Consider the following 72,089-nt stretch of genomic DNA (forward strand, 5'->3'; position numbering starts at 1 on the left):
CCCATCCAGATATTGACCAGGGAGTCTCACTCCGAGACTATACAATTGGACGCCATCCATACCCCATCAGCAGACGTCATACTGGGGCTTCCGTGGCTGCAGACACACAACCCCCTAATCGACTGGACGGAGTCTTTGCCTATCCGCTGGAGCCGTCAATGTCAGAAGCATTGCTTACCCCTTTCAAAGGCATTAGCGGGAGTATCTGTACCTGATCCAGACAGAGTACAACTTCCAGTAGAATACGAAGACTTCCGGGATGTGTTCAACAAACAGCAAGCAGAGGAACTTCCACCGCATCGCCCGTATGACTGCCCCATCGATTTGTTGCCCGGTGCCATTCCGCCTAGAGGTTGCTCCTATCCACTGTCTCTGCCTGACACTAAAGCTATGAAAGACTACATTCAGGAGAATCTTCAGAGGGGTTTTATTCGAAAATCTTCCTCACCTGCTGGCGCAGGCTTCTTTTTTGTAAAAAAGAAGGATGGCTCGCTCCGCCCTTGTATTGACTATCGCGGCCTCAACAAGATTACCGTAAAGAATCGTTATCCTCTCCCGTTAATCTCTGAACTGTTCGATAGGCTACAGGGCTCCAACATCTTTACCAAGTTGCATCTACGAGGGACCTACAACTTGGTAAGGATTCGTCAGGGGGACGAGAAGAAAACGGCCTTCAATACTCGCGATGGGCACTACGAGTACCTAGTGATGCCGTTTGGTCTCTGCAATGCACCAGCCGTATTTCAAGACTTTGTTAATGAAATCTTCAGGGACCTGTTAGACCAACATGTAATTGTGTACTGTACCTGGATGACATTTTGATCTACTCCAAAAACATTCAGGAACATCCAGTACATGTTAAACAAGTTCTTAAATGGCTACAGGAGAATAAGCTTTTTGCGAAACTGGAGAAATGCCACTTTCATCAGTGTTCAACCTCCTTCCTCGGTTACATTATTTCGGACACCGGACTCGCCATGGATCCCGACAAGGTCAAAGCAGTTACGAACTGGCCGTGTCCATTATCTTTTAAAGCCGTCCAAAGATTTTTTGGGTTCGCAAATTACTATAGGCGTTTTATTCAAAACTTCTCCTCTATAGTGGCACCTATTATGGCTTTAACCCAAAAAGGGGCGGATCCAACACACTAGTCTCCCGAAGCCACGAGAGCGTTTGAAAAATTAAAGAAAGCCTTTTCTTCTGCTCCCATTTTGGTACACCCAGATCCAGGGTTACCTTTCACACTGGAAGTGGACGCCTCCGATGTAGGAGTTGTGGCAATACTGTCTCAGAGGAAAAACCCGCAGGCCCACCTGCATCCATGTTCCAAAAAAAAATCTTCTGCGGAGTGAAACTATGATGTAGGAAACCGCGAACTCCTCGCAATAAAAATGGCCTTAGAAGAATAGCGACACCTTCTTGAGGGTACAGAGATTCCGGTCACTATCCTGACTGACCACAAGAATCTACTCTACATGGAAGGTGCGCGTCGCTTGGGGTCACGACAGGCACGATGGTCCCTAATTTTCATAGAGAGAGAAAAGAAACCTAGTATATAAGCACTCTATTTCACATCTAAATGTATAGTGAATGTTTTAAAATATTTTATTTGTACCAATAAATAAAAAAATGGGGTTTAAAATAGGATATATGTCAAACAGTACGTGACTGTCATTAGTAACATAACTCTGGTAAGTTAGGTTGATACTGTAGAACATATGGGGAACCCTGGTAAATTGGTATTGGGGCTGTCTATATTAGTGTATTACATACTGTGCAAGACAAATAGGGTGATGGAACAATTAATATACAAGCCTCTGCATCAAGAGGCACTCTTGTCCTTGAGCCTCTTGTATCAGTGGTTGAAATCCAATTGATTTCTGCCCCAATTCACAAGTATGGTACACAGCATAGCAAATGAACTAATGGTTCAGATGTTCCCCCCTTCCCTCCTCCTTGCCTAGATTGGCAATAGTGTTTGAAGTGATGTTAGCCAGACCTTGTGTGATTTCTGTGCAGTGACTGATCAAGCACAGTTACTGTAAGCCAGTAGGTGATGAAAGGTATTTCACTCGCAGCGCGAGCCGGTCAAGGCAGTAATGTGCAGTTACCGATACCAAACAGCTGATGCAAGTTGCCTCTCATTGCAACACAGTGCCGTGCGGTGTGTAGCCCAATCTCATTACCACCCTACACCCCTACACCACATAACAGATGTCTATGTGTGAGTATTGCACACATAGACGTTGGGAATGTGTATAGAGAAGGCAATTTCTGTGTGCACGGTGATCGGCAAGGGCAGGTACATAAATCACACACTTCTAGCTCTATAGTGTAAAACAACTGGGGTTCCCTCACAAAGCTTCCGATGTATCCAAATGGCCAGATCTAGAGTATTGATCAATGGTATCTAAATCTGTGTCAATCACATAGTGAGACTACAGTTGCATAGTCCCCTATATCAGCGCTGATCATTGATATATCAGCGCTGATATGCTCGAGGGTATGCCTATCTGAGCAGTGAGCTTTTAGAAAAACAGCCCCATACAGCAGGACACTTTGCGGTGTAGTTATAATCCGCAAAATACCCTTTATCTAATACACGGAGGAAGCTATATAGGAGGCAGCAGTAAAGCTGTCGGCAAACTGCTGTGTTCAAAATAGAAAGCTTCCCCGTGTGTATCAAGATATGGCCAACGCTTGCGTTTCACGTATGCACGCTTCTTCAGGGCACGTAGGGGGAGGTCCCTGTGTCTGGATAGACCTATAAATAGTCACTGTAGGCGTATCTGTTTGTACACTTAACCCCTTCGTTACTGAATCAGCACAGATGGTGTATCCCACTGAAAGCAGTGCACCAGAGGTGGGCTGATACTGTTAGCAACTGTTAAAGCCTGACCCTTAACGTTCCCAAATGTGTTGTCAATGATATATACTATTTGTCAAAACATACAGGGGACTGGGTTTCTATGGCTGGACAATGATGATTACTGTAAGGCATTCAATGTATTAATGCCCACAATACACGGGGTAGGTGTATTAATCAATTTGTTTTATTTATTGATGTTAGTGATGGTTAATCACTCTGTGATATGATAAAATTATATTTTCAATGGTTAGACCAGAATGATGAATATCTTCCTTATTGAAAATAAATACATTGTACAATGATGGTTTCTGTATCCTTCTTGTATAAATGACTGTCTATTGCCATACTATGAGGTTGATGAAGTGACTATATGGATGAGGGTCGGTCTAGGAACCAAATGGGAAAATACTGTTATTGCTTACGTGACACTAGATGAAGGGGCTGAAGACAAAATCTTTGTTGAGTCTAGATGGTCTCAGAGTTCCCAGAGTATATATCCACCTGGACTCAATTTTCAATAGTTCAGTGTCCCAGTCTCTGGAATACACATTCCCAACATCTATGTGTGCAATACTCACACGTAGACATCTGTTATGTGGTGTAGGGGTGTAGGGTTGGTAACGAGATTGGGCTACACACCGCACGGCACTGTGTTGCAATGAGAGGCAACTTGCATCAGCTGTTTGGTATCGGTAACTGCACATTACTGCCTTGACCGGCTCGCGCTGCGAGTGAAATACCTTTCATCACCTACTGGCTTGCAGTAACTGTGCTTGATCAGTCACTGCACAGAAATCACACAAGGTCTGGCTAACATCACTTCACACACTATTGCCAATCTAGGCAAGGAGGAGGGAAGGGGGGAACATCTGAACCATTAGTTCATTTGCTATGCTGTGTACCATACTTGTGAATTGGGGCAGAAATCAATTGGATTTCAACCACTGACACAAGAGGCTCAAGGACAAGAGTGCCTCTTGATGCAGAGGCTTGTATATTAATTGTTACATCACCCTATTTGTCTTGCACAGTATGTAATACACTAATATAGACAGCCCCAATACCAATTTACCAGGGTTCCCCATATGTTCTATCAACCTAACTTACCAGAGTTACGTTACTAATGACAGTCACGTACTGTTTGACATATATCCTATTTTAAACCCCATTTTTTTATTTATTGGTACAAATAAAGTATTTTAAAACATTCACTATACATTTAGATGTGAAATAGAGTGCTTATATACTAGGTTTCTTTTCTCTCTCTATGCACTTTTGTTCCTACCTAGTTAGCACCTCACATTGGTTCAAATCATTAAGCTGTGCGGGTGTTTTCTGTGTATATATAGCCTCCATTTGGGTTGCCTTGACCCACTATCACACCCAGCACGCTACTATACCACCTATACCAGTTGCACATTATGTCTGGTTTTCTATCAAATAAATCTGACTGTAATGATTGGCAGCTAGAGGCTGAACAAATATTTTCATCAGATTATGTAGCCACAGAATCTAACTCTACTCCTACAATCAGTGACTATTTCAGGGATTTGGACAAAACGTATAAATCTCAAAGGAAGACATGGTGGGAGATATTCAGTTTCGAGAAGTATTTAAAGGCAGAATTTATCCCCAGGGGACTCAGGGTGAATATTGCACCAGCGTATGATATAACAGATGAGGACTTCACTAGATCATGAGAACTAGTACTTAACCAGTGTTCCACTATGCTCATGGAACTTCTGATTACGTATCAGAAAGAAAAATTAGCACAGATCAATACAGATCTAGACACCCTACTGTTAGAAGTGGATACTTGGAAACCCAATGAGAAGTTTGTTGAGCTTGAGGGTAGACTAAAAAATAACGTTGACAAGTTCACGAGGGACCTAAAAGAGCGCAAACATAAGAAATTCATGAGAGACACAGAGGATTATCAAAAGGCAAGATCTACAGATATAAATTCACCTCCAAGGGTCGCAAACACCAATCTAAACCCAAACCTAGTAATCAGGAGTCCTCCACAGAGTGGGAGATATCTGAGAGTGAGGAGGAAAGACCGACCACTTCAGAAAGTAGCACATCGGGACCAAGAACATCTATCGCTCATTACCTCCCTCAGGTTTCTTTTTTAGAACAGAGGCAACCCAAAGAGAGTTTGAAAGAAAAAGAAAAAGAAAAACTAGGAGAGGGAAAGGTATGGGCTCTAAGAAGCGGGAACCCGAATACCTCCAAAAGAAACAACAAAAAAACGAGGGGCTACCAGGGGTATTAGAATGTGAAGAGCTTCAGATCATAAACCTCTCGGACAAAATCCTCAATGAGGATCATATTAAAGTTTTGAAACGTGGTTTATCATTCTCACCATCTAACAATCTTAATACATTCGAATGGGTTAAAGATGTTAATCTATTTGCTCGGAAACTCAAACTACAAAAAATGTTTAGATCGAGAGATAGAAGGAATGCGACTCGAGACGGTGTCCCAATACCAGATATAAGGGAAACGGAAGCCCTTGAAGACCTCACAAATTTATTAGCAGAATCATAAAGACCACCAGGAATGGGGCCCTTTACAGACTTAAGACCTAAATCTAAATTTCGACCTTATGGGGAACAATATGCTCACATAGACACTTTTGTCAACTTGGTAACTAAAGACCTTGAATCCCTCCCAATGACCAAACAACTGGATAATTTAAGCATAGGGGAAAAAGCAGCCCTCAAAGAACTGGCAGAAACCAAACACATAGTCATTAAACCTTCTGATAAAGGTGGCAATCTGGTCATCCTGAGATCAAAAGACTATGAGAAGGAAAATATGAGAATTCTATCTGACAGGGCCTGCTATGAAACTCTAGAGACAGACCCAACATTGAAGTACAACAAGGAACTGATAAAAATTCTCAATGAAGGCTTGACATCTAGCCTCATATCTGAAAAAGAATATAATTACATTCTGGTACGTACACCCAAAATCGCTACTTTTTATAGCCTCCCGAAGGTGCACAAAAACAAGAAACCGCCCCCAGGGAGACCCATAGTATCAGGGATTGGCAACTTGACTGAGAAGGCTAGCTCATATGTAGACAAAATCTTGAGACCTTTTGTGACCACCCTACCCTCTTTCATTAGGGATACCAAAGATGTCCTCACTAAACTTGAGGGCATCTCAGTGGCACAGGAATGTATCCTGGTTACCCTCGATGTGGAGGGACTGTACTCAAGTATTAGGCATGACCAGGGATTACAGGCAGTAAACTATTTTTTGAGCACTCGTAGCCAACATCATCAAAAGCATAATAAGTTCACGGTGGAATTACTGCAGTTTGTACTGCAAAGGAACTACTTTTGGTTCAACAAAACCATCTACCACCAGATACACTGGCGACACATTTTATTCGAGCACGGCTAGTCCCGCGAATTCGGGTATACTCGGGTGTATTCAGGTCTCTGATAGTTTTCTGCCAGAGTGCATTGCGTTATTTTCCGGCAGGAATTTAAGCTTTTTATTCCGGCTGGTTACAATACTGCAATGCCGTCAAAATACACATGGTGGCGCTTGCGAGCTATTCTCTGTGAAGCCGTCCCCTATAATGAATTGTAATGCAGTATATATACTGTATACTGTATATATATATATATATATATATATATATATATATATATATATATTTATATATATATACTGTATAACAACAACCCCTGTAAGCCCTAACATACAGTACTGTACAGTACTGTACTGTACTGTATATGTACATACATAAATGATACTACTGTATGGGCGGCGGGGGCGAGATGTGTTTGCAGCAGAGAGAGATCCGCTGCTCTCTCTCTGCGCAAACATCCGCACATTAAAAATTATTTGAAATACATTTTTATTGATAGTGTAGATGTGCAGGGGGTCTCCGGAGCTGAACCGCGTTGGTTTTAGGTCTGGGGACCCCGTGCCCCCCGAGATACAGGCCCCTTTATGGGGTGCCGGTATCCAGCTCTGCGTTAAAAGCCCCGATCACGTGACCGCGGCCTGTAAACCAAGCAGAGCAGAGGGATACCGGCACTCCCTAAAGGGGCCTGTATCTCGGGGGGCACGGGGTCCCCAGACCTGAAACCTGTGCGCTTCTGCTCTGGAGACCCTCTGCACATGTACAGTATCAATAAAACACATACAATATACAGTATAAATAAACACTCGTTCTTTACCTTAGCGTCTATGCGCTATGGTAAAGAAGCATTATTTTAATAATATTGTAAAGTGAGCAGGGGGTTCCCTGAGCCAGAAATTAATGCTCAGGGAACCCCCCCCCCCCCCGCTCCTGATCAATATTATTAAAAATACGGAAAATGCTGCGTCATTACCATAGCGGATAGCCGCTAAGGCAATGAAGGGGTTAAGGATGGAGAACAAAAACCCGGGCGCTACCTAGGAAGATGATAGGTATAGTGAAAGGGGGATATAACAACCTTGGTAGTAGGCAAGGTGTCCCTCTGCTTCTTTTCCACCTGTGACTCAAAAAACCCCAATAAAGGATCTACCCAGGATCCTTCAACAAATGAGACAAGAAAAAAGGGGGGGATGGGGGAGCACTGGTGAAAATCTGATAAATAACCTAAAAAGGAAGTAGGAGAAAGAAATTACAGACGCAAGGCGGCGAAAGTATCCAGAAGACAGGAAGGAGACGCAAGAAGAAAAAGAGAAGAAGGAAAAGTGAGCCCAAAAGATACCTTTATGCGACAGCATTCGCACAAGGCCGTGTGAGTGTTAAAATTTATTATACACCCTCAAAACCCTTGAGATTGGCATAGAGCATTTTACAACCTTTTTAGGTTATTTATCAGATTTTCACCAGTGCTCCCCCAGTGCTCCCCCATCCCCCCCTTTTTTCTTGTCTCATTTGTTGAAGGATCCTGGGTAGATCCTTTATTGGGGTTTTTTGAGTCACAGGTGGAAAAGAAGCAGAGGGACACCTTGCCTACTACCAAGGTTGTTATATCCCCCTTTCACTATACCTATCATCTTCCTAGGTAGCGCCCGGGTTTTTGTTCTCCATCCACGTCCTTTCACCCTAATACCTGAGGCAGCTCCACCAACCTAGATCCCAACCACCAATTGTTAGTTGATTTCCTGGGAACACCGATCCCTCTTCAAATACATAATGGAAATAGAGATAACAGAAATGACCATCAATGTATTTGAAAAAAGATTGCTGAGAGGGAAAAACATAGAAACTAGGATGCAAAATACAGAGAAGAAAGAGGATAAAGATATTATTAACGAAGAATTTGAAAAACTTGATAAATTACTCAAAAAAGAAACCAGGAAAATTATAGATATGGCCTACCTAGAGGAGTATCTGAAAGTCCAAAGGATACCGAGAGGTCTACGAACTAATAAAAAACCGTCCTTTGATCTAGAGGAGATAGAATTTACCGTAATGTGGGAAACCATACTGGACACATGCGGCAAAGACTTAATGAAACTATTAATAAAACACCACCAACACTCCCTAGAAAAAATAGACGAGGAGGTGAACAGTATTAAACACAAACTTGAGTCCTTTATGGAACACCCAATATTTCTAGATAAAAACAAAAAACTTTCAGATGAGTTAGACTCTCTTGAGAAAAGCCTAGAGATAAGTAAAAATATAAAATTTCAGAGAGACAGAGAGGACTATGAGGAAGGTCTGAGTAAGAGATGGGACAAAAGTGGCCTGTATAAAACTCAGGACCGAGGCAGGGACGAAAGTGCCAATACACCAAAACGCTATAGAACCACTTCACATGATAGAAAGGCTAAACAGGAAACACAAAAGAAAGTCCCCACGCCCACCCCCTCTATACCCCTACCAATTAGTAAAGAGGTAGAAAATAGAATAGATGGAAATAGAGGAGACAGAGAAACTGGACACCATGAACGGGAACATACCCGTACCCATAAACCATATACATCATACAAACCTTATTACCATAGGGGAGATAGAGGTTATGATTATGGGGATAGAGGATTCCATTATAGAAGGGAACAGAGGAGTCGAGAAAGATCCAGAGGTTGGGAATCAAGACAGAACTACGACAGAGATTATAGGAGAGAAAGAGAGGAGAGAGGTCAGAATACATATCGGAGAGAGGAGAGGGAAGAATACAATGCGAGGAGCAGGAGAGAGACATCTAAAGTTAGAGAATGTGATAGGGGAAGACAGAGACATGTAAGCCGTTCCCCTATCAAGAGCCCGGTTTGGGATAGGCCCAAGCAAAATGCAGCGGTAACTTTTTTAGAGCAAAGTCACCCGCACCCCATACCGACACAGAACCGCTTCGAACTACCATCAGAGAAAGAAAAAGAAGGGAAACACCACTCAAAAAAACGAGAAAGAGAGGAAAAAGAGGAGGAAGGAGGCCTCCCAAAGAAACACACAAAATAAAGGGAGTGTTCAACATTAGTAAAACCGAGCTCACACATACACAATTAGGATTAATAGAGAGGGGTTTAAACTTCGCACCAACCACTAAGTCGAGTGGCTTCAACATGTTCCTTGACGCCAATAAATTTTTAAGAAAACTTACTGTGAAACGCTTCTTTTTAAACAAAGACGCCCAAACGAGAGAATCAAGGGGAGAGAGCCAAGGGGCGATACATAACACACTAGGAGCTCCAGCGCTGGAGAACAATTTTATACATACTGGGTTACGTGATAGGTCTAAATTTTACCCGAGCAACAGTAAGGGACACCATTTAGAGGTCTACACACAGTTGGTACTAGAGGATTTAGAAAAGATCGCAGGACAGAAAAAGGAGAAACATGACAATCTCAGTAAAAAAGAAAAGGAAGCCCTGAAAGTACTAGCGGATGACAGGTCCATCACCATCAAACCAGCGGATAAAGGAGGAGGGGTGGTGGTGATGGACACTGAATATTATTTAAAAGAAGCAGGCCGGATACTAGGAGACACAGGTACATATAAAAAACTGAACGCAGACCCCACCATTAAAGATAAAAAAACTTTGGATATCATCCTAGAGAGGGGGAAGTCCCTGGGCATTTTGAATCAGAAAGAGTGGAATTATTTGAAGCGTGACAAACCCATATTCCCTGTATTTTACTTTCTACCTAAAATTCATAAATGCCTAGAGACCCCCCCAGGAAGACCTATCATATCGGGTATAGGCTCCCTTACCCAAAATCTTTCAGAGTACGTAGACACTTTTCTACAAAAATATGCTACTACAAGTAGATCGTATCTGAAAGACACCACACAGGTTCTCAACATCTTGAAAGATATAGAATGGCAGGAGGACTATATTTTGGTCACCTGCGATGTTAAATCTCTATAGACCTGCATAAAACATACAGATGGGGAAGGAGCAATAGAGCGAGCACTTTCAAAAGACCAAACTATTCTAGCAGACCAGCGTAAGTTTATTTTGGACAGCATAGGCTTCATTTTGCGCCACAACTCCTTTTGGTTTAATGGAGATATTTTCCTCCAGTTGTGCGGCACTGCGATGGGGACAAGGTTTGCGCCCAGTTTTGCGAACATCTTCATGGCGGATTGGGAGGACAGTCATATCTGGTCCGACCATCCGTTCAGCGCAAATCTTGTCTCCTGGCATCGCTATATCGATGATGTGCTGCTCATATGGAGGGGAAATGAAATTGATCTAGACCTTTTTATTACTTATATCAACACAAATCAAGTAAATTTGGAGTTCACTTCCGAACACAGCAAAACCTCCTTACATTTTTTAGACCTTACAATTTTTGTGGAAAGCAGCGTGATTAAGACGAAAACGTTTTTTAAACCTACCGATGCCAACAATTATTTATTAAACACAAGTTGCCACCATCCAAAGTGGCTTAAAAACATCCCTTATGGTCAACTACGCAGGATTAAAAGAAACTGTACAGACCCAGAGATATACAAAGAACAGGCCCAGATTTTAAAAGATAAATTCCTAGAAAGAGGGTATGAATCAGAAATAATAGAGACAGCCCTAGAGAGAACAGAACTAGTCCCCAGAGAACAGCTTTTACAATCCAAAATTAAAACTTAAGACACAAATTTTGCTTCAGCTTTTATTACAAACTATAGCACAGATGCCGGGAAAATATCAGAGATTATAAAAAAACACTGGCATATAGTTCAGATGGATCCTGTTCTAAAAGAACACATTCCATCTGTGCCAAAGGTGATTTTCAAAAGAGCACCCACAATCAAATCCAAACTAGCACCTAGTGTATTCAGGAGGGAAAAAGAGCAAAAAGCCCAACATTGGCTACCCCCTCCAGTAGGTTTTTTTGGCTGCTTTAATTGCAAAGCCTGCAAACAGGCAATGAAAGGAGAGAGGACTGAGTTTACCTCACATACCACGAAGGAAAATTTTAAAATCAAACACCTCATCACATGTCGGACGGAATATGTGGTATACCTGCTTGCGTGTCCGTGTGGCCTCCAATACGTGGGCCGTACATCAAGACCATTGAGGGTCCGCGTGTTGGAACACGTGCTAAATATACGCAAGCAGGTTATGACCCATAGTGTCTCCAGACACTTCAGTATGACCCACGGAGGGAACCCAGAGGGTCTCACCTACAAGGGCATAGAGAAGGTTGAGGCACATTGGAGGGGTGGAGATCAACTCACTAAACTGGGACAACGTGAAACCTTTTGGATCTATAGATTACAGACTCTAGCCCCCAAGGGTCTAAATATAGACATAGACCTGGGGGCGTTTTATTGAGTATCCAAAAGGTTCAATAAACGCCTCAACGATAAAAACCTCCACATTCCTTTCCATTATTCCACGTACCTCACTGGACCGTCCCCACCACGATTATGGTTCCCCCCCCCAACCCCCCCCCCCTTCCCCTGCCCCAGTCATTCCCCACTCACTCATCTCCCCAAATCTTCCACTGGGAGTACTTTGACATATTGTATAGTATCCACCTTACACGGGACTGATTGCATGTTTGCTTTTCTTTATAGATCTGTTTCATCCCACAAAACATCTTTAAGGAGATAAGTCCATATTTTTAATATTTTTAGCAATGTTTTACGCTTGGTTAGAGGAGAATTTTCATTAGTAGTTTTTATTAGTATTTTTATTTTTATTAGAAATGTATTTTAAATTTCCCTGTATAAAATTGATTTTTGATTGAAAATCCAAATTATGTTTTAAAATCCGTTTTAAAAACATGCTATGCATAGACATGTATTAGATCACCGTTACAAGACATAGTATCACATCATCTTTTAGTTAACAAAGTGGTTAACACTTTTGCACTATGCATGAATTTGTTAATTAACCAATTATTTATATTAAATATTTTTTATCTAGACTTAGCCTTAAAGTTGCCTGCAATAGTAAAGGTCAGAGAGAAGGAGGGGACACTCTCTAGGACCAATTATATGTTTAATCATTGTGTATTATAAAGCACTAATAGCCTATCACAGACAGTAATGGTAAAGTTTAAAACAAAGAAGACCCACATGAGGGGCAAAATTCCCCTAAATTAATACAGAGTTACGATATATGTATAGTGAAGCAGAACGCTATGCTGTCACACTGTATACACGATCAGTGAAGAACAGCTGATACCGATTCCAGAAATCAACGTAATTAGGGGGTTGGAGTAGAATGGCCGGCCGCACTATATAAAGCAGGAACAGCGAGCCTAGACCATTCGAATTACGGAGCCTGAGGAAGCCCAAAAGGCGAAACGCGTAGCTCAAAATACCCCAACATTTTTGGTCCTATCAAGCCACCGTCGGGAGCAGGACACGCGGACGTGCAGCGCTACATCCGGACGCGGAGGCAGTTCAGCTGCAGCACCACAAGCCCTGCCCGATTTCCCAAAGACTGGCTTTTTTACTTCCCCACAGAGTGACTCACGGATTGAGTTAGCTGTGTTCTGTTGTTGTACTGTCCATTCAATAAAGACTTTAGCCTTGTATTCATCGGGCTCAGACCTTTTTGACCCTATTAGGGGGGGGGGGGTGAGGACCCACGTTTAGCACCAGTGGACCTCTCCTAGCTGGGACCTAGAAGGAGAACTAAAAGATACCATTTCCAAGTGTGCACTCACACTTGGCCGTGTGAGTAGTAACATTTTATTTTATTTCTGCCTTTAAACTGAGGTGTGGCCTTTAACCTTCTGTTTTTAGAGCGTTTACTTCCCATTAAGAAGCGGGACTGCCCCATAAAGACTAAGAGACCATCCCCTAGAGCGCACGCACACATGCCCGTGTGAGTGTTTTATTTATATTCTTGCTCTACATCCTGGTATCTTCCGGATAAAATCACAGTTTACTCATACATATTGTGTGTATTTTTATTCCGAGGGTGTGACGAACATCAAAGAAGTAGGAGAAAGAAATTACAGACGCAAGGCGGCGAAAGTATCCAGAAGACAGGAAGGAGACGCAAGAAGAAAAAGAGAAGAAGGAAAAGTGAGCCCAAAAGATACCTTTATGCGACAGCATTCGCACAAGGCCGTGTGAGTGTTAAAATTTATTATACACCCTCAAAACCCTTGAGATTGGCATAGAGCATTTTACAACCTTTTTAGGTTATTTATCAGATTTTCACCAGTGCACCCCCATCCCCCCATTCTTTTTTAATGAAGGGGTTAACCCACCGTGCCCGCTTTATTGTGTGTAGTGGGGATGGGTGAGGGGGGTATTTGGCCCTTGGTGTGAGTTTAGGACTTGCGGGAGGGGGGGGGGTTGCGGGTGCACTTAACCCCTTCACGACCGTAGCAGTTAATACCGCTACGGTCATGAAGGGGTTAAGCCCTCCCGCTATCCCCCCCCCCCCCCCCCGCAAGCCCTCCCCAACCATCGTTGGGGCGAATACCCCATTCACCCACCCTCCCGCAACCCACAACAATAAAATACACACAGCAGCCGCCAAAAAATAAATAAATAAATGAGAATAAATACATTTGAAATACATTTTTATTGATAGTGTAGATGTGCAGGGGGTCTCCGGAGCTGAACCGCGTTGGTTTTAGGTCTGGGGACCCCGTGCCCCCCGAGATACAGGCCCCTTTAGGGGGTGCCGGTATCCCTCTGCGTTTAACGGTCCCGATCACGTGACCGCGGCCTGTAAACCAAGCAGAGCAGAGGGATACCGGCACCCCCTAAAGGGGCCTGTATCTCGGGGGGCACGGGGTCCCCAGACCTGAAACCTGTGCGCTTCTGCTCTGGAGACCCTCTGCACATGTACACTATCAATAAAAATGTATTTCAAATGTATTTATTGTCATTTATTTATTTATTTCTTTATATTTATTTATTAATTGTGCTGCTGCTGCAAGTCGTAAACTCACACCAAGGGCCAAACACCCCCCTCACCCCCAATAAAAAAAATTCACGCACAGCAGCCCCACAATTAATAAATAAATCTAAATAAATAAATAAATAAAATCTATGTAAAACCCCCTCCCCCTATTCTCGCTTTTAAAACGCCCTGCCTTCTCTCTAATCTATGTAAAAACCCCTCCCCCTATCCCCCTATTGTGTGTGTGCGTTAAGCTTCCCTGCAAGATATGTAAAAAAACCTCCCCCTATTGTGTGTGTGTGTTAAATCTGCCTGGCCTGTGTTTCTGAGTGCTGAGTGCTCTGCGTTTAAAGGTCCCGATCACGTGATCGCGGTCTGTAAACCAAGCAGAGCAGAGGGATACCGGCACCCCCTAAAGGGGCCTGTATCTCGGGGGGCACGGGGTCCCCAGACCTGAAACCTGTGCGCTTCAGCTCCGGAGACCCCCTGCACATGTACACTATCAATAAAAATGTATTTCAAATGTATTTATTGTCATTTATTTATTTATTTATTTATTTAGATTTATTTATTAATTGTGCTGCTGCTGCAAGTCGTAAACTCACACCAAGGGCCAAACACCCCCCTCACCCCCAATAAAAAAAATTCACGCACAGCAGCCCCACAATTAATAAATAAATCTAAATAAATAAATAAATGACAATAAATACATTTGAAATACATTTTTATTGATACTGTAGTGTAGATGTATATATATATATATATATATATATATATATATACAGTATACAGTATATATACACACATGATGAACCAATAGTACAAATACATGTAGAATGGTTATCAAAATCATACTGTCCTACAGATAATTCTTCTCTATACAGACAATAATAATAATCCATTTAATAATCCTAACTTATTTTACAATATAAAACATAACATTACAATCCACACAGTACATTGCATTTACATTGTATACTGTAAATCAGGGTTTCCCAAACTTTTTTTTCCGTGACCCGGTTATTTTTGAACTTCTCCTTCGTGACCCACTAAAAAATTTATCGCCTATACTGGCCTATAGGGCCTGCACAGACACACACACAGCCACTGATACACACACACACAGCCACTGATACACACGCAGCCACTGACACACGCAGCCACTGACACACACACACTGATACACACACAGCCACTGATAAACACACACACGCAGCCACTGACACACACACACGCAGCCACACAGAGACACTGCTACACACACACTGCTACACACACACAGAGACACTGCTACACACACACACACAGACACTGCTACACACACACAGACACTGATACACACACACACAGACACTGATACACACATACACACACACAGACACTGATACACACACACACACACACACTGATACACACAGACACTGATACACACATAGACACTGATACACAGACATTGATACACAGACACTGATACACAGACACTGATACACAGACACTGATACACAGACACTGATACACACACACACACTGATACTGATACACACACACACACACACACACAAACAAACACACTGATATACACACACACACACACACACGCACACACACACAGCCACTGATACACACACACTCTGATACACACACACAGACACTGATACAGATACACACGCACACAGCCCCTGATACACACACACACACACACACACACACTCTCTCTCCCCTATACGTACACAGACACAAACAGTGAATTACAGGCAATCACGGATGTGAGTGACTGGAGGGGGGGGCAGGGACTGGGTGGGTGGGAGGAGGGGGGGACTGGGTGGGTGGGAGGGGGGGTACTGGGTGGGAGGGGAGAAGGGGGACTTGGGGGGAGGGGGGACTGGGTGGGTGGGAGAGGGGACTGGGACTGGGTGGGTGGGAGGGGGGACTGGGTGGGTGGGAGGGGGGACTGGGTGGAAGGGAGGGGGGACTGGGACTGGGTGGGACTGGGGACTGGGTGGGGGAGACTAGCACTGGGTGGGTGGGAGAGGGGTCTGGGACTGGGACTGGGTGGGAGGGGGGACTGGGACTGGGTGGGTGGGAGAGGGGACGGGGACTGGGTGGGAGGGGGGACTGGGTGGGTGGGAGGGGGGACTGGGACTGGGTGGGTGGGAGGGGGGACTGGGTGGGTGGGAGGGGGGACTGGGACTGGGTGGGTGGGAGGGGGGACTGGGACTGGGTGGGTGGGAGGGGGGACTGGGTGGGAGGGGGAGGGGGGACTGGGAGGGGGGACTGGGACACTTGGGTGGGAGGCAGTGACTGGGTGAGTGTGTGGGAGACGGTGGGTGAGTGACTGGGTGGGTGGGAGACGGTGGGTGGGTGACAGTGACTGGGTGGGTGGGTGACAGTGACTGGGTGGGTGGGTCACAGTGACTGGGTGGGTGGGTGACAGTGACTGGGTGGGTGGGTGACAGTAACTGGGTGGGTGGGTGACAGTGACTGGGTGGGTGGGTGACAGTGACTGGGTGGGTGACAGTGACTTGACAGTGACTGGGTGGGTGGGAGGGGGGACTGGGTGGGAGGGGGAGGGGGGACTGGGAGGGGGGACTGGGACACTTGGGTGGGAGGCAGTGACTGGGTGAGTGTGTGGGAGACGGTGGGTGAGTGACTGGGTGGGTGGGAGACGGTGGGTGGGTGACAGTGACTGGGTGGGTGGGTGACAGTGACTGGGTGGGTGGGTGACAGTGACTGGGTGGGTGGGTGACAGTGACTGGGTGGGTGGGTGACAGTAACTGGGTGGGTGGGTGACAGTGACTGGGTGGGTGGGTGACAGTGACTGGGTGGGTGACAGTGACTTGACAGTGACTGGGTGGGTGGGTGACAGTGACTGTGTGGGTGGGTGACAGGGAATGGGTGGGTGACAGTGACTGGGTGGGTGACAGTGACTGGGTGGGTGACAGTGACTGGGTGGGTGGGTGACAGTGACTGGGTGGGTGACAGTGACTTGACAGTGACTGTGTGGGTGGGTGACAGTGACTGGGTGGGTGGGTGATGGTGGGTGGGTGACAGTGGGTGGGTGGGTGACAGTGACTGGGTGGGTGACAGTGACTGGGTGGGTGACAGTGACTGGGTGTGTGGGTGACAGTGACTGGGTGTGTGGGTGACAGTGACTGGGTGGGTGGGTGACAGTGACTGGGTGGGTGGGTGACAGTGACTGGGTGGGTGACAGTGACTGGGTGGGTGGGTGACAGTGACTGGGTGGGTGACAGTGACTTGACAGTGACTGGGTGGGTGGGTGACAGTGACTGGGTGGGTGGGTGACAGTGACTGGGTGGGTGGGTGACAGTGACTGGGTGGGTGACAGTGACTTGGTGGGTGGGTGACAGTGACTGGGTGGGTGACAGTGACTTGACAGTGACTGGGTGGGTGGGTGACAGTGACTGTGTGGGTGGGTGACAGTGACTGTGTGGGTGGGTGACAGTGACTGGGTGGGTGACAGTGGGTGGGTGGGTGACAGTGGGTGGGTGGGTGACAGTGGGTGGGTGGGTGACAGTGACTGGGTGGGTGACAGTGACTGGGTGGGTGACAGTGACTGGGTGGGTGACAGTGACTGGGTGGGTGACAGTGACTGGGTGGGTGACAGTGACTGGGTGGGTGACAGTGACTGGGTGGGTGGGTGACAGTGACTGGGTGACAGAGACTGGGTGGGTGGGTGACAGTGACTGGGTGGGTGACAGTGACTGGGTGGGTGACAGTGACTGGGTGGGTGACAGTGACTGGGTGGGTGGGTGACAGTGACTGGGTGGGTGACAGTGACTGGGTGGGGTGACTTACCTTGAGGCCGGACGCTTTCCCCTGCTGCCCCCGATATCCCCTGCTGCCCGGAACGGGAGGTAGGCTTGGGGGCACGGGAGGTGGGCTCGGGAGGGGGTGGCACGGGAGGTGGGCTCGGGAGGGGGTGCCCAGGGAGGTGGGCTCAAGAGGGGGTGCCACGGGAGGTGGGCTCGGGCGGGGTGCCACGGGAGGTGAGCTCTGGAAGCGGGTCGCGGGAGGAAGCGGGCCGCAGAGGAGATAGTACTTCCGCCTCCGTCCCACGTTGGGAGCGGGGGGGAGGAAGGGAGCGGTCCCTGCTTGACCTGCGCATGCGCGCGGGACCGCAGGGGGAATCGCTGCTATTTTTTTTAGCTCGAGCAGCGGGAGGGGGGGGCTGGGAGGAGACACCGCTCGGCCAGCCTCGCTGCGACCCGGCAATTTTGGTGCCGTGGCCCGGTGCCGGGTCGCGACCCACCATTTGGGAAACGCTGCTGTAAATGATGCATAGCATTAAGGGCCTCATGCAGTAAGCGACGATTATGTGAAATCGGCAAGCTTATCGATTAGTCATGTTATTGGCGTTTTTCCCTCTCCGTATGCAGTAAGTGCCGAATACATTCAAAATCAACCAGAAAACAAATCCGCCCACTCTCACGATGATGAGCCGATCACACACAGGTGTATCGGCGTGCGTGGCGGGGTGCTGTTAGGTTGCACAATCACAAATCTTGCTGAATCAGGCGAAACAAGCATGTTTTTGATTGCGCGCCATATTTAAAGGCAACGTGTACTGCTAATCATTCTCTGTGTTGTTGGGAGTGAGAGAGAGAGAGAGACGCACAGAGCTGGACGATTGAAGATTTGCATATTGACTGAGAGACTTGTTGTGTATTGGGTGAGCTTTGTCCTTTGTTGTTTTGTTTACATCTTTGTCTTGTTTTATATGTGGAAGTGGGTCGTGTGATTGCCTGTACATTTCTTGTCTGTTTTTTGTGAGTGCTGGAAGTATGCCCGCAAAGCATGGGAAGAGTGATGCTGGTGGGAGTGGGAGTGCTACTCGTGGGAGTACGCGTCGGAGTGAACGTACTGTTCAGGGGAGTGATGTTGCTGGTGCACCGAGTGGTGTTGCTGGGAGTGGGAGTGCTGTTGCTGGGAGTGGGAGTGCTGTTGCTGGGAGTGTGAGTGCTGTTGCTGGGAGTGGGAGTGCTGTTGCTGGGAGTGGGAGTGCTGTTGCTGGGAGTGGGAGTGCTGTTGCTGGGAGTGGGAGTGCTGTTGCTGGGAGTGGGAGTGCTGTTGCTGGGAGTGGGAGTGCTGTTGCTGGGAGTGGGAGTGCTGTTGCTGGGAGTGGGAGTGCTGGTGCTAGGAGTGTGAGTGCTGGTGCTAGGAGTGTGAGTGCTGGTGCTAGGAGTGGGAGTGCTGGTGCTAGGAGTGTGAGTGCTGGTGCTAGGAGTGGGAGTGCTGGTGCTGGGAGTGCTGCTGGTGGCGCAGTTGCTGATGGGGTGTCTGGTGGTGGCGTGCTTGCTGGTGGCCAGCTTTTGGAGGCTCTTCCATTGGAAGAAGGAGAGTCCAGTCAGCACCAGCCAAGCTCTGACCCTAAACCTGCTCGGAAAAAACGTGTGGAGAAGCCACGTAATCCTCGCTTCAATGACCAGGAAAATAGGGCTCTTGTCACTGGCATTCTGGAGCACTATGACAGTCTCTATGGACATTTAGTAGGTAAGTGTAACTTTACATTTATTATTCAAATACATGTGATCCTAGGTCATCTGAGTTTTGTTCATATGCAAATATGGGTACACAATATCTTTCTATGTTCATTAGTGTGGAAACACAGCTTTTTATCATGCCTTACAAGGACAAATAAACACAGGCGGTCAATTTGCCAGAACTGCATACAATATGAATGCAACCTTGCTTACATGTATAGGTTTAGTAGTGAATGCTCATGTGCTGCACATATTACACATAAAACAGCATGTTTGCTATCTCTTGGAACAGCTAGCAGTGTAGGAAACTGGTGCTTATATTATTATTCATTTACCTCATATCTTTTATATGTTTTTCAAGGGCGGACAAGTGCAGCAAGCAAAAAAGAAATGTGTGACACAATAGTCATTGGTGTCAATGCCTGTGGGAATAGTGTCAGGGACAAGTATCATTGTCGGAAAAGATTTGATGATATTAGGTCCAAATTGAAAAAGAAAATACAAGACCAACGCGTGCATGCTACTGGCACTGGAGGTGGGCCCACACCACAACGTCTCATATTGACTCCATTGGAGGAGCTGCTTCGGCCAAAATTACTTACCGTCGTCGTGGAAGGCTTGGCTGGTGACCGTGACATTGGAATTTATCCGTCACAATTTCCAGCAGGTGATAAATATTACTGTACTAGGCGTGTCGTTGCTTACAGTTATTTTGCATATTTACACTGCTTTTTATACTGTCTTCACAATATAAGCATACCTGCATCTATATATGTATATGTCTGATTCTGTATATATATATATCAAAATAGACATATATGTAGTAGTCCTACTAAAAGCAGTAACTAATATAGCACGTGCCATTGCGTGCTCATTTACTTGTGAATTCCCAAAATGCATAGCTGCAGTGGAAGCAATTGATGGTGGGCGAAGATGGGGAACAACAGGGTAGTACACATGTGTAACACATGTTCATGAGAAATTATTAGTAGCTACAGGTACAGAACAGAAATATGTATCATATTATTGTGTATTTTATTGATTTTACTCCGACAAACATGACATTACTGCCTATTTTAAGCATGCATCAAAGAAATTGCATGTAACGGCCTACAAACATCACTGGCACTAACACATCTATAGTTGCTTATGAAAAGGTCCATTTTTGCTTTATGTCATATACAGACAGCATAATGAGGCACACGTATCATATGTTATGTCATTGTTTTCATAACTTAAACACTGCAGATGACTACTTAGCTCATCTACCATTGTGTTAAAGCAGCTGCAATTAATATCTCATCACAGCATACACTTCAACAGAGGGGGTGGGGTTCAGCACACACACTAATTACAGCCTCATTTCACGGTCAACTTAGTTCACACCATTTGCACCTGTTTCAAGTCATTGAAAGGTGTGGCTGATTAGGCTTTTTGGGGAAGGGAATACCTTTCTTACAACCTGAATAGCACAACTGAAGTTAATCACACTCATTTGAAAGCTTAACTCTAGCTACTAAATGCCCCAACAACTCATTACTTATCAAAGCGTACGTCACACATTAGTTCACTCATATCTATGGTTGAACTACTATGAAAGACACATTATCACACACTGCATGTGTTGTCTTGTTGAGTCACAGCCACATTCAGGTGTGCCACATCTTCGATTAATGTACCACACATATCCTCTACCAAAAACAACACTTTTTGCAATATGACCACCTTCATGATAACCATTGTGAATGGTCATCTCATGATAGTTATGTACATTATGATACTGATATCACTACACAACATATGATTTTTAGGTACAAATTTAATGTATTTTTCCTCACGCATTACTGCAGAACCATAGTATGTTGTATATTAGGGAACTCAAAAGTTCTAAGTACACAGGCATGTACATTGTTATTACAACTATTTATGTTCACTTTCACACACACATTTTGGGTTAAGGAAATGATGCTGTTAGATACTCATAAATACAGAACATACAATAACTGTTTGTTCAATATTTACACATGTAAATGTAAAACTAATGTTATTGTTATATATAGTTGCCCCTGGAGGACATGTGTCACCTGAGATGGAACAAGTGTCTTCACCTGGGTCAGCCAGCTCAACACTACTAGAAGGTGAGTGTATCATTTGCTGGCCATATAATATGTGCTCTTCTATATGTTATGTTGTCATGTGCATTATTTGTTTTGCACATCTTCTTTAAATAGGATTACTTAGTGTCAGTGAAAATTAAGTGTAAGGCAACATGTATTGTGTTAGTGATGTTAATTATCATGTAGGACTTCTGAGTTTAGAGCAACTTTTCATTCATTCATATTTCATACTGAGTCCAAACATTATTCGTAAGTCAAGGTAGTTTTTAATGAGGTTATAAAACGTATGCTAACATGTTAGGTGTTACTTAGGACACAGTACAATTACATAGTAACACAGCATACATTAACATGCCATTTAATAATGTGTACATTTCTTTTTAGAACATCATGGTGATGAGGATGATGAGTATGATGAGGATGACGCCACAGAAGAGACTGAAATACAATCATGTGACCATGAAGAGGTGCCAATAGAAACTGTTGTACCGCCAAATCGTCCATCAACTTCCACATACGATGCAATTGTAGCTTCAGAGGGAAAAATAGTGGACGCAGAAAATCGTCGCCATTCAGACATGATGACAGTGCTGGAAAGGATGATTGGACTGCAGGAAGAAACAGTATCACAATTGGCACATCTCCACAGAGTCTTCATTGAAGTGCCTAAACAGTTGCAAAAAATCAACACCTCATTCGAAGCATTAGTTGTTCAGCAAACACAAGCTAATTACTGGAGAATGACTAATGTACCACAATTCAACACCTCCCAGCCAGGATCTGTTCATGCAGGTCAGTTTTCACCACATTCATCTGATATTCATTCACCAGGCCCAAATGTTACCGGTCAAGTAGCAGACATTGCTGTGCAGGTTCCTGATGACATCCTACCGCTGCCATCTGTACAAATTCAGCAGCAGACACCTACAAAGGAGGCGACAAAAACAAAACAAGACACACATGAAACAGACCAACCATCACTTGTGCAGTGTCTACCAACTTGCTCACATGTGTCACTGGGCACAAGCCCTGTCCGTGAACAGTCACTACCCAAAAGCCCTGTAGGTGAGTCGCTGCCCAAAAGCCCTGTAGGTGAATCGCTGCCCAAAAGCCCTGTAGGTGAGTCGCTGCCCAAAAGCCCTGTAGGTGAATCGCTGCCCAAAAGCCCTGTAGGTGAATCACTGCCCAAAAGCCCTGTAGGTGAGTCACTGGCCACAAGCCCTGTAGGTGAGTCACTGGCCACAAGCCCCGTAGGTGAACAGTCACTGGCCACAAGCCCTGCCCGTGAAGTGCCAGAGGCCACTCAAAGTGGCTCTGTTGTGCCTAAAGTTGGTGGCAAAAGAAAAAGGAAAATTCAAGAGACAACAAGCAGGCCTGTTACTCGCTCGCAAAAGGAACAAAAAAAATAAATGTTATAATTCAGAAAATATGTCTTTGGCCTTGTTTTGTTGACTTCAGATTATCTAATTACTATTGTATGTATGCTGAAGACTGTGTTGTTTCCAAACTTTCAACTATGTTCTTGTACACGTGAAGTTTTGGAAATGTTAACACTCATAATTAATTGTGTTATAAATATTTATGTTGTAATCGTCTGTTCAGTAATGGTCCACCAGGAGCCAGTTGCTAAGTTTAGAGAAGCTGCCATTGACTTTGCAGCAAAACATTGCATTTGGGTGTGTTAATTGATGTAAGAATTGCATATGCATATTAGTCACATGCAATTATTAAAACACCTAAGTAAGTGCAAACATCTTTCTTGTACGTGTACAGCAGGATTATGTGTAAATTATTACTTACCTTTGCCTTGCTTGGCCATTGTAATTTTGTCCTTTAATCAGTTGTGTGTTCGTTTCTATAACATCTCAGAATGTATAATAATATATATACACACACACACACACACACTGAGTGAGTGTGAGTGTGTGAGTGTGTGTGTATATATATATATATATATATATATATATATATATATATATATATATAGTACTATATAAACTGGTATACACAAACTAATACACTTCATGCTTCCTTGTGAAAACACTATTTTAATAATACAGGCCTAATGTTTGAGAAATATCCTAAGTATGAGACTCTAACAGTATTGTGCTTAAACAAATGTTTATTACTTAATTCAATCATGTTTCTCACCATTTAAATAGGTTTCATACAAGGTATACTTAATGCCATCAATGTTGTGTGTACTCCTGCAATATAAAAAAAAATAAAATATTATATATAAATATATATATATTTTTATAAGAGATATATTTATATATATATATATATATATATATATATATATATATATATATATATATATATATATATATACACACGTATTTAAACTCATGCAGACAGGGAGTTAACCAGACTTTCACATACACACAGAAATGTAAGCGGGGAAAAAACATTTCTTTTTGCAGGTGTGTTTTTACTGATATGCCTGGCTAAGAAATATTTTCACACACTGGTCTTTGTTAGTTTTCAAAAAAACACTATGTGAACGCATTCACAGTCTAGGGATGTTTTTCACAAACGAGATAAAAGAAGGAGAAATGTTTCTCCCACAGTCCCATATCACGAACCACAACTGTTAACCCAATTAGACAAACAAATCCAATTGGCGTTTGAAATAAGGAGTCAAAGTAGTTACTTTTGTTGACCTTGACAAGGAAAAACAGGAGTTTGTTAGCCATTCAGCACATTCATTTTGATGAGCAAATAACACAGACCTGCACACAGCTTTTGTGCTACTCAGACATGGCTGATGAATTCGTTAACAATATTAATCCCCTTTTAGGGTATAAGTACATGATCTGTGAAGCCATCTTGAACAGTCGCGGACAGAAAGCAAGCACACGCCAAATCGATGATTTCATTCGAGCAAAATATCCTTATTACCAAGACCGTAAGCATGCACGGAATTTTAATTCCTCAATAAGATTCACTTTATCAAGTAATGACTTTTTTGAACGTGACCAGGATAAGCTACAACACACCTATGGTTTCTGGAAGATTGCCCCGGAAAAACAATTTATCCTGAAAGACGGCACTTATATTGTCGTGAAAGGCATATTTATTCCTAATGGCAATAGCAATGTATCCGCTACTACTGATCCGTTTGAATCGATACGTGCTGCAATATCTGCAGCCTCCATTCCTGAAACCCACATTGTACAAGAACAAAAGTACTATGATTATGTACCAAGCCTTTCAGCTGAAAATGCATTGGAATGGGAACCGGAAGAAATGAACCTACCTCCCGACCAATTATTTGAAGAAAGCAGTGGCGATTCCTATGAGCGCATCCTGGAGGAGATATGTGCCATACTGGATTCAGCGGTTGGGTTAAGCGTGGATGAAAATGCCTTGCATTTCTGGAGCGACCAGTTGCAGCCAGGCGAAGAGTTAATTCTAGAAGAATGGTAAATATAACAATCGTTATGCGTTGACTCTGCGTTTAAATTTTTTTTTTTTTTGTAACCACCATTTTCACTTTCAATGCGTGGATACAGCGTAACATTGCAGACTGCATAACATGTAGCGATCACAAACAAATTGTTTCCTAATACAATATAGTAGGACCTGAAAGAGTAGTACACATTGCTGACGGAATAAATATACGTACTTTCCTATCCCTTTAAACATATTAGCAACATTTTACCATTACTCTAACACATACCTGTTTTGTTATCATGCAACATCTACAACATTGAAAACCGGGTCCACCACGTATGACGTGGGACCCTTGTCATGGGCCAAGGCGTCCTTAAAAAGGATTAGTGATGTAAGTCCCGCCCCCAAGCGACGTGCGCGCCTCAAAGCCTATTGGCTGTCATGTTTTGTTATAGTAACGGTAACTGCAGTGTGTGATGCGTGCGGCTCAGTGTTTGTAGGCGTACCCTGGGCGTTAGCCGAATGTTAATTGAGTGGGAGGAGTGTTAGCGTGCGTTTCACGCTGGCTTAACATGACGTCACACGTATTGCATTTGCGCATTGTGTTATCGGCCGTGCTTTCTGTTCAAACACGTCTGTTTAAAAAGAATACAGATGTACTCGTTTAGAACGAATGTAGTTTCGTCTTCATTGTATTTGAAATAAAGATGTTATGTTTACTGGTATTTTCAACATGTATTGAACGCACAACGTACGCTTTGTTTTGCGCATGCGCTAACAGTTAGTGGAGCCAAGCGTGAAGTGCGTGCGCACACAAAGATGTGCGCGCACATCTTTCAGTATACAGGCAACGTTCACTTCTTATACATAGTTATGCCTGCTACAAATTTAAAGAAACATTACATACTGATGAACAGTTTTACTTCTAACATATAAGTGACTGACGTGTGTATCTACACAATCATATAGAGCTGCGTAACGCGTTGTCACGGATGCATATCTAGTAAGGTGCCATCTTTGACCATCATGTGTTTGCTGTATTTCAGAGATGTCGGGGAAGATACAATCGGATCAATGTATGATTTCAGAAGAGTCTACCTTTATATGAGATGATTGTGAGGAGGAGCCACCGACTACTATACTACATATGGAACTAATTTTATATTGCTTGCAGCGCTTATTAACAAACAATTAAAAATGTGATACCCTTATGCCTATATTGCATAAGCACTTAATTAACATAATGATGTTGCAAAAGAGTGCCTCATGAATTTTTATTGAGTGTTCTTTAATGACTACTAACATTTTATGACATGGTGTGTTTTATATATAACAACCATTCCCACTCTGCTAACACATTTGTGTATTATAATATGTAATGGAACGTATGACTGTCGAAACTATGTAACAATAATAATAATAATATGAGCATGTTCATGTATAGGGCTGCTAGTTGTACGCAGCGATTTACAGACACATGTTTCAGCCTGAGGTCCCTGGCCCGTGGAACGTACAAATGTTTTTTTGCCGCATGAGGCACAGGGAGATAAAGTGACTTGGCCAAGGTCACAAGGAGCCCACACCGGGAATTGAACCAGACTCCCCTGCTTCAAACTATCAGTGCCAGTGTGTGTCTTTACTCAGTGAGCCACTCCTTCTCCCAATGTAAAGGACACTTACAACCAAGTAGCCATTTATTTTTAAAATCTCTTGTTACATGGGTATGTAGATAAAATGGTTTGGGACTGTAGCAAATAATGTTACTGGCCAGATGTTATGGTCCCCTCCAATGCATGATGTTCTGAATATGACATCACCATCATGTTATGAAGTACGTTTCTGTGTATATTTCATTAACCTAACTAACTATAGTTTACTGTGTTTATTAATCGTTTAGAAATACATAGTATAGTCAATATGATGATATAAGCTACCATAATAAAGCTGGTGTTATCATTTGTCGGTGTTATACATGGATCCTACACCAATTGATAGAGACACAAACAGTTGTCTTAAAAAGTGTGTCTATGCTAGTGATGAATGTGCTCCCGTAAGTAAACAAATAAGTACAGTTATCCCCTTTTCTCCAACCACCTCTATATTACATTCATGGAAATTATAAGGAAACATACATAAAATGTGATGAAATGTGAGTAATCATTTTGTAATACAATGCACATGAAAGCTCAAGAGTAGCTAAATGCATATACATGATACAGAAAGTACATATATGTAACATTTGTGTTTAAACCAATATGTTGGGTTTTTAGTTCCAATAATTATAGGAAGATTGAGGTAGCCACATCTTATGAGAGATGTCAGCAAATATACATACCATGATCAGTCATACTGGAGATATACCTATAATGCAAAGGAACAATATATAAATTGCAAACATTGACATGCCATCTTCAGTACCGTAAACAACACAGCAAAGTGTGTATTTGGTGTTAAATGTACAACACCATGTATATTTCATGACATTCAAAATGTAAATCAGCCTGGTGTACACATCATCTGGATGTACATGTTACACTGCACCAATAACATTGTATGTAAGCATACTAGAAGCATGAATGATTATGGGCATAATATGTGTTTTGTCTTAGCATAAGGAATAACACAATGCTAAAATATTATTGCTTTGTTACCCAAGTTGTATTCACATACACACAACTAAAGTACAATTGAAGAGGGATTATATAACCTGTGCAACAATAACATACCGGTGCCACATCCCTTTGTGCACACAGCAGAGAAAAGAAAGGTGTGCAACCCATATTCATCTGTGTCCTAACAGAAGGTTATATAAAGAAACATTATTGTTAATATAACATAATTAAACTATAAAAGTAGTACTAGGAACATATGAGTTTGTACTTACAAGAAAAAAATGAATTGATGAGATTCTGTCGTGTCTGGCCACCACTGGCTGTTTGTTCATTTTCAGCAGCTACATGGGTGGGATGCTCGTCTACCAAAGCCTCAGCTAGGTCTGACTGTACATTGTGCCTGAGTGCAACATTGTGCAAAATGCAACAGGCAAGGATAATATCAGACACTTTTTGAGGCTTGTATAGAAGAGCCCCACCAGTTCTGTCCAGACACCTAAACCTGGTCTTGAGTAGGCCAAATGTCCTCTCTATAACAGATCTTGTAGATATATGGGATGCATTGTACCTGTCCTCTGCTTCAGTTTGAGGGTTTAGCACCGGAGTCAAGAGCCACGGCCTAATTCCGTATCCTGAGTCACCTATAATGAATGGAGCACACATAAGCTGACATTAGTGATCAAATTGTACAATGCCAACATTCCTAAATCAACATGTGTTTTGTGTTAGAACATGTAAATATGTACTCACCCAGCAGCCAACCAGGTTCAAAATGTCCCTCTTCGAATGCATGGAAGACTGAAGAGTTCCTCAGGATAGAGGAATCGTGACTGGAACCAGGGAACTTGGGTACCACATGCATTATCCTCATCGTGGCATCACATACCACCTGTACATTGAGTGAATGGTAGTGCTTCCGATTGCGGTACACATGCTCACTCTGACTAGGTGCAATCAAAGCAACATGTGTGCAATCGATTGCACCCAGCACAGATGGTATCCCTGCTATATTATAAAAGCCAGTCCTGACTTCCAGCCACTCTGTTGCCTCTGTAGGAAAATGAATATAATTCCTAGCGCGTCTATTGAGTGCATAGAGAAACTGGGTCAAGGCCCACGAGAATGTAGATTGCGAGACCCCGCCCACTATGCCCACAGTTGTCTGGTATGACGCGGAAGCAAGATAATGTAATGAGCACAGCATTTTAACAAGCCCAGGGACTGCACGACCTCTGGCTGTGAAAAAATCTAAATCCCCCCTTATCTCCTCATAAAGAGCTAAGATTGCTGCTGAACTCAAACGATAGCGACTTACAATCTCCTCCTCACTCATCCCATCTAACAGGGTTCTCTCCCTGTACAGACGCGGACGAGGCACAAGTTGTCTCCTCTGTCTTCTCCTCTGATCTCCTGTCCCTCTACCTGTCCCTCGGCCTGTCCCTCTCCCTGTCCCTGTCGTATCCGCGTCACTGTCACTGTCCCTCGGTGTGTCCCTACCTTGCCCTATATCATTCTCTTGATCAGCAAGCATGTCATAGAAAAGAATGTTCCTGCGTCTCCTAAACATTCGCAACATTTTGAAATGAGTAGCTGTGAATGAGCAGGTAATGTGCGTCCTTTAAATAGGTATGTGATGATGTCAGGTGACATAGTAAAATGCAAGGTGTTACATTAACATAATAAAGTACTTCTGTGGCAAGCTGTGTGCACTTGTTGTTCTAAGTATTTGTTGTGTGTATTCTGCAGGGAATGATGATATTTGGCAATGATGTGACGTGAAGCTTTGTACAAAGATTGCTTGCAAATAAATAGTTGCATGTGCAATGCATGTAACACTTGTGAACGCAAGAGTCAGTCATGTAATGAGACAAAAAGGCTGAGATTGACGTGGGAAAAGTTTTGTGTAACATGTGTAATTATCCATGTTATTGTGACATGTTGGCAACAATGAATAGTCGTGTGCATATGCATGCATTTGTGTAAGGAGGATAGTTGGTATAGAATGAGTTTACAAGGTGTCCCAATGATGAATTACTGTACATGTGTGTATAAGTTAGGTTGAAGTGCTTGTAATGCAACGGTTACAATGTAAACATGCAATGTGATTGAGCGTCCAATAAGTGACGTCATGAAAATAGGGAGGACCCAAAAGTATATGTAAACATGAGAAGACAGATGTACATGAACGTTTAAAGATGCGTGTCACATTACAAGCATTGTGTAATGTAAAGGAAGATGAATATACTGTGTATGTGTGACATGTGTGACATGTGTGACATCATGTAAATAATTGTCGCTGAGTTGAGTAAAATGTGTGATATGATGTGAGGTTCTCCTTTAAGAGTGTAGTATAGTATTTTCCCTTGCCACATCATCACATGATGAGTAATGTGACCCGCAAATGCTGAAAACATGTAAAAGTCGAATGTTATGCAAATAAGACACATCAGCTGTGACACAATGCAGGGAATGCCCCCACACTGTAATGCAAATCCCCCTTGTATTGTGAGCAATGAAACGTAAACAGTACTATACTGTTATACGTCCCCGCTCCATTGACTTCCATTGATGTACAGAAGATGTTTTTTTTCTAAGTGCCGTTCCGGCAGCCTTAGCGATCGTTCTCCCGTCCAAACTGCCAACTTTAGTTGGCGGGAGAAATCGGCCATAACATCTCAATTTCGTAGTGCCGATCAGCCCCGATAAGCTGTTTTTTTTTGTTGAATCCAGCCGATTTAAAAAAGTGGCGATCAGTGTCGAAAACAGGCTTATCGGCAGGCGACTGGCCATAACCAAATTATCGGCTCCGAAACCTGGCGATATGAAGCACTTATCGGCGCTTACTGAATCTCAAACCCAATTTTGGCTATAACATGGCCATATTTCCCTTATCAACGCTTACTGCATGAGGCCCTAAATCTATGCACCATATACAATACTGTACATTCTGCAAATGAATGTTAACAATATAATTGCAAGCTACTCTACCAGTAAATACTGTACAAACACTTCCAAACAAGTCAACTAAAGTATTTTAACCAATCAAGTAAACCAAAATCAATATATACTGTAAGTACCAACCAGAAAAGACAATTTAAAACCAAACTAACCATTACAATACCAAGGATTACATCTATCTAATTGTAAAAAACCTTATACATTATACACAGCATTGTTTAAAGCCCCCTCCCCCCTAATGTTTCTGTTAAGCAGATTACACTGAAGGGAGAGAGATATAAAGGCCTAAAGCCCCTTCCCCCCTAATGTTTGTGTTAAACAGATTACAATGAAGGGAGAGAGATATAAAGGCCTAAAGCTCCTTCCCCCCTAATGTTTGTGTTAAACAGATTACAATGAAGGGAGAGATATAAAGGCCTAAAGCCCCTTCCCCCCCTAATGTTTCTGTTAAACAGATTACAGTACATTGAAGGGAGAGAGATTTTACAGAAACACAGATTAGGGGGGAGGGGGCTTTAAACAGATTACATTGAAGGGAGAGAGATGTTTCTGTTACCAGTAAATCTCCCTCCCTGCATTGCTAACCACCCTCACCCCCTACCCACATACCGTTAACCCCCCCCCCATCCTGGCCATGGCCCCTCCGCTTCTGCAAAACAGACACAAAAATTAAAACATACAAAGTAATGTCCCCTAACCCCTTAATCACCATAGCGGTTATTAACCGCTAGTCATGAAGGGGTTAACCCACCCTCACCCACCCACCACTCGGGATGCCTACATACCCTCCCACACTAACCCCCCCCCCACCCGTGAGGCCTAACCACCCAGTCAGTACCCACAATGGAGGCCTACCCACATACCGTTGGGGAAACACCCCACCCCCACCCCAGTACCCACAATAAAAACAGTACAATCACCCACAATAAACAGCATTCTATTTATTAAATACATTACCCACCCCCTGTGCCCCCCCCCATAAATACAAGATTTATTCTTTTACATTCAGGGTCCATAACGCAGCCCCACGCTAGTCCCCGGTGGGCTGGCAGGGCACCTGGACAGACCTACAGTTTACCAGCAGCATTCCACAGGTTCTGGAGGCCTGCTGGTGGATCCTGCCAGCACCATGGCGCCCAGGTGGTCTCCTTGGGTCACCGTGAGCCACAATTGGGTCCCCACGGTACGCCCAAGGATGTCTGGGAGCCCCGGGTCAAACCCACAGGTGTCTGCGGGGCCTCGGGTGGTTCCCATGGGGGTCTGGGGAACTCACGGGTGCTCACTACGGGTCCGCGGTGCCCCCACAGAAGAGGGACCACACATCATCATCCCCGCACCTACGGCTCGGAGGTGCCCCCACAGAAGTGGGACCACACATCGTCATGCCCGCAGACTACGGGTCCGCGGTGCCCCCACAGAAGTGGGACCACACATCATCATCCCCGCATGTGTCACCCGTGGAACCACCAGCCTGCTACCCTTTAGGATACCCGAGGATTCCCCGCGGGTGGTCTCCAGAGGTCCCACGCAAAACCACGGAAGTAACCCTGAATGTAAAAAAAATAAACCTGGCCTATACATTCAATACATACACCCTCCCCCCCAACACCTACAGTACAATAATGTGCAAAATAACTATTATCCAGATATGGATAATAGATTAATTGCCCATTATTAAAAACATTAACTAGCATATACAAATAAATAAAGTACTACTGACCTCATCAATACGAAGTGTCCGATGCCAGCGCCTTCCTTCTCTTGCCCACACAAAACATAGCCAAAACCAAGCCAATACATTGCAAGTACAGTACGTTCACATATCAATTAACCCCTTAAACACCTTATCGGATAATAACCGCAAAGGTAATTAAGGGGTTAAGCCACACAGGCACGATACCCACCCTTCACCCATGAATTTGTACTGTGGCTTCATCATGCAACTATATATATATATACTGTATATATACTGTATACATACAGAGAGACAGAGAGAAAGAGAGAGAGAGAGATATATACAGTATATATATATACACACGTTATATACACACCCATGATAAACCAAATATACAGTACAAATAAATGTAGAAGAGTTATCAAAACCATACTGTTCTACAACCAAACACTTCTCCATACAGACACTACATTAAAATCAATTTCCTTTAAAAATCCTAACTGATCTCACAATCTACTGTACTGTATATGATCACAAACCAATGAAAAAAGTCACATTCCAAAATGCATAAAATCTATGCACCATACTGTATACATTCTGCAAATTAATCAACGTAAACAAAAATCAATTAGCAATCATTATTTACATCCCTAAACATTTCACACTCAATCATGAACAATGAAACCATTAACAGATTCACGCCTAGAGCAGAACAATTAAGCCTTTGAAAAAATATAAGTACCGACAAAAATACAACCTTTACAGTACAACCAAGGCTATCTATCCCTGACCTTCCTCAAACACACAATACAATACCAAGGAATAATACATCTATCTAATTTTAAAATACTTTAAACTCACAAAATAATTAAAAACACATCTAATCCAGCTTTTAAAACATCATCATTTCTTACCCTGAATGTATACTGTACAGTATATCTCTCTAGACATATATATTGTACATACATACATACAGTGGCAAGAAATGATATACCACAAAAAAAAAAAAAATACACATGTTAAAAAACCTTTTGAAATAATTAACAAGTTAAATAAAATACATTTCTTTACTGTAGTTCACTTACCATTACTTGCCCCCACCGACTCCCGTTGCCCAGCTTACTCACGAACCAATCCACGATCAGGAACCCATAAAATAATAAACCATTCAAAATAATAAACATTAAACTAAAAATCCAAATCAATCCACGGGTCTTCTACTTGTAATTCATCTTCATTTGTATTCTTCTTTCTTCTATCTCCTTCCGGGCGGGGCAGGGCGTGGTCTTCTTTCCATCATCGGCCACGCCCTTGTCTTTTTTCTTCTCCGGAGGTCCTTCCTCCGCGGCGTCTGGCTGCAAAATGAGACGACATAGGCTTTTAAAGGCCTATGACGTCACATTTTGCGTCATGGTTCCCACGGTCCTGATTGGACCGTGAAAAACATGTGTTTTGGCCGATAATAAAAAAATGATGACGTCTCTTAAAGGGAATGAAAGCACAGCCAATCAGAATGGCTTTGCTTCAATTGCCTTTAAGTTGACGTCATGAAAAGGCACATGGCCGTGCACACATGGTACTAGAGCCAATCAGAGCGTGGGAACTTTATCCCTACTCTGATTGGCTCTGGTATACCATGTGTCAGGGGCTTGGGGGAGAAAGGATGTGACGTCAATGAAAAACTGTCACGTGGTTCGGTAGCCAATCAGAGCGTGGGAACTTTATCCTTATTGACGTCACATCCTTTCTCCCCTTTCTCCGCCCTGCCAGCCCACCGGGGACTAGCGTGGGGCTGCGTTATGGACCCTGAATGTAAAAGAATAAATCTTGTATTTATGGGGGGGGGACACAGGGGGTGTGTAATGTATTTAATAAATAGAATGCTGTTTATTGTGGGTGATTGTACTGTTTTTATTGTGGGTACTGGGGTGGGGGTGGGGTGTTTCCCCAACGGTATGTGGGTAGGCCTCCCTTGTGGGTAGTTAGTGGGTGAGGGTTGAGGGTGGTTAGGCCTCACGGGGTGGGGGGTTAGAGTGGGAGGGTATGTACAGTAGGCGTCCCGAGTGGTGGGTGAGGGCGGGTTAACCCCTTCATGACTGTAGCGGTTAATAACCGCTATGGTGATTAAGGGGTTAGGGGACATTACTTTGAAAGTGTTATTTTTTTTCTCTGTTTTACTGTACAGCAGCGGAGGTTGCCATGGGTAGTGGGTAGTGTGTTGAATGTATTTATTGGTTAATATGCCTTAACCCCTTCATTACCTTAGCGGCTATACGCTATGCTAATGAAGCCTCGTTTCTGAACTTTTAATAATATTGTGCAGGAGCAGGGGGTCCCCTGAGATTAGATTTCTGTCTCAGGGAACCCCCTGCTCACTCTACAATATTATTAAAAAGACAGAAATGCTGCTTCTTTACCATAGCGCATAGCCGCTAAGCTAAAGAATGATTCTTTAATGATGTGTGTGTTTTATTCACAGTGTAGATGTGCAGGGGGTCTCCGGAGCTGAAGCGCACAGGTTTCAGGTCTGGGGACCCCGTGCCCCCCGAGATACAGGCCCCTTTAGGGAGTGCCGGTATCCCTCTGCTCTGCTTGGTTTTCAGGCCGCGGTCACGTGATCTGCGTTTTTAACGCAGATCTGGATACCGGCACCCCCTAAAGGGGCCTGTATCTCGGGGGGCACGGGGTCCCCAGACCTGAAACCAGTGCGGTTCAGCTCCAGAGACCCCCTGCACATCTACACTATAAATAAAAATGTATTTCAAATGTATTTATTTGTATTTATTTATTTATTTATTTATTGCGGGGATGCTGTGTTTGATTATTTTTTATTGTGTTTAGCGGGGGTGGGTGACGGGGTTTATAAATGTGAGTTTATAAATAAAATAAAGAATATTATTTATAGGGGCCTTAGAACAGAAGTTCCCACGCCAATTGCGCGCTCATTGCTCTTTTGTTACAATGTTGCTGGTCTTGCGGGTTTGCAGTCTGGCGCAAAAAGCAGTTTGTACTGTAGTACTGAGTGTGAGATAAAGTAACCAGTTCTTTTATTGCTGATGTCGCCACCAAAAACTTTTATTTACAAATATAGTACAAAAACCGTGCAACACACAACAACATTCAGTATCCTTTGTTTAAGTACAGCAGGTACTATAGGGTAAAACATGTACTGTACAGTACAGCACAATATTACAGTATGGTTTCACTGAAAGTCCTCCCCATTTTCCAGCCATGGCCGATGCCTTGCATGGCGCAAAACGCCATTAATGCAGTCTCTAACGCCTCTCATTACAGGATCTGTAACAGGGTAATAGCGCTGCATTTCTTCCACAATCTTTTTCCTTAAATTGGCAGGAAGGGCATTTTTTTGGCGATTCCCATCATAGTTCACTTTGAACACCCACTCGCAGTACAATGTGTAGGGAACATGGTGTTTAAATATGATCAAGGCATACTTGTGTGGTATACCAGCACTCCTCACCCTATACTTCTCCCTCAGCGCCGGTGGCAGATCGCACAGGGAGATGTCGGGCACTGTTTGTATGCGAGCGGGTGTAGGAGGTCTTTTGGGAGCGGGTGTACTTGAGGCGATGGGCAATGGTAGGGTGTCTGGGAGGAAGCTTTCCTCCGGTAGTGGTCGCCGGGTTGTCTCCTGGCGTGGTCTTGATGGGGTTGTCATGTCCTCCTCAATAGCATAGTACACTGCATCTTCTGGTGGAGGGGGTGTGCTTGGTGATGGAAGGGGGTCGAAGGTACCATGCATCACATCCATGTCACCCCCCTGCTCCAGCGTCGGGGAAACAGGGGCATTAACACCGAGCAAATAATGTATGCCCGCTATGTCTGCCTCTATCTTGTCCATCCGTTGATCCATACATTGCTCCATATGTAGCATCCGTTGATCCAGCCGCTACTCCATTTGTAGCATCCGTTGCTCCATATGTAGCACCGACTCCAGAAGCAGATCTAGCTTTGCCAGCACACTAGAATTCCCGGGGAGATCCACACTTAGCCCATTCAGGATCCGGTCCAACGAGCTGCTTGTGCATGGCATCTGGAGATCTGGGGGGATGGGTGCAATGGAGGATGAGATGGGGGTACCCTGGAGAGAAGCGGCATCGATGGAGAGTGGAAGAGGTGACCTGGGGATGCCCGGTACAGGAGAAGCTGCAGCGTGGTGGAAGATGGATGGAGAAGGTGACCGCTGGATTTCCGGGAGAGAAGCAGAGTCGTCCAAGAGCAAAGGAGACAGTGACCCGTGGATTTCAGAGGCAGCAGCATCTTCAGATGGAACCGGAGAAGATGGGGGTGGAGAAGCCGGGCTGAAGATTTCCGGGACAGCTACAGCAGAGTCGTCGAAGCTTATGGGAAGTGGTCTGCGGATTCGGTGAGTTGGCTGCCATGCGTCTTGCGTACCGAGCACAGTACCGTATTTCTTCTTCACATAATAAGGCTGACGTGTTTTAAAAGCCTTAGCCTTTGGGGTCAGCAGAAGGTTTTCTTTGTTGGCCTTAGCCTGTCGCTTTGCCTTTGGCTTGGAAACGGTAACTGCCTTTCTCTTTTTCAGTGTGGCAGGCACAGCAGAGGTGAGATGATTCTTTCGTCCATAGAACCGGGGCTGCTCCATGTAAGCGGGAGGCACAATGCAGTATCTGGACAATGGCTCAGATAAAGATCAGCAAGTGGTGGGCTATGCAACGTGTACAACCTTTTATGCATGGTGGCCAGGAACAGGTGTTGAAAGTGGGTGGTCTGTAATGTGAGTCATTAACATATAAATACACCATCCATTTTGTGGATTCACTGCACATTGAATACACATCGACTAAACATCGAATACACATTCTTGTGTTTGTATTTATTTCTACAGTACTCGCAGCAATGCCTGTTAAGAAGATTTCAAAGGATCTCAGCATGAGAATGAAGGAGATGTACACGAGCGGAAAACGAATTGCAGATATCCAGCGCTGGTTAACTGCTTCTGGCCTCGTTGTGCCATCAAGCACCGTGTGCTATCATGCACAAGGAAAAAACAGAGACCGCAAAAAGGCACCAAAGATAACAAATGCGTAAGTATACTGTATTTATAAAACTTAACCAAAAAAAATATAGAAAACTGTAGTGTACATCTACAGTATACCGTATTTATATAGTATATTTATTATATTACAACAGTACAGTATATACTGTAGTGTACTGTATGTGTGGTCAATTTATATTTTTTGTGCAGCAGTATACACTTTTGGTATATTGCAATTCATCTGACAACGGAATATACAGTATATGATGTGTATTTATTATGATATAACAACAGTATACCGTATTTATATAGTATATTTATTATATTACAACAGTATATACTGTAGTGTACTGTATGTGTGGTCAATTTATATTTTTTGTGCAGCAGTATACACTTTTGGTATATTGCAATTCATCTTACAACGGAATATACAGTATATGATGTGTATTTATTATGATATAACAACAGTATACCGTATTTATATAGTATATTTATTATATTACAACAGTACAGAATATACTGTAGTGTATGTGTGGTCAATTTATATTTTTTGTGCAGCAGTATACACTTTTGGTATATTGCAATTCATCTGACAACGGAATATACAGTATATGATGTGTATTTATTATGATATAACAACAGTATACCGTATTTATATAGTATATTTATTATATTACAACAGTATATACTGTAGTGTACTGTATGTGTGGTCAATTTATATTTTTTGTGCAGCAGTATACACTTTTGGTATATTGAAATTCATCTGACAACGGAATATACAGTATATGATGTGTATTTATTATGATATAACAACAGTATATTTATATAGTATATTTATATTACAACAGTACTGTATACTGTATATTTTGTCTATTTATATTTATAGTACAGCAGTATACATTTTTTGTATATTTATATTTACTGTATATTACAACATTACATGTACAGTATACAGTATACATTTTATATTGTTGCATATTAATAACACAATATAATTTCTTTGCATTGTAGGGAGACTACTCTTCTGGTGGACAGAATAAGTGAGGAGAATGATGAGAGGAGCGCATTAAGGGTTAAAAACACTCTTCAGGAAAACCACAATCTGACTGTATCCGAGAGCAGCATAAAGAAGATGAGACGCAGAATTGGATGGAAATATGGACGTGTGAGGTTAGTAGTGGACAGTACAGGAGGTACTGTACTGTAAAGTAAAAGTGTTGTTTTGCAAACTGTACTGTGCTGTGACGCTAACATTTTTTATTCATTGTCATTACAGAGCGTACCCCATGATACGGGACGCAAACAAAATCAAAAGAGTGCTCCAGGCCCAGGCATGGATCGACAGCGGTGAGACTTTCCAGGATTGCATCTTCACTGATGAGTCTACTGTGTCGCTGGAGAGATTTGCAAGATTTGCGTTCCACAAAAAAGGCCGCATAACTTTGAAGCCACGGCCAAAACACCCTGTGAAGCTGCATGTGTGGGGTGCCATCTCTAGGCGTGGACCGGGATGCATTGTCGTCTTTGAAGGTACAATTTCTCAAATATAATGCCGCCTAATGCACTGTACTTGACTAGTGTTGCCTTACCATATGCACTGTACTGTACTATTGAGCACTTTTCTTTTCTTGCTATAGGAATCATGAATAAAGATTTCTTCCAAGACAACATTGTGCCCGTGATAGTGCGATACATCACACAAGACTTTCCCAATGGTCATCGCTTTTACCAGGACAATGATCCCAAGCACACCGCGTCGACGGCGCATATCCTTGAGCGCGGCATCAACTGGGTGAAGACGCCAGCGGAGTAAGTGCAGTAGACCGTGTCCCATTTATATGTTCCCCACTGTTTTTACTGTGTACTGTATCTCTTAAACTAATTGTCCTTTCTTTCCAATCACAGATCGCCAGACTTCAATCCGATCGAAATGGTCTGGCATCAGCTGAAGGACCACATCCGTAAAGTGGCGAAACCCTCCAAGAAGGACGAGTTGTATACAGCCATAATGAGTTTTTGGAACGATGTACTCACGGTGGAACGATGCAATAAATATATAGACCATATTGCCACTGTGTTGCCCATTGTCATCGCGCGCAATGGACAAGCATCAGGAAAGTAGTACAGTGCTGTAGTATTGTACAGTAGGTACAGTATGATACAGGTAAGTATGGCACAGATTTTAGCTTTCCCAATAGTCAGAGTATACAGTAGTTCCAGTATACAGTACAGTAGACTAGTTTGACATACTACAGTAACTGCCTACTAACTGCTCCATTTTTTTCTTTCCAGAGAAAGCTGCACCAGCCACCTACTGTACAGTAGTTCTACCATAATACAGTACGCACATACAGTACAGTACAGTAACTGAACAAAGTTTTTGTTTTCTTGTCGTTCCAGGAAAAAGGGTGCACCAGGGGGGAGGGGGGGCCTTGTGTTCGTCAAATCTGCTTGTGCAGTCAAATGTACAGTATATAAACAGCAGTAATGATGTACACAAAACCTCTCCTCTCTCAATGAACTACTGTACCGCAGACACAATGAGGATACTGTTACAGTATGAAGGGAAAAAGAACAGGATGGGTTATTTAACATTACAGTATACTGTACTCTACTGTATGAGGACCTAGTGACTTTCAACCCTCTCAGACCCACAGAAAGGATTATTTCACATCACTGTATATTTATCCTGTATATTTTCAGTAATTTAGAAGCAGTGGCTGTTCTGAACAGCCCAGGGCCAGATTAACAAAACAATGGCTTGGATTGGATTAGCCAGACGATTGATGCTTGGCCAGGGAGGGATTAAAAACTCTAAGGGAGGGGGTGGGTGGTGTAGCTGTACTGTAGGATTGTACTGTGTCAGTATTTCCAACGCCAGGTCACCCTAATAATTGCATGAATAAACCCCCAAAGACAAGGCCCAAATATACTAGTACAGTATACAGTACTGTAAAGTATGTATTATTGTGTGTTGATGTTTTGAATTGCTGTTAACTTGAAATGTTTCACCATTGTATTGTACTGTATTTGTAAATAAAAGTATTTTGTGGCGACTTCAGCAATAAAAGAACTGGTTAATTTATCTCACATAAAGTACGTGAATACGACCGCAATCACCATTGTACAGTAAATGGGTGCATAGGATGGAACGACAGGTGCTAAAGGGGTATAAATATGATACTGTATTTATCAGTATTGATCAAAGAGAGTTGATCAGAAGGATTCCCCTTATAAAGTATACAGCACTCTATTGTCATTCATACAGTACAGTATACTGTAGTAAAAGGTAGACAACACATGGTCTTGCAGTACAGTATACTGTATTACTAAAAATCTGTCAGGTTGACCAGAATCACTGCGGATATCGGAAAATAATAAAATTTTATTAATTCTACGTACTGTATATAAGGGGAATCCTTCTGATCAACTCTCTTTGATCAACACTGATAAATACAGTAATTTATCTCACACTCAGTACTACAAACTGCTTTTTGCTTGCAATAAACAAACAAACAAACAGGGAAGCGCTATACTGTATGAGTTAGGATCAGGCCCAGCAGCCACTTTATGTTGAAAACCACATATGAAATGAGCATAAATTTGCATGAATAATTACACAAAAATATATAAAATAAATAGCACAAGTCTCTGACAGAGAGAAATTGTCCAGGTGGTGTGGATACAGGTTAATGCCCCTGTCTGATAGGACAGACTCGGGCAAGAATGGCCTGTGAGAGGTGAATATCCAGAATGGTAGCTGGGATGGAAAGCGCTACCAACTGTGCAGGTATTGAAGTGTGTAGAAATGGGAAGGTGCCGTAGGCATCAAATGTGGAAAGAGCTCACCCAGACTTCATACACTTTGCGCTTTTTGCTTGCAGACTGCAAAGCCGCAAGACCAGCAACATTGTAAAAAAAGAGCAAAAAAAGAGCAATGAGCGCGAAATTGGCGTGGGAACTTCTGTTCTAGGGCCCCTAGAAATAATATTCTTTATTTTATTTATAAACTCACATTTATATATAAAGTATATATTTATTTCTCTTCATGTATTTATTTAGATTTATTTATTAATTGTGGAGCTGCTGTGCGTGAGGGGCCATGGCCAGGATGGGGGGGGGGGGGGTAACGGTACAGTATGTGGGTAGGGGGTGAGGGTGGTTAGACCTCACACTACATTATGCACATTGGGCCCCCCCCCTCCCCACATTTACATACTGTACACTGCACGACATCAATGCAGGGAGGGTTTACCAATGCAGGGAGGGTTTACCAATGCAGGGAGGGTTTACCAATGCAGGGAGGGTTTACCAATGCAGGTAAGGCTTTAGGCCTTTATATCTCTCTCCCTTCATTGTAATCTGTTTAACACAAACATTAGGGGGGAAGGGGCTTTAGGCCTTTATATCTCTCTCCCTTCATTGTAATCTGTTTAACACAAACATTAGGGGGGAAGGGGCTTTAGGCCTTTATATCTCTCTCCCTTCAGTGTAATCTGTTTAACACAAACATTAGGGGGGAAGGGGCTTTAGGCCTTTATATCTCTCTCCCTTCATTGTAATCTGTTTAACACAAACATTAGGGGGGAAGGGGCTTTAGGCCTTTATATCTCTCTCCCTTCAGTGTAATCTGCTTAACAGAAACATTAGGGGGGAAGGGGGTTTTAAACAATGCTGTGTATAATGTATAAGGTTTTTTACAATTAGATAGATGTAATCCTTGGTATTGTAAGGGTTAGTTTGGTTTTAAATTGTCTTTTCTGGTTGGTACTTACAGTATATATTGATTTTGGTTTACTTGATTGGTTAAAATACTGTAGTTGACTTGTTTGGAAGTGTTTGTATTTACTGGTAGAGTAGCTTGCAATTATATTGTTAACATTCATTTGCAGAATGTACAGTACTGTATATGGTGCATAGATTTAATGCTATGCATCATTTACAGTATACAATGTACTGTAAATGCAATGTACTGTGTGGATTGTAATGTTATGTTTTATACTGTATGTTATTCATTAACTTCATTGCTCTACACATCTAGGGATTTCATTCCACCTTACCACCTTTCCTACACATGATTTGTGCTGTAGGCATTGGTTATATTACTGTATGCTAATGCAGATGTGTGATGCTTTGAGACTGTCATTTATACTTTGACAAGTCTACCTTTTGGTGTGTAGTGTGCATTATCCTTAGCGTTGTATAGGTGCCTTTGAACCCAGTAACCTATTGTGATTCACTTTGATTCTCCCTAGTGTTTTTTGAGTCACTATCCTTTTCATGTTTAGGGTTGACAGTGTGTGTCGTTCCCTAGTGCTGTTCATTAGTGTTTAAGGGTCCATGCCTCTTTTTTAAGTGTTTTTAAATCATGTACTGTTTATTCATCCCTTTTTGCACTGTGTCAAATAAATAAACAAATATATCAATTGCATACCTGAGTGCTCCCATACGGGTTACTTTTTTCTCTTTTCACTCACATACAGTATGTATGTATATATATATATATATATATATATATATATATATATATATATATATATATATATATATATATATATATACAGTGTATATATATATACAAAGAATATACTGTACAGTATATATTTATTTCTCTTCATGTCTTTATTTATTTATTTATTTAGATTTATTTATTAATTGTGGGGCTGCTGTGCGTGAATTTTTTTTATTGGGGGTGAGGGGGGTGTTTGGCCCTTGGTGTGAGTTTACGACTTGCAGCAGCAGCACAATTAATAAATAAATCTAAATAAATAAATAAATAAATAAATGACAATAAATACATTTGAAATACATTTTTATTGATAGTGTACATGTGCAGGGGGTCTCCGGAGCTGAAGCGCACAGGTTTCAGGTCTGGGGACCCCGTGCCCCTCGAGATACAGGCCCCTTTAGGGGGTGCCGGTATCCCTCTGCTCTGCTTGGTTTACAGGCCGCGATCACGTGATCGGGACCTTTAAACGCAGAGCACTCAGCACTCAGAAACACAGGCCAGGCAGATTTAACACACACACACAATAGGGGGAGGTTTTTTTACATAGCTTGCAGGGAAGCTTAACGCACACACACAATAGGGGGATAGGGGGAGGGGGTTTTACATAGATTAGAGAGAAGGCAGGGCGTTTTAAAAGCGAGAATAGGGGGAGGGGGTTTTACATAGATTTTATTTATTTATTTATTTAGATTTATTTATTAATTGTGGGGCTGCTGTGCGTGAATTTTTTTTATTGGGGGTGAGGGGGGTGTTTGGCCCTTGGTGTGAGTTTACGACTTGCAGCAGCAGCACAATTAATAAATAAATATAAATAAATAAATAAATAAATGACAATAAATACATTTGAAATACATTTTTATTGATAGTGTACATGTGCAGAGGGTCTCCAGAGCAGAAGCGCACAGGTTTCAGGTCTGGGGACCCCGTGCCCCCGAGATACAGGCCCCTTTAGGGGGTGCCGGTATCCCTCTGCTCTGCTTGGTTTACAGGCCGCGGTCACGTGATCGGGACCTTTAAACGCAGAGGGAAACCGGCACCCCCTAAAGGGGCCTGTATCTCGGGGGTACGGGGTCCCCAGACCTAAAACCAACGCGGTTCAGCTCCGGAGACCCCCTTCACATCTACACTATCAATAAAAATGTATTTCAAATGTATTTATTGTCATTTATTTATTTATTTTTTGGCGGCTGCTGTGTGTATTTTATTGTTGTGGGTTGCGGGAGGGTGGGTGAATGGGGTATTCGCCCCAACGATGGTTGGGGAGGGCTTGCGGGGGGGGGGATAGCGGGAGGGCTTAACCCGTTCATGACCGTAGCGGTATTAACTGCTACGGTCGTGAAGGGGTTAAGTGTACCCGCAACCCCCCCCCCCTCCCGCAAGTCCTAAACTCACACCAAGGGCCAAATACCCCCCTCACCCATCCCCACTACACACAATAAAGCGGGCACGGTGGGTTAACCCCTTCATTGCCTTAGCGGCTATCCGCTATGGTAATGACGCAGCATTTTCCGTATTTTTAATAATATTGATCAGGAGCAGGGGGGGGGGGGGGTTCCCTGAGCATTAATTTATGGCTCAGGGAACCCCCTGCTCACTTTACAATATTATTAAAATAATGCTTCTTTACCATAGCGCATAGACGCTAAGGTAAAGAACGAGTGTTTATTTATACTGTATATTGTATGTGTTTTATTGATACTGTACATGTGCAGAGGGTCTCCAGAGCAGAAGCGCACAGGTTTCAGGTCTGGGGACCCCGTGCCCCCCGAGATACAGGCCCCTTTAGGGGGTGCCGGTATCCCTCTGCTCTGCTTGGTTTACAGGCCTCGGTCACGTAATCGAGACCTTTAAACGCAGAGGGATACCGGCACCCCCTAAAGGGGCCTGTATCTCGGGGGGCACGGGGTCCCCAGACCTAAAACCAACGCGGTTCAGCTCCGGAGACCCCCTTCACATCTACACTATCAATAAAAATGTATTTCAAATGTATTTATTGTCATTTATTTATTTATTTTTTGGCGGCTGCTGTGTGTATTTTATTGTTGTGGGTTGCGGGAGGGTGGGTGAATGGGGTATTCGCCCCAACGATGGTTGGGGAGGGCTTGCGGGGGGGGGGGTGGGATAGCGGGAGGGCTTAACCCCTTCATGACCGTAGCGGTATTAACTGCTACGGTCGTGAAGGGGTTAAGTGCACCCGCAACCCCCCCCCCCGCAAGTCCTAAACTCACACCAAGGGCCAAATACCCCCCTCACCCATCCCCACTACACACAATAAAGCGGGCACGGTGGGTTAACCCCTTCATTGCCTTAGCGGCTATCCGCTATGGTAATGACGCAGCACTTTCCATATTTTTAATATTATTGATCAGGAGCAGGGGGGGGGGTTCCCTGAGCATTCATTTCTGGCTCAGGGAACCCCCTGCTCACTGTACAATATTATTAAATCTCTCTCTGCTGCAAACACATCTCGCCCCCAGTATGTGCAGTAATTTACTGAACATGTACTGTAGAATAAATGCATAGTTTTATTTATTCGGGTTTATTACACAGTATACTGTATGGCCGGAAAACATCAGCATACAGTACAATATAATCCATCGAAATCCCCCCATTAGCCGTTTTCTTTTCTGAGGAAAAACAAAATGAAAAGTTTTAATGTACAGTAATGGTCAGCCCCCTAAAGAAGTACCCAGCCAGCCCCACCAAAATAATACGGCAAAAATACAGTACTCACCATACTGTACAGTATTACTAAATTTCCCATTCAGCTTGCGCCGGCTCCGGCCCACTTCCAGTCCAGCTTTCATCATCACCCACGTCGATAGTTTGCAGAGGGACTAGCCCACCTGTAGTCAGCGGGAAATCGCTTAGGTACATGCAAGCTTCATCAAAACTGGCTGCGAAATCCATCTCAGAGTTGTCACCGACGGCGGGACCATGATGATAAGCTGGTGCTGCTGCTGGTTCTGGTTCTGGTTCTGGCGCATTGCTTAGCAGGGACTGTCGCTTCTTATTTCGTTTTAACACGACCCTTCGCCTTTTGCCGCCTCCATTATCATAGATACGGGAAAAACCCTGTGACACACACCAATACCCTCCAACAAATTGGGGCTCAATACGGTGAAAACAGGGGTCACTACATAACCTTTTCCTTATTGCATGCTTCCACAAATGAGGAGTTGGCGAAAATCTGTAAAAGTCATAATTTTCGATAAAATACTGATAAATTTGAACAACTGTTGCCATCTTATCCTCTGTTGCATTAATAGCGGCCCATATCAAATAAGCATAACTTCTGTCAGGTTTTTGGAAAGCGAGCTCCACTTGAACACTCATGTCTCTGTAGAATAGTGTAAGTGAAAATGATCTTTGTCTTTATTTAATACAGTACTGTACACTGGCGACACACTTTATTCGAGCTTGGCTAGTCCCACGAATTCGGGTATACCCGGGTGTATTGAGGTTTGTGACTGTTTTCTGCCCGAGTGCATTGAGTTATTTTCCAAGCAGGGATTGAAGCATTTTATTCCCGCTGGCTGCAATACTGCACAGTATATATATATATACTGCATTACAATTCATGAATTTATGCCATCTGGTAGACACGCGAAGCATTGCAGCCTATTAAATCCTAATCATTATCATTTAACAGATCAGCCGCCCATCAGCCAGGCATGAACCCAGGCTGGGAAGGCAAATGCAGCGGGGCTTGTTAGAGGTGAGGAGTGGCGCATTCCAGGTATCTGCCAGGTACATACCGGGTATTTGCTCGAATAAAGTGTGTCGGTGCAGTATGTAAAGCCTAAATTGATACATTTTTTGCAACTCTTCCTTCAGTCTCAAGGACAAGTTACAATACTGTAGCATACTGTACTGGGATAAAGTAACTTTTTTTGTAAACGAAACAACTTGCAAAGCCCAAACATTACTTAAGTCATGAGTTTATGCCATCTGGTGGACAAACGAAACATTGCAGCCTAGTAAATTCTTCTCGTTATCATTTAACAGATCAGCCGCCCGTCAGCCAGGCATGAACCGTGGCTGGGAAGGCAAACGCAACGCAGCATGCAAGAGGTGAGCAGCGGCGGATTCCAGGTTTCTGCCAGGTACAAATCGGGCATTTGCTCGAATAAAGTGTGTCGGTGCAGTACAGGGTACGGCCATGGGCACCAAATGTGCCCCCACATATGCCAACCTGTATCTGGGTTGGTGGGAATCAACACTGGTGTTCTCAGATGAACTGGAACACTTTACCACCTTTGTGGATATATGGTTGCGCTTCATTGATGACGTGCTGATGGTGTGGCGGGGGACTGAGGATATGCTCAAAAAATTCATAGAAATCCTCAATACCAACGACCTTAATCTACGCCTGACACTCGAATACAGTTATGAGCAAATCTGCTTCCTGGACCTACTGATTTCAAAGGGTCACGGTGGGCTTATAGAGACAACTATCTATCGCAAGGATACAGCCAGTAATAATATCTTGCTGGCCAGCAGCCAATACCCTAGACCACTTATAAAGGTTATACCAATTGGGCAATTTTTGCGTTTAAGGAGAAACTGCAGAAATGAAAAGGATTTTGAGGAAAAAGCAAAGGATATGATGATACGTTTCAGAGCAAGGGGTTATAGTCAGAAAACGATAAAAAAGGGCATATAAAAGGGCCAAGCATCAAGCCAGATCAGAACTGATGAAAGACAAGTCCATACAACAAGAATTAAAAACAGTAAGATTCATAGGCACATTTAATAAACAGTGGAGGGTAGCCAGGGAAATTCTACAGAAACATTAGCACATCCTGAGGGCAGATGAGGATATATGTGACTCCATACCTCCGTATCCGGCTATGGTCAGCAGAAGGGCCAAAAACCTAAGGGACCACTTGGTCCACAGCCATTATAGTGTGGAATTACCCAGGGCCACCTGGCTACCACCTCGTGTGGATGGATGCTTTCACTGTCAAAGATGCAAGGCCTGCCAGTACATAAGTGTATCCAAATCCTTCAGCAACCATGACAATACCAAACACTTCCTAATACGCAAGTTCATAAACTGCAACACTACAGGGGTAATCTATATGGGAACCTGTAAATGTGGGAAAAAATACGTGGGAAAAACACGACGTTTATTCAAGACACGGATCCTGGAGCATGAGGGATCTATCAGCAATAAATTGGATACTCCAGTTGCAAACCATGCAAACAGTTGCCAAAAAGGAGACCTTAAGGCAATATCATTCATAGGAATTGACCATTTCTCTCCAGGAATTAGACGGGGAGACTGGGACACTGAACTATTGAAAATTGAGTCCAGGTGTATATATACTCTGGGAACTCTGAGACCATCTGGACTCAACGAAGGTTTTGTCTTCAGCCCCTTCATCTAGTGTCACATAAGCAATAACAGTATTTTCCTATTTGGTTCCTAGACCGACCCTCATCCATATAGTCACTTCATCAACCTCATAGTATGGCAATAGACAGTCATTTATACAAGAAGGATACAGAAACCATCATTGTGCAATGTATTTATTTTCAATAAGGAAGATATTCATCATTCTGGTCTAACCATTGAAAATATCATTTTATCATATCACAGAGTGATTAACCATCACTAACATCAATAAATAAAACAAATTGATTAATACACCTACCCCATGTATTGTGGGCATTAATACATTGAATGCCTTACAGTAATCATCATTGTCCAGCCATAGAAACCCAGTCCCCTGTATGTTTTGACAAATAGTATATATCATTGACAACACATTTGGGAACGTTAAGGGTCAGGCTTTAACTGTTGCTAACAGTATCAGCCCACCTCTGGTGCACTGCTTTCAGTGGGATACACCATCTGTGCTGATTCAGTAACGAAGGGGTTAAGTGTACAAACAGATACACCTACAGTGACTATTTATAGGTCTATCCAGACACAGGGACCTCCCCCTACGTGCCCTGAAGAAGCGTGCATACGTGAAACGCAAGCGTTGGCCATATCTTGATACACACGGGGGAAGCTTTCTATTTTGAACACAGCAGTTTGCCGACAGCTTTACTGCTGCCTCCTATATAGCTTCCTCCGTGTATTAGATAAAGGGTATTTTGCGGATTATAACTACACCGCGAAGTGTCCTGCTGTATGGGGCTGTTTTTCTAAAAGCTCACTGCTCAGATAGGCATACCCTCGAGCATATCAGCGCTGATATATCAATGATCAGCGCTGATATAGGGGACTATGCAACTGTAGTCTCACTATGTGATTGACACAGATTTAGATACCATTGATCAATACTCTAGATCTGGCCATTTGGATACATCGGAAGCTTTGTGAGGGAACCCCAGTTGTTTTACACTATAGAGCTAGAAGTGTGTGATTTATGTACCTGCCCTTGCCGATCACCGTGCACACAGAAATTGCCTTCTCTATACACATTCCCAACATCTATGTGTGCAATACTCACACGTAGACATCTGTTATGTGGTGTAGGGGTGTAGGGTGGTAACGAGATTGGGCTACACACCGCACGGCACTGTGTTGCAATGAGAGGCAACTTGCATCAGCTGTTTGGTATCGGTAACTGCACATTACTGACTTGACCGGCTCGCGCTGCACACAAGGTCTGGCTAACATCACTTCACACACTATTGCCAATCTAGGCAAGGAGGAGGGAAGAGGGGAACATCTGAACCATTAGTTCATTTGCTATGCTGTGTACCATACTTGTGAATTGGGGCAGAAATCAATTGGATTTCAACCACTGACACAAGAGGCTCAAGGACAAGAGTGCCTCTTGATGCAGAGGCTTGTATATTAATTGTTACATCACCCTATTTGTCTTGCACAGTATGTAATACACTAATATAGACAGCCCCAATACCAATTTACCAGGGTTCCCCATATGTTCTATCAACCTAACTTACCAGAGTTACGTTACTAATGACAGTCACGTACTGATTGACATATATCCTATTTTAAACCCCATTTTTTTATTTATTGGTACAAATAAAGTATTTTAAAACATTCACTATACATTTAGATGTGAAATAGAGTGCTTATATACTAGGTTTCTTTTCTCTCTCTATGCACTTTTGTTCCTACCTAGTTAGCACCTCACATTGGTTCAAATCATTAAGCTGTGCGGGTGTTTTCTGTGTATATATAGTCCCTATTTTTCACCCATTTTAACTTTCTTATATCATATATTCCTGGTTCAAAAAACATAAAAGCCGATGCACTATCCAGACAATTCCTGGTCGAGGACAAAGCAGAGGATCATCAACAGACTATACTTCCTCCCGCATGTATTTTCTCTGCCAACACCTTTGACGCCTTACCACACATTACCAGGGCACAATGTTACATCCCTATAGGCCTCAAGGTTCCAGAAAGATGCCTGTTCACTCCCACGAACTTCCATAGGAAAGTGGTGGAATGGGGTCATGCTTCCAGGACCGCTGATCATCCTGGCACCAGGAGAACAATCGACTTGTTGGAGCGCACCTTCTGGTGGCCAGGCATGCGCAAAGACATTAAAAAATTTGTGGCTTCGTGTCCCATATGCTCTCAGAATAAAACGCCTCGCAATAGGCCGGCAGGCCTTCTTCAACCACTACCAATTCCAGATCATCCATGGACACATCTCTCCATGGATTTTATCGTGGAGTTACCCAGCTCTAAAAGGATGAACACCATACTGGTGGTCGTGGACCGCTTTTCTTAACAGGCGCATTTCATCCCACTTAAAGGTTTGCCCAGCGCGCCTAAACTCTCAGAGGTCTTCGTCAAGGAGATTTTCAGACTCCACAGTACTCCACAAGTCATAGTCTCGGACCGAGGCTCGCAATTTATCTCCAGATTCTGGAGAGCCTTCTGCCAACGTCTGGGCATTTCACTTAATTTCTCCTCTGGGTACCACCCACAAACTAATGGACAAACAGAAAGGACCAATCAGTCATTAGAACAGTTCATTCGCTGTTTTGTCTCGGATTCACAAGACAATTGGTCTGATCTCCTCCCATGGGCAGAATTTTCACATAATAATCTTAGAAATGAGTCCACTCAACAGTCCCCTTTTTTCACGAATTATGGATTTCATCCCTCGGCCTTTCCTTCCACAGTCTCCAGTTCGGAGGTTCCCGCCGCCGAGGACAGAATCCAGTGCCTCCAGGACTCTTGGGAGAAGATTCAGGGGAACCTGAGACAAGCCATCAATATGCAGAAGAAACAAGCCGATCGTCACCATCGGGAGGTTCCATCTTTTACTCTTGACAAAAGGTCTGGTTTTCTACAAAGAATATTCGTCTCAAGATCTCTTCACCCAAATTGGCACCCAGATTCATAGGCCCATTCGTCATTACGGAGAGGGTCAATCCTGTCACCTACTGGCTTAAATTGCCGGCAACCATGAAGATTCCTGCCGCTTTTCATATTTTACTTTTGAAACCTTTTATCCAGGATCCCCAATCATAAATTCGAGACTTGCCACCTCAGCCTGTTCTTGTGGAGGGTCAACAGGAGTTTAAGGTGCAGACAATCCTCGACTCTAGAGTACCAAAGGGGAAACTGCAATACCTCGTTCATTGGAGGAGTTTTGGTCCAGAGGAACGTGAATGGATCCCTCGGGAACAGGTACACGCTTCCAGATTTGTCAGGGCTTTTCATCACAAATACCCTTTGAAGCCTGTCCTGGGTCTTCCGGAGGTCTCCCTTGAAGGGGGGGTACTGTCAGGATCGCCGCCAGGCTCCGCCCCCCAGCACACGTCACGTGGCTGTACCTCTGGCATTCACAGACCGCTATCTGTGAGCATGCAGCTGCGCAATGCTTCATCTGCGGAGGCGCCCTCCCGCAGTATCACCACGGCACCCACTCTGCGTCGCAATCCTCATACACACGCATGCCACGCGCCAACAAACACTAGCAGCATCACCTGTGTTACACCAGCAGCCAATCCTGCACTACCCTATCGGCTCGTGGCTTATGTGTGAGGTCATCATCTGCTAGTTCCTGATTGGTGCTTTCCCCTTTAAATGCCTTCCTGTTTCACTTTCACTTTGCTGAACATAAACATTGTTGTGCTGTGCTTGCTGCTTCTTGGATCTTGCCTGTTTCTGTGCCTTTCCTGACTCGTGCTGTGACCCCTGCTCGTATCTGGACAAGTCTCTTATCTACCCCTGGACTTCAGCTTGTTATTGGACCCCCGCTCTCTCCTCTCCTCGATCACGGCTTCGGATAACGACCATTCTTCTCTCTCCAACCCTGGATCACGGCAAGTACCACGACTTCCACGAACTCTCCTACATCGACCCAGCTCCACGACTCTGACTACGCATTCCGGACCTGGCTCCGTGGTTGTTGGGTGGCGGTTATATACATCCCCACCTCAGCCCCGCGGTCAAGTCCTGTTTGTGGTGGGCGCAGCATGACAGGAGGCCAGGATCGAAGTAGGAGTCACTCCTTGGCTCCCTGCCCCCGTTTTGCTCGGCCGTGACTGGCCTTTCTTTTCAAACCTAATAGCTCCAGTCTCTCTGGAGGAGCCTCATTCTCTGGCTCAGGAGAAACCTGGTAAACTGTTCCCATTCTCGGCAGACCTGTTCCCCAGAAGACACCAGGTTCCAAAGACTCAGAGGCAAAGACGCAATGATAAACAGGACTGGTCGTAGAAATCTGGGTCTCAAAATGGCCATACAAATAGGCATGTCACAAGTAATTACTGGGGATGACAAGAAGGAGGGAGAGATAGGCCCTTGGGATTTACCAGAGCTATGTCTCCCTGATTTTCGACAGAGGCAGAGGGAAGACCCAGTCCTGGCCAGACAATATGACACAGTGGTAAAAATTGATGACCAGATATTGAATGCACAAGTGGTAATGGTGTTCACTCATTTTGAATTGTTGAATTATATCCTGAATAGGATGAACAAACAGACGCAAACAGGGGAGGTCACCAGACAAATATTTATTCCAAAGGTATTTGTTAAAACTGTCTTCACCCTAGCTCATACTGTCCCTTGGGGTGGTCATCTTGGTAGAGATAAAACCTTGTACCATATTTCATTCTGCTTCTGTTGGCCAGGGATGTATAGTGATATTTGTAAGTTATGTGCGGCATGTCCTCAATTCCAGCTGACTAGTCCGAAGGGACAAAAAACAGCCCCCTTGGTTCCTATACCCTTGGTGTCAGTTCCCTTTGAGAGGATTGGAGTAGACTTGGTAGGACCGCTAGAACCTTCTACGAAAGGGCACAGGTTTATTCTCGTAAAAGTCAACTATGCAACAAGATATCCTGAGGCTTTCCCCCTGAGGACAGCAATGGCGAAGCAAGTTGTTCTCACGGGTTGGACTTCCCCAGGTTATGTTGACCGAACAAGGTACAAAATGTATGGCTAAACTGATGCAGGATGTCTTGAAATTACTAGAGGTCAAGTCTGTTCGGACATTGGTCTACCATCCACAGACTGACGGATTGGTGGAAAGATTTAACCGAACTCTAAAAGGTATGCTGAGAAAATTTGTAGATTCAGAGAAGAGAGTCTGGGATGAACTTCTCCCTTTTCTCCTGTTTGCAGTGCGGAAAGTTCCCCAGGCCTTCACGGGATTCTCTGCATTTGAACTACTGTATGGCCGCCAACCCCGGGGTGTCCTAGACCTCCTAAAGGAGTCCTGGGAGGAACAGCGGTCCCCTTCTAAGAATACTGCTGCGACACACTTTATTCGAGCAAATGACCAGTTTGTACCTGGCAGATACCTGGAATGCGCCGCTCCTCACCTCTGGCATGCCGTGTTGCGTTTGCCTTCCCAGCCACGGTTCATGCCTGGCTGACGGGGGCCTGATCTGTTAAATGATAATGATCAGGATTTAATAGGCTGCAATGCTTCGCGTGTCCACCAGATGGCATAAATTCATGAATTGTAATGCAGTATATATATACAGTACTGTATATACACAGTATATATATATATATATATATATATATATATATATATATATATATATATACTGTATAACAACAACCCCTATAACCCCTAACTTACAGTACTGTACACATACAGTACTGTATATGCACATACATAAATGATACTATGGGCCGGCGGGGGCGAGATGTGTTTGCAGCAGAGAGAGATCCTCTGCTCTCTCTCTGCGCAAACATCGGCACATTAAAAATTATTTTAAATACATTTTTATTGATAGTGTAGATGTGCAGGGGGTCTCCGGAGCTGAACCGCACTGGTTTCAGGTCGGGGGACCCCCTGCTCCCCGAGATACAGCCCCCTTTATGAGGTGCCGGTATCCCTCTGCTTGGTTTAAAGGGCCCGATCACGTGATCGCGGCCTGTAAACCAAGCAGAGCAGAGGGATACCGGCACCCCCTAAAGGGGCCTGTATCTCGGGGAGCAGGGGGTCCCCGGACCTGAAACCAGTGCGGTTCTGCTCCGGAGACCCACTGCACATGTACAGTATAAATAAAACACATATATAAATAAACACTCGTTCTTTACCTTAGCGGCTATGCGCTATGGTAAAGAAGCAGCATTTCTGTATTTTTAATAATATTGTACAGTGAGCAGGGGGTTCCCTGAGCCAGAAATTAATGCTCAGGGACCCCCCCTGCTCCTGCTCAATATTATTAAAAATACAGAAATGCTGCTTCATTACCATGGCGGATAGCCGCTAAGGCAATGAAGGGGTTAACCCACCGTGCCCGCTTTATTGTGGTAGCGGGGGTGGGTGAAGGGGGTATTTGGCCCTTGGTGTGAGTTTAGGACTTGCGGGGGGGGTTGCGGGTGCACTTAACCCCTTCACGACCGTAGCAGTTAATACCGCTACGGTCATGAAGGGGTTAAGCTCTCCCGCTACCCCCCGCAAGCCCTAAACAAGCACCGTTGAGGCTAATACCCCCTTCACCCACCCCCACTACCCACAATAAAAAAAAACTCACACACAGCAGCCGCCAAAAAATAAATAAATAAATCTAAATAAATAAATAAATAAATGACAATAAATACATTTGAAATACATTTTTATTGATAGTGTAGATGTGCAGGGGGTCTCCGGAGCTGAACCGCGTTGGTTTCAGGTCTGGGGACCCCCTGCTCCACGAGACACAGCCCCCTTTATGAGGTGCCGGTATCCCTCTGCTTGGTTTAAAGGGCCCGATCACGTGATCGCGGCCTGTAAACCAAGCAGAGCAGAGGGATACCGGCACCTCCTAAAGGGGCCTGTATCTCGGGGAGCAGGGGGTCCCCGGACCTGAAACCAGTGCGGTTCTGCTCCGGAGACCCTCTGCACATGTACAGTATAAATAAAACACATATATAAATAAACACTCGTTCTTTACCTTAGAGGCTATGCGCTATGGTAAAGAAGCAGCATTTCTGTATTTTTAATAATATTGTACAGTGAGCAGGGGGTTCCCTGAGCCAGAAATCTAAACTCAGGGGGCCCCCTGCTCCTGCTCAATATTATTAAAAATACAGAAATGCTGCTTCATTACCATAGCGGATAGCCGCTATGGCAATAAAGGGGTTAACTCACCGTGCCCGCTTTATTGTGGGTAGCAGGGGTGGGTGAGTGGGGTATTTGGCCCTTGGTGTGAGTTTAGGGCTTGCGGGGGGGTTGCAGGTGCACTTAACCCCTTCACGGCCGTAGCAGTTAATACTGTTACGGTCATGAAGGGGTTAAGCCCTCCCGCTACCCCCCCGCAAGCCCTAAACAGCCACCGTTGAGGCTAATACCCCCTTCACCCACCCCCACTACCCACAATAAAAAAAATACACACACAGCAGCCGCCAAAAAATAAATAAATAAATCGAAATAAATAAATGACTATAAATAAATACATTTGAAATATATTTTTATTGATAGTGTAGATGTGCGGGGGTCTCCGGAGCTGAACCGCGTTGGTTTCAGGTCTGGGGACCCCCTGCTCCCCGAGATACAGCCCCCTTTATGAGGTGCCGGTATCCCTCTGCTTGGTTTAAAGGTCCCGATCACGTGACCGCAGCCTGTAACCCAAGCAGAGGGATACCGGCACCCCCTAAAGGGGCCTGTATCTCGGGGAGCAGGGGGTCCCCAGACCTAAAACCACAGCGGTTCAGCTCCGGAGACCCTCTGCACATCTACACTATCAATAAAAATGTATTTTAAATGTATTTATTTATATTCATTTATTTATTTATATATTTAGATTTATTTATTAATTGTGCTGCTGCTGCTGCAAGTCATAAACTCACACCAAGGGCCAAACACCCCCCTCACCCCCGCTACCCCCAATAAAAAAAAATCACGCACAGCAGCCCCACAATTAATAAATAAATATAAATAAATAAATACATGAAGAGAAATAAATATATACTGTGTATATATACACTGTATATACAGTATATATATAATAACAATCCCTATACATATACAGTATATACTGTGTATATATATACTGTATACATACATACATACAGTATATATATATATACACACAGTATATACACACACATGATGAACCAATATACAAATACATGTAGAACGGTTATCAAAATCATACTGTCCTACAAATAACGCTTCTCTATACAGACAATAATAATAATCCATTTAATAATCCTAACTGATCTTACAATATAAAACATAACATTCCAATCCACACAGTACATTGCATTTACATTGTATAAATGATGCATAAAATCTATGCACCATATACATTCTGCAAATGAATGTTAACAATATAATTGCAAGCTACTGTACCAGTAAATACAAACAATTCCAAACAAGTCAACTATTTTAACCAATCAAGTAAACAAAAATCAATATATACTGTAAGTACCAACCAGAAAACACAATTTAAAACCAAAGCTAACCCTTACAATACCAAGGATTACATCTATCTAATTGTAAAAAACATTATACATTATACACACATTGAAGCATTGCAATAAACAACATACAGTACAGTACATCACCTGTATCTCCCTGCCTTCAGTGTAATCTGTTTAAAGCCCCCTCCCCCCTAATGTTTCTGTTAAACAGATTACACTGAAGGCAGAGAGATTTAAAGCCCCCTCCCCCCTAATGTTTCTGTTAAACAGATTACACTGAAGGCAGAGAGATTTAAAGCCCCCTCCCCCCTAATGTTTCTGTTAAACAGATTACACTGAAGGCAGAGAGATTTAAAGCCCCCTCCCCCCTAATGTTTCTGTTAAACAGATTACACTGAAGGCAGAGAGATTTAAAGCCCCCTCCCCCTAATGTTTCTGTTAAACAGATTACACTGAAGGCAGAGAGATTTAACAGAAACATACATTAGGAGGGCGGGGGCTTTAAACAGATTACACTGAAGGCAGAGAGATGTTTCTGTTAAATCTCCCTCCCTGCATTGCTGTGAGTGCAGTGTATGTAAATGTGGGGAGGGAGGGGGGACCCAATGTACATACTGTGAGGTCTAACCACCCTCACCCCCTACCCACATACTTTTACCCCCCCCATCTTGGCCATGGCCCCTCCGCTTCTGCAAAACAGACACAAAAATTAAAACATACAAAGTAATGTCCCCTAACCCCTTATTCACCATAGCGGTTATTAACCGCTACAGTCATTAAGGGGTTAACCCACCCTCACCCACCACTCGGGATGCCTACATACCCTCCCACACTAACCCCCCCCCCTGTGAGGCCTAACCACCCAGTCAGTACCCACAAGGGAGGCCTACCCACATACCGTTGGGGAAACACCCCACCCCCAGTACCCACAATAAAAACAGTACAATGACCCACAATAAACAGCATTATATTTATTAAATACATTACCCACCCCCTGTGCCCCCCCTATAAATACAAGATTTATCCTTTTAAATACAGGGTTCATAACGCAGCCCCACGCTAGTCCCCGGTGGGCTGGCAGGGCACCTGGACAGACCTACAGTTTACCAGCAGCCATTTTTACACAGGTTCTGGAGGCCTGCTGGTGGATCCTGCCAGCACCATGGCCCCCAGGTGGTCTCCTTGGGTTACCGTGGGCCACAATTGGGTCCCCACGGTAGGCCCAAGGATGTCTGGGAGCCCCGGGTCAAACCCACAGGTGTCTGCGGGGCCTCGGGTGGTTCCCTCGGGGGTCTGGGGAACTCACGGGTGCTCACTACGGGTCCGCGGTGCCCCCACAGAAGTGGGACCACACATCATCATCCCCGCACCTACGGGTCAGCGGTGCCCCCACAGAAGTGGAACCACACATCGTCATCCCCGCAGACTACAGGTCCGCGGTGCCCCCACAGACGTGGGACCACACATCATCATCCCCGCATGTGTCACCCATGGAACCACAAGCCTGATACCCTTGGAATACCCGAGAATACCCAGAGGTGGTCTCCAGAGGTCCCACGCAGAACCACGGAACCAACCCTGAATGTAAAAAAAATAAACCTGGCCTATACATTCAATACATACACCCTCCCCCCCAACACCTACAGTACAATAATGTGCAAAATAACTATTATCCAGATATGGATAATAGATTAATTGCCCATTATTAAAAACATTAACTAGCATATACAAATAAATAAAGTACTACTGACCTCATCAATACGAAGTGTCCGTCGCAAGCGCCTTTCTTCCTTCTCTTGCCCACACAAGACATAGCCAATACCAAGCCAATACATTGCAAGTACATTCAGATATCAATTAACCCCTTAAACACCTTATCGGAAAATAACCGCAAAGGTAATTAAGGGGTTAAGCCACACAGGCCCGATACCCACCCTTCACCCATGAATTTGTACTGTGGCTTCATCATGCAACTATATATATATACTGTATATATATACAGAGAGACAGAGAGAAAGAGAGAGTGAGAGAGAGATATATACAGTATATATATATACACACGTTATATACACACCCATGATAAACCAATATACAGTACAAATAAATGTAGAAGGGTTATCAAAAGCATACTGCCCTACAACCAAACACTTCTCCATACAGACACTACATTAAAATCAATTTCCTTTAAAAATCCTAACTGATCTCACAATCTATATCATCACAAACCAATGAAAAACCTCACATTCCAATATATATGATGCATAAAATCTATGCACCATATACATTCTGCAAATGAATCAACCAAGTAAACAAAAATCAAAAGCCAATACATTGCAATTACATTCAGATATCAATTAACCCCTTAAACACCTTATCAGATAATAACCGCAAAGGTGATTAAGGGGTTAAGCCACACAGGCCCAATACCCACCCTTCACCCATGAATTTGTACTGTGGCTTCATCATGCAACTATATATATATATATAAATATATATATATATATATATATATATATATATATATATATACTGTATATATATATATATACAGAGATATATATACAGTATATACTGTATATATATATACAGAGATATATATACAGTATATATATATATATATATATATATATATATATATATATATATATATATATATATATATATATATATATACACACAGGATGAACCAATATACAAATAAATGTAGAAGGGTTATCAAAAGCACTGTCCTACAACCAAACACTTCTCCATACATACACACTAAATTAAAATCAATTTCCTTTAATATTCAAAACTGATCTCTCAATCTAAATCATCACTAAACCTCTGAAAAGCCATTTAAACAACTTACATTCCAATATAAATAATGCCTAAATATCTATGCACCATATACATTCTGCAAATTAATCAACCAAGTAAACAAAAATCAATTAGCAATCATTATTTACATCCCTAAACAATTCACACTAGATCCCGAACAATAAAACCATTAACAAATTCACGCCTAGAGCAGAACAATTAAGCCTTTGAAAAAATATAAGTACCGACAAAAATACAACCTTTACAACCAAGCCTATCCCTGACCTTCCTCAAACACACAATACAATACCAAGGAATACATCTATCTAATTTTAAAATACTTTAAACTCACAATAAAGCATAGCAGCATACACAAAATAATTTAAAACACATCTAATCCAGCTTTTAAAACAACATCATTTCTTACCCTGTACTGTATGTATATATCTCTCTAGACATATATACATACATACATACAGTGGCAAGAAATGATATACCACAAAAAAAAAAAAATACACATGTTAAAAAACCTTTTGAAAAAATTAACAAGTTAAATAAAATACATTTCTTTACTGTAGTTCACTTACCATTACTTGCCCCCACCGATTCCCATTGCGCAGCTTACTCACGAACCAATCCACGATCAGGAACCCATAAAATAAAAAAACATAAAATAATAAACATTAAACTAAAAATCCAAATCAATCCACGGGTCTTCTATCTGTAATCCATCTTCATCTGTATTCTTCTTTCTTCTATCTCCTTCCAGCAGGGCTGGGCGGGGTCTTCTCCCCGTCTGCGGCCACGCCCTGGTCTTCTTTCTTTCCCGGAGGTCCTTCCTCCGCAGCGTCTGGCTTCAAAATGAGACGACATAGGCTTTTAAAGGCCTATGAAGTCACATTTTGCGTCATGGTTCCCACGGTCCTGATTGGGCCGTGAAAACCATGTGTTTTGGCCGACAAAAAAAAAATGATGATGTCACTTAAAGGGAATGAAAGCACAGCCAATCAGAATGGCTTTGCTTCAATTGCCTTTAAGATGACGTCATGAAAAGGCACATGGCCGCCCTCACATGGTATGGTAGCCAATCAGAGCAAGGGAACTTTATCCCTACTCTGATTGGCTCTGGTATACCATGTGTCAGGGGCTTGGGGGAGAAAGGATGTGACGTCAATGAAAACCTGTCACGTGGTACGGTAGCCAATCAGAGCGTGGGAACTCCATCCCTACTCTACACACACACATATATATATATACACATATATACACACACATTTATATATATATATATATATATATATATATATATATATATATATAAATATATATATATACATATATAAATATATATATACACACACACACACACACCAACAACCCCTATTCCTCCCTAACATACAATACATATATGTAATTTTCTGGATGCACAGCAATGATACGATAGGCTGGTGGTGGGCCTCGGGTGTTCCCCGCAGGTGCCCCACTTTCCTGCAGTACAAATTCTGTGCCCCCAAAAATAATTAAAAAACATTTTAATACTTTTAAATAAATGCAACCCCCGCCTCCTCCACCCGCCCTCTAACACATACAGTAATAGTAATGGTCAAAATAACTATTATCCACATATGGATAATAGTGCATTTGCCCATTTAAAATACATGAATTCCAATAAATAAAATAAATACATCTTGCACTCACCCTTGGCCGGCAGCCACGATGAAGGCAATCCTCATCTTCATCACCGTCCATGCCCTCCGGTGCTGAAAAACAAACACAAGCATAAAAAGAGCCAATGTAATGTCCCCTAACCCCTTAATCACCATAGCAGGTTATTAACCGCGACCGTCATTAAGGGGTTAACCCACCCTCACCCACCACTGGGGAGGCCTAAACTACCCACCCCTGTGAGGCCTAACCACCTCAGCCCTACCCACCGGGAGGCCTACCCTCCCTCCCTTTGGGACAAAACCCCCTACCTCCAATACCACATTCAAAACAATACACAGACCCACAATAAACATAACAATAATTAATAAACAATACATAACCCACCCACCCCCTGTGCCCCCCCATAAATACATGATTTATTCTTTTACATACAGGGTTAATGCCCCAGGCCCACGAGAGTCCCCGGGTGTCCGTAGGCCTCACAGTGGCCCAGAAAAAGGTTTCAAACAGGGTCTGGAGGCCTACGGGTGGTCTGCGCCAGGCGCCATGGTCCACCAGATGGTCTCCGTGGGTCACCGTGGGTCTAGATCGATATATACATACAGAGTAAGAAATTATTGTTTTGGAAATGCTTGTTTTGCTGATTTTAAAATGTACTTTGCTGCAATGCTTCTAAATGAGTGTGTTATGTAATTTTTAATTTAGATAGATGTCATTTTTGGTGGTTTCTGCAGTACAAGAATTCAGGGTGTGGTTTGCTTTTTAATAGTATATTATTTTTGGTAGTTATTTTGGCTGATGCAAACTTTTTTTATGATTGGTTTGGTGTAACGATTGAAATAGGTTATTGTCTAATTGATTTGGATAGGATTGTAATTGATTTCGGATTTCATTAATTAATGTTAATATATTTCTGTTTACTTGCTTGGTTTAAAGAGTGTATGTAGAGGGAGAGGGGGATTGGCCCAGTATTAAAGGGGTTGCACCCCATATGGCCACCCCCTGACCTCACCATGGAGGCAAGGGGTCAACTGTACTGCGGTCCAGGAATGTGCTTTTCACCTTGCTATAACATGAAAATGTATGTTCCCCTGTTGTACTGTATTTCCACCATGTAAGTGTCTGTACCACACACACACACTGGGATCCATCCAGGAGGACAAGGGTTAATAGTTAAATAGTGATTATAGCCCTTTGTTTAATGGTCCTGCTTTTTCAGGCACCATTTTGCAGAGTCCCATAGACCGCCATTGAAGCTCCATTCATTTCAATGGGGAATGAGTGAAAAACTGAGATTTATTTTACAGCGGAGAATTTTGTAATAAACTAAGAAGCGGTTTATATGGTATTTGCATATCTCCGGTTCTGAAGGTCACAGCGGGCTATAGTGTCCCACTTCCGGCAGTAAGGCCTGGCTAGTTTGGACCCGCTGGACCTAACAGAACCGGTTATTTTAATATGTTTGTGTATTAACCATCATACTGTATTTTCAAAGCGGGGACAAATGCCCGCAAAGATTCCTGCCTTCTAAGGAATGCAAATGGTCAGGAGAGAGACCAAATGTTTAGGAAGCAGACCCCTGATCAAAGACTCAGCCACTGTAACTGTTTACATGTGGGCGGAGAAGCATGAAGCTGGAGTGCTTTGTGGGTGTTATAACTCACACTTACAAACAAAGAGTATCCTGCCAGGTACTCCATCTGGTAGACTGCCCGGCGCCCCTGATTTGGGTGTGGGGCTACAGAAATGAGACCCTCAGGGTCCCAGGATACATGTGCCAACTAGCTGGGGGGCCGGGGTTAAACTGTGTTCCCACGTTAGCAATTGGATGCAGATAATTGTTCACCAATAATCTGCACTCAATAGTAAGAATAAGGTTGCAAAGATATATAACCTGTTGGCAATCCTACAGTCTTTGTCTTCTGATTACATCTTGATTGATACCTGATTTCTGGAGAATTTCTATCTGATACTTCTTCATTCCAACCCGCTAAGTAAATGTTACCTTCTTGTCTGTTAATTGTACTATCTTGCTGTGTTAACCTATCTAAGGAATAAATATACTTTATTATATCTAAGCCTCGTTCAGTTCAAACCAGTTATTTGATGTATATTATATCTTGTCATAAGTTATCGTGACAAGCTGTAATTAAGTGGTGGCAGTGGGGGGACTGAACTGAACCTGTATTACAGTTTACTGAGGGACTTTGTAATACAGTGGGATCTCGAGGTGAATTGCGAGTTCCTGGGACTAAAGATATTGAACACACAGTAGTGCAACAGTTAGCACAAGTTGTAACACCACCTCACTATTGCGCCTGAACATCTACCAGCCGTGAACCATGAGCGAGGCTGAAGGTTCATCCAATATCCGGACCCGAGCTCAGCTGAAAGACAAGTGCCGTGAGTATGGACTGCTCTGGGAGAACCAAGAGGTCGCGCAGATGATAGAGTCGATCAGCAATCATGAAGCCCGGCTTGCAGAGCCTAAGGATATGGCTCAGCTTGCCCTTGTACAGCCGCCCGGAGATCAGGGAAGGAACCAAGTGCCGGGGCGGCAGAATCCCGGGGGGGGACGAGCGCACCTCCCGGGGTCAGTGCATCAGGAGGGGTATTGGTTGCTGCGGCTACCAGTCCGTTCACCCCTGAAATGATGGCACTGATTTCGGCGTGGAGTGAAAGAGGGACACCGGAGGAGCGACTGCAGTTTATCACTATGGCAGTGAACAGACTCGCTTATTGCCCCCTGCCCAGCACAACAAAGATGTTCTCAAACTGGACCATCACAGTCTCACCAAGTTCGTGGAATGTACTGATCAGATCGACAGTTTCTTAAAGAACTTTGAAACACAGTGCCAGCGGTACCATGTACTGCCCCAGTACCGGGTCGCACGCTTGGACCCCTTGCTGTCCGGCTTGGCTAAGCAGACAATGATGGCGCTTCCAGATGAGTATGCTGATGACTATGAACACCTGAAACAGCTGTTGTTATTTCAGTACGGTTTTAACCCTGAAGCCTACCGGGGTAAATTCCGGCTGGAAGAGAGACAGCCTCTGGAGTCCTATGTTACCTACGTGACCCACATGGCTTTGTACGGGATCCGATGGGTGAAGGGCTATGAGGCACAGACTTACCATCGCCTGCTGGACCTCATCTTTCAGGATCAGCTCATGCAGCAGTGCCCGCCGGCGGTGAGGGCTTGGATGTATGACAAAAAGCCCAAGACTTACCAAGAGGCGGCAGGCTTGCAGACGACTATGTGGCCAGCTGAGCCCTGATGCCCGACAAGGCAGCAGCCAAGGCAATGGCGGCCCCGGCCAAAAAGTCTGCCAGTACCCTTCAATGGACTCAGAAGCCATCTGCGGGCAGCAGTCCACCGAAGGCGGGGGAGCTCCGGCACGAGAGCCGGTGCTACAACTGCAACCGCACTGGTCACATCAGACCAGATTGCCCAGAACTCCTGCGTTCCAGCGGACCCCATCAGGGGCAACGCACTCCAGCTGCAAAGCCGGTAGCCCATGTGCAGGTGTTTTCCACCAAAGAATCCGGACCGGTCATGGAAACAACTCCCAGCGAGACGTCCCATGCAACGCCTGTCCCGGTTTCATTGGTGCCTACAGCCAGGAGCGGAGGACAGATCAGCGCAGCCCTGCAGCAGATGGACGGCCGGAGCAGACATCTCACCCCGGTCACAGTCAGTGACCGGCAAGCAGTCAGCTAGATGGAATCAGGAGCTGCAGTGACCCTGGTCCGACCTGATATGGTCCGGCCAGAGGAATTGCTCCCAGGACCTGGGATGCAAATCACTGTGGCCGACGGAGAGCCATGTTTTCTGCAAGTTGCCAGGATCTTTTTGGATTGGGGGGAGGGACAGGGTGTGCGGGAGGTGGGGGTTTTACCTGGTTTGGATGCTGAGGTTCTTCTTGGCAATGATCTGGACCGATGACCTGCACCTACGACTGGGTACCCAGACCCGCTGTGGTGGCGGCGGTTAGCCGGAGCCAGACAGCGGCAATGGCGGCGGCGCCAGTCCCCCAGCCTTTGGGACCAACGATAGCGGAGGGCGCTGAGGTGCCCGGGGAGGTAACCAGAATCAGTTGCAACCACAGACTGACTTACTATTTCCCCTCCCCCTCCCCATTCCCTTGACATTGATATGACTGGGGGGTGGCCAGAATTAGGAGCCCAGTTTAGGGAGGCAGTGAAGGCAGACCCTACCCTGGCCAGCGTGAGACTTCGGGCATCCGAGGCTCAGGCAGGGGAGGGCACTGAGCACTGCCGATGGCATAAGGGACTCCTGTATAGAGAAGAAGGGAACCCAGGGATAGAGGAGGGATTGACCAGTAAGCGACAGCTAGTAGTGCCCCAGGGGTACCGACAGCAACTGTTACGGGTAGCTCACTCTATTCTGTTAGCGGGGCATCAGGGGGTCAACAGAATGCGAGCCCGGTTATTACAGCGTTACTACTGGCCGGGGGCATCTCGAGATGTGGGCACTTTCTGCCGCTCTTGTGATGCCTGCCAGCGAGTGGGTAAGGCAGGCGACCGTGTGAAGGCACCCCTGAAACCCCTACCGGTAATAGGGGAACCCTTCCAGAAGGTATCGATGGACCTGGTAGGACCCATTATGATTCCTAGCAGGTCAGGAAAGAGCTACATCCTCACGGTGGTGGATTTTGCCACCCGGTACCCTGAGGCGGTAGCACTTGGCACCATAGATGCCAAGACAGTGGCAGCAGGATGCTGAACATTTTTGCTAGGGTAGGTTTCCCTAGTGAGATCCTAACTGATCAAGGGTCGCAGTTCATGAGTGAACTGTTACATTGTCTCTGGGATGCATGCGGTGTACAGCACCGGTGCACTACCCCTTACCATCCCCAGACAAACGGATTATGTGAGAGGTTCAATGGTACCCTGAAGCAGATGCTTAAGACCTTTATAGAGGCGGAAGGGAAAGACTGGGAGATTCATTTACAGCACTTGCTGTTTGCCTACCGAGAGGTACCGCAGGAATCTACAGGCTTCTCCCCCTTCGAGCTACTATATGGCCACAGAGTATGTGGACCTCTGGACCTATTCCATGAGGGATGGGAAGGGGAGGCTACTGCTACTGATGCTTCAGTGATCCAGAATGTAGTAGATCTCCGAGACCGGTTAGAGATGCTCATTGGGGTGGCCCAGGACCACCTCAGGGCCGCTCAGACAATGCAGAAGCTATGGTATGACCGGAATACCCGTAGCAGAGAATTCATCCCAGGACAGCAGGTGATTGTTCTCAAACCCACTCGGGAGAACAAGTTGATGGCTGCCTGGTCGGGACCATACCTGGTCATCGGAAAGGTGAATGAGTACAACTATGTTGTACAGGTAGAGCCTGAGAGGCATAACACATATCACGTTAATATGTTGAAGGAATACAGAGCACCGAGTATGGGAGCAGAAATTGCCATTTGTAGCCCACTGCTGGAGGATCTGGCGAGCAATGCTCTGCCTGATCTTCTAGGGGAGGCTAGGCAGGGAAACACTGTGGAAAAGCTGGAGATAGAGGCACAGTTAAGTGCTAGGCAGAAGGAAGAAGCCAGAGACATGCTAGCTAGGTATAGGGCCCTCTTCACTGACATGCCAGAGACCACACATAACACCCAGTGCACACAGGGGACCTGCAGCCTCTGCATAAGCACGCCTATAGAGTGTCAGCAGAGGTCAAGACCAGTATGGAGAGGGAGATAGAGGAGAATCTGACCCTAGGAGTAATTACTCCGTCCCAGAGTTCTTGGGCAAGCCCGGTAGTTCTAGTCCCTAAGAAGGACAAGACCGCCCAGTTTTGTGTGGACTACCGCTTGCTCAACGCTGGGACGGTGTCAGATGCCTACCCCATGCCCCGCATAGATGAGTTACTGGATGAACTCGCGGGGGCAAAGTATCTGACCACCATGGATTTGAGCAAAGGCTATTGGCAAATCCCACTGACCCTGGAGGCTAGGGAGAATTCAGCATTCATCACTCTAAAGTGGCCTCTATGAGTTTTTAGTGATGCCATTTGGGATGAAGAATGCCCCGGCTACCTTCCAATGCCTGGACAATAGGTTACTGGAAGGGATGCAAAGCTATGCCAGGGCTTACTTAGATGACATTGCTGTCTTTAGTAATTCCTGGGACTCCCACTTAGGACATGTAGCTGCGGTGCTGGATAGGATCAGGGAGGCTAGGCTTACCTTGAAACCCACTAAGTGTATGGTAGTAATGTCAGAGGTCCTGTACTTAGGGCACAGGGTGGGTGGAGGGCACCTCAAACCAGAGCCAGCCAAGGTAAAAGCCATAGTTCAGTAATTTTGATATTCTATGTGATTTATTGATTTGGAGATGTGCTATTTTCATTTGTGCATGTTTTTTTTGAATGCTTAAACATTTCTTTATATATTGGTTAATCGTGTGTGTATATGTATTGTAATATATACATATATAATATATATTTATATATATATATATACAGTTAGGTCCGGAAATAATTGGACACTGACACAAGTTTTGTTATTTCGGCTGTGTACCAAAATACATTCAAGTTACAGTTAAATAATGAATATGGGCTTAAAGGGCAGTCTATCAGCTTTAATTTGAGGGTATTCACATCCAAATTGGAGGAAGTGTTTAGGAATTACATCATTTTAATATGTAGCCCCCTCTTTTTCAAGGGACCAAAAGTAATTGGACAATTGACTCAAAAGCTGTTTCATGGACAGGTGTGGGCTATTCCTATATTATTTCATCATCAATTAAGCAGGTAAAAGGTCTGGAGTTGATTCTGGTGTGGCATTCGCATTTTGAAGCTGTTGCTGTGAACCCACAACATGCAGTCAAAGGAGCTCTCAATGCAAGTGAAACAGGGCATCCTTAGGCTGCAAAAAAACAAAGAAAATTCATCAGAGAGATAGCAGGAAAATTAGGAGTGGCCAAATCAACAGTTTGGTACATTCTGAGAAAAAAAGAACGCACTGGTGAACTCCGCAACACAAAAAGGCCTGGACGTCCACGGAAGACAACAGTGGTGTATGATCGTATGATCCTTTCCATGGTAAAGAAAAACCCCTTCACAACATCCAACCAAGTGAAGAACACTCTCCAGGAGGTAGGCATATCATTATCCAAGTCTACCATAAAGAAAATACTTCACGAGAGCAAATACAGAAGGTTCACCACAATGTGCAAACCATTCTTAAGCCTCAAGAATAGAAAGGCCAGATTAGACTTTGCCAAACAATATCTAAAAAAGCCAGCCCAGTTCTGGAACAGCATTCTTTGGACATATGAAACTAAGATCAACCTGTACCAGAATGATGGGAAGAAAAAAACATGGAGAAGGCTTAGAATGGCTCATGATCTGAAGCATACCACATCATCTGTAAAACACGGTGGAGGCAGTGTGATGGCATGGGCATGCATGGCTTACAATGGCACTGGGCCACTAGTGTTTATTGATGATGTGACAGAAGACAGAAGCAGCCGGATGAATTCTGAAGTGTATAGGGATATATTGTCTGCTCAGATTCAGCCAAATTCAGCGAAGTTGATTGGACAGCGCTTCACTTTACATATGGACAATGACCCAAAACATACTGCGAAAGCAACCCAGGAGTTTTTTAAGGCAAAAAAGTTGAATATTCTGCAATGGCCGAGTCAATCACCTGATCTCAACCCAATCGAGAATGCATTTCACTTGCTGAAGACAAAACTTAATGCAGAAAGACCCACGAACAAACAACAACTGAAGACATCTGCAGTAAAGGCCTGGCAAAGCATCACAAAGGAGGAAACCCAGTGTTCGGTGATGTCCATGCATTCCAGACTTCAAGCAGTCATTGCCTGCAAAGGATTCTCGACAAAGTATTAAAAATGAACATTTTATTTATTATTGTGTTAATTTGTCCAATTACATTTGAGCCCCTGAAATAATAGGACTGTGTATGAAAATGGTTGCAATTCATAAATGTTTCATACGATATTTTTGTTCAACCCCTTGAATTAAAGCTGAAAGTCTGCACTTCTGTTGCATGTCGGTTGTTTCATTTCAAATCAATTGTGGTGGCGTACAGAGCCAAAATTATGAAAATAATGTCGGTGTCCAATTATTTCTGGACCTAACTATATGTGTATATATGTGTGTGTGTATATATATATATATATGTGTGTGTGTGTGTGTGTGTGTGTGTGTGTGTGTGTGTGTGTGTGTGTGTGTGTGTGTGTGTGTGTGTGTGTGTGTGTGTGTGTGTGTGTGTGTGTGTGTGTGTGTGTGTGTGTGTGTATGAGAAAAAAGAGAAAAAATTCTCTTTTTTCTCTACTAGATCTGCTGGGAGGTTGCAGACCCCAAAGAAGAAGCAGCCCGGCCGTTTTGAAATTCTTACAAAGAGATTCATCTATAACATGAAGGAACTCAATCATTTTTTATTGTTTTTTATTCAATATATTTTTTTTACACAGATTAATTATATATTTTAACAATATATTTTTTTTTATAGATTCATATATTTAGATTTGTGTTTTTTCAATTATATGTTTTTTTATTTTTTACACCATTTTGCATTTTTCAATAGTTATTTTTTCACACTCACTTATTAATATTATCACCTGAGATTCAAATATATATTTTGTTCATTACAATATATAACAAAATATATTTTATATACAGGTCATCTGTGTTAGCAATTTTAACGATCTGGGATATACTGGGATATATTGATGTGAGGCTGGTACACGTGTAGGCGCTGTCAAAAAAATATACATTCAGTGTATATATATATATATATATATATATATATATATATATATATATATATATATTACATGTAAAGTTTGACAGCACCTGGATATGTACCAGCCTCACAGCAGACTCTCAATAACACACAGATCGTCAAAATGGTTAACACAGATGATCTGTATCAAATGTTATTATACAAAATATATAATGTAAACTCGGATGGTGGTTAAATATGGATAGTGAGTGTGAAAGTGTTAAGAAATAAAGAAAAATATATAAAAAATGAAAAATATGAAAAAACACAAAAATGTATAAAAATATATAAAAAACAAGAATATATGAAAAAATTATATATATACATATATCGTCCCCTGATGAAATCCGTTACCGGAAGAAACACGTAGGGCACATGGTTTTACGGAACTACGGTGGTGGACCAGCTCATATGTCTATTGCCAGAAAGGGGAAGACATTCCCTGAGCCGCACGCAATACCCAATACAACCTGCCAGGAACCACAGGCTGTTCATCTGAGTTGGCGGGGGGACTATTCATCGTGACACACAGGCAGCAGTGAGGTCTGACGTAACGGAGCAAGTGGTCGGCAGCAGGCTACATGTTGGAGCATGGGTTTACCCATACAATGCTTTTATTGCATTGACAAATTGTGAGTGTGCATTTGTCTTGTCATTTTTTATTAAGATTTTGTATTTGGATTTTAAACATGGATCGGGTGCTTTTCTCTTTTTTCTCTAATATATATATATATATATATATTTGTACAGTGGCTTCATCATGTATGTGTATATATATGTGTATATATGTATGTGTATATATATATATATATATATATATATATATATATATATATATATATATATATATATATATATGTGTATATATATATATATTTATATATATATATATATATATATATATATATATATATATAAATATATATATATATACACATATATATATATATATATATATATATATATATATATATATATACACATACATATATACACATATATATACACATACATGATGAAGCCACTGTACAAATGAATGGGTGAAGTGTGCATATCGGGGCAGGGTGTCTTAACCCCTTAATTACCTTTGTGGTTATTAACCCATCAGGTGATTACGGGGTTAAGTGTCACCAGAATGTATTTGCAATATATTTATTTTGGCTATGAAGGACAGAGGGAACTTGCAGGCGGAGAGATTTCATATTGATGAGGTTAGCAGACCTGTATTTATTTTATTATGCTAGGTAATGTGTTTAATAATGAACAAATAATCTATTATCCATATCTGGCCCGCAGACCCCCCGTGAGAACCACCCGAGGTGGGAGGTGTGTATTTATTTATAAGTATTTATGTGTTTTTAAATTATTTTTTGGGCCACAGAATTGGTACTGCAGGCAAGCGGGGACACCTGTGGGGAACACCCGGGGCCCACCGCCTTCCTATAGTATCATTGCTGTACATCCCAAAAATTACATATACTGTATGTACTGTATGTTAGGGGGTATAGGGGTTGTTGGGGGCACAGGGGGTGCATGTTGTATATTGCAATGTTTATTGGGGGCAATTGTCCCCAATAAACATGCTACTATGCCTTAAACCCTTCATTGCCTTAGCGGCTATCCGCTATGGTAATGAAGCAGCATTAATGTATTTTTAATAATATTTTGAGTGAACAGGGGGTCCCTTGAGCTGAACCGCATTGATTTCTGGCTCAGAAGACCCCCTGGTCCCGCACACTATTATTAAAAATACATTAATGCTGCTTCATTACCATAGCGGATAGCCGCCACGGTAATGAATTATTGTTTATTGATATGTGTATTTTACTCATAGTGTAGATGTGCAGAGGGTCTCCGGAGCTGAACCGCTTTGGTTTCAGGTCCGGGGACCCCCTGCTTCCCGAGATACAGGCACCTTTATGGGGTGCCGGTATCCCTCTGCTTGGTTTACATTCCGCGGTCACGTGATCGGGAGATTGAAATGCAGATGGATACCGGCACCTCATAAAGGGGCCTGTATATTGGGATGCAGGGGGTCCCCGGACCTGAATCCAATGCAGTTCAACTCCGGAGACCCCC

At 43.6% G+C, this 72,089-nt stretch overlaps 1 protein-coding gene across 1 annotated transcript; it reads left to right on the forward strand.

The window, feature by feature from the left end:
• Nucleotides 1–21,555: 21,555 nt before the first annotated feature.
• On the forward strand, nt 21,556–47,609 carry LOC142492326 (uncharacterized). Its single transcript, XM_075594978.1, has 3 exons — nt 21,556–21,791; nt 22,155–22,889; nt 47,179–47,609. The coding sequence occupies exons 1-3, from the start codon at nt 21,695–21,697 to the stop codon at nt 47,607–47,609; spliced, it is 1,263 nt and encodes a 420-aa protein (XP_075451093.1). The 5' UTR covers nt 21,556–21,694.
• Nucleotides 47,610–72,089: the final 24,480 nt, after the last annotated feature.

The sequence above is a fragment of the Ascaphus truei genome, chromosome 4 (assembly GCF_040206685.1).
Source record: "Ascaphus truei isolate aAscTru1 chromosome 4, aAscTru1.hap1, whole genome shotgun sequence".
Taxonomy (NCBI): Eukaryota; Metazoa; Chordata; class Amphibia; order Anura; family Ascaphidae; genus Ascaphus; species Ascaphus truei.

Excerpts from the sequence above, each read along its gene's own strand:
- LOC142492326 (XM_075594978.1), top strand. The coding sequence starts at position 21,695 with ATGTTATTGTTATATATAGTTGCCCCTGGAGGACATGTGTCACCTGAG. Across the intron at positions 21,792-22,154 it reads CAGCTCAACACTACTAGAAG|AACATCATGGTGATGAGGAT; the intron begins GTGAGTGTATCA and ends ATTTCTTTTTAG. Across the intron at positions 22,890-47,178 it reads GCTGCCCAAAAGCCCTGTAG|ATGAACTGGAACACTTTACC; the intron begins GTGAGTCGCTGC and ends TGGTGTTCTCAG.